The sequence below is a fragment of the Miniopterus schreibersii genome (assembly GCF_964146895.1).
Source record: "Miniopterus schreibersii genome assembly, chromosome: 11".
In the NCBI taxonomy this organism is placed as follows: domain Eukaryota; kingdom Metazoa; phylum Chordata; class Mammalia; order Chiroptera; family Miniopteridae; genus Miniopterus; species Miniopterus schreibersii.
In genome coordinates, this window is record NC_138111.1 from 43169649 (window position 1) to 43241737 (window position 72089).

Genomic DNA, 72089 nt, shown 5'->3' on the forward strand with positions numbered 1-72089 from the left:
GGTATGTCAGGACTCTTTTGACTAAAGCTAAAATTGGTGTAAGCAAACAGATGAAACCCAGCAATTTCAAGTAACTGAAAAGTCCAAGTTAAATCTGTCTACAGGCAAAGTTGGAAGCCGGGCTCAAATGATGTCACAGAGACTCAGTCTCTCTCCCTCTGTTCAACTTTCTTCCATGCTGACTTCATCCAGTAGTAACTCAAGGGTTTTTGTTTTATCGTATCAGAATTGCAACACCAGTGGAAAGAGAACCACTCTTTCCCAACTATTTAAGCCTAACATCCCATCGCTTTGATGAGGTGACTGGAATGATGATTGTTCAATCCTGGGTTATACTCCCATGTCTGTGTAGAGACTGACAGCGAGAAAGTGGCTGGCCAGAGAAAAATCATGATGCTTTTTCACAAAATTACCAGGAGCAAGGGAGATGGATGCTGGGTAACTGAGGAACAAGTGTCCACCAAGTGCGTTTACTTGATCTGTAAAATGGTGGAGAAATTTTTCTAAAAAGATGGAGGAATTATAATTCATGTAAAAAAGTGTAATTGCAGAATGATTGAATGAATGGGCACTGAATGTGAAATCAGGGAATGTAGAACTATGCTGAAAGTTATAGTTCTTTCAGCAGTGTATACATTATGTTGGAGTACTGTGTTCAGTTCTTGGCAAGTACTACACAAAGGGGCATTAAATATTCATGAGAAGGCTAATGAGGTTGTCCTAAAAACTATATGTAGAAGAATGTATGAAAAAGTGGTTGAAGAAACCAGGGAATGTTTGCTTTGCAGAGAAAATGTACAGCACACGGGATCTGTCTTCAACCACTGAAAGCCCTCTTGGGACAGAGGGTGTCGTCCTCTGCGTGACTCCGGGGGACCAGGGCGCAGATTTGGCTCAGCATAAGGAACTACGCTGTGACCATGAGCACTGCATGTGACCCATACGTATAAATGCATAATGCACTTAGCAATGCACAATGTAATAGAGGGCGATCTTTTAAACACAGGCGTTACACAACCCTGTGAGAGGTGTGTGGGGACCAAATACAGCAACCACTGATTCAAGTCCATTTCATACCCACTTTGGGGCGCAGGCTGACTGGGTGTCAGAGTGGGCACATTGCAGACAGAACTTCACTCGTGCCTCCCACTGCTCTGCAAGCACGTCTAGTTGAATCATTCTGTTGTGTAGTAAGTTTGACTGGCCTTTGTCACCGGTTCCTAGGAAGGAGAATCTAAATCCTTGTAATTTCCCAAGTAATTGGAGTGCTTTTGTTACTCAAGAGTTCTTGGATCACACCCGAGTCTATGCTGAGAGGTGAGATGATTCAGGATAGGGGCTGGTCATCGGAAAGACTGTGTGATGGGAGGGTTGGAACTTGGAGCCAGCCCCACCTCCCAGGAGGAGAGAGGGGCTGGGGATTAAGCTCAGTCCCATGGCCGGTGATTCCCTCGCTCATGCCCGCATAATGAAACCCCAGCAAAAACTCCAGACGCTGAGCGAAACGGAGCCTCCGGATTGGTGAACACAAATGTGTACAGAGCGTGACGCCCCGATTCCGCTGGGCCCTGCATTCCAGACCCTTCCACACCTCCGCCCATGCATTTTTCCCTTGGCTAGTCCTGATTTGCACCCTTTGTAAGAAAACCGTCGTCATAAACACAGCGCTTTCCTGAGTTTTGTGAGGGTATTGTGGGAACCTGTGAAGTTGTAGTCAGTGGTCAGAACTGCAGGTGGCTGGCTACTAAAGAAAAGGCCGTCTTACTGGGAACCGAGCCCTTAAACACACAAGCTGACACTGACTCCGGGTGATTAGTGTCAAAACCGCACAGCGGGACACCAGATGATGTCATAGCAACCATGAGTTAAAGAGACAAGGGATGCGACTGTACATTTCCTCAACGAGTGTTATAACTTCAAAAATTCTTTTTAAAGCAAAGACAAAACAAAGTGAACATTTTTTATTTTCACCCACAGAAAAGAGATTATTAGGTAATTATCTCTTACTATGTCACTTTATGAAATTTATGTTCAAAAGATGCAAGAAAACTGGAACCTAAGAGTCTTTAGCTCCTGCGATTTCACGTTACCAACTCATGTTACCATAAAGCAGCTCAGGTCTGGTGATGGAACAGCTTGTGGGGTTGGGGAGAGAGGGAAGAACCCCCTTTCTATGTCAGAAGAGGACCTGGGAGACCATAACATCATGATGACAAGATGACCATGTCCACAGCCTAATGCCTTAAAAGGCTGGCAAGATTTTTCTTTTTCCATTTTCTTTCAGAGAAGCATGAATCAAAAATATCTACTGCCAATTCCATAGAAATTTAGGGGGGAGAGGAAAACTACTTGGAAGCTCTTCCAGGGCCACAAAGATGTCATTGCCCCAGTCCCTTCAGTCAAAGGCTAACAGCAGCAGTGTTGATCCCAAACATCTATTCAAATCCCTTAGGATGCCCTCAGACACGCTGCCCTGCTCCCTTGAGAGCGAAGCACAGGAATGAATTCCCAGAGCAGAACTGGGATCAAAGGGGGAAGCTACAGGGGACGCTCTTCCTGGGTGGAGAGGGTTTCTCGGGAGATCGGGAGTAAACTCCCTGTCACCAGCAGGGTCACTGTCACATCATGGGGACGAGCAGACAGGGAGATATGTGCATACCAGATGAGAGGCCAGGACACCAGATGACATCTAAGTCTCTGCAGCTCTCACAGCCTCTGGTTCTAACCCGACTGTTTTCAAAGTAAAACCAGGGAAAACAAGCCCCATGTAAGGAGACTTTCAGCTGTGGCCTCAGCAGACGTTTCTCAACAGTCAATCCCACTAGATATTTCCTGCATGATGTTATTTAGGACAGTTAAGGGAGATTCTGGAGTTACTTCAATGCTGTTTAAATTCATTATCTAACGCTAATTAAAATGATCTGTTTCACTGTCACCAAGGAAAATCTTGTTAGCGAAACTGATGAGCTGCAGCGAGCTTTCTGTCACCAAGCTGGGAGCGGAAGAGTGCCTGGAGCACCATACATCCTATGTCGTTGACAATTAAGGGCGCGGAAGGATTGGCCTGGCAGTGTACCCAGCCTCGGGCAGGTTTCAAGAGCCAGCCAGGCACCTGAAGGGCACTTGGCGGGACAGCAGACCTGCCTCTGACCCTCTATATCACCTTGGGGTAGTAGCCTCCTCTCTCTGGATTGGTTTAGATCGGCGGGTTTCAACCTAGGATGCCCATTAGAATCACCAGGGGAACTTTCAACAATCCAGATACCCAGGCCCCACCCAGCCCAATTAAAATCCTGGAGACAGGCCCAGGCATCCGTATTTTAAAGCTCCTTAGGTGATTCCAGTGTGCAGGTGAGGTTGGTTACCACTGCACTAGATGGCCTCTAAGGACCCCTTCAGCCCTGTGTCCCCCCCATTTCCAGACTCAGTGGGTGATGGGGAGTTGCTGGCTTAGTGAATCATTCTCCTGCAGACACTGGTTACAGTGAGTCTCTCTCAGCTGAATTCCGCATATCAGCGAGGAGGTAACTGCTGTTCATTCATGGTCTACATCTCGTGCTGTATACACCTAGCACATATTAGGTGCTCAGTACTCATTTGACGAATGAACGGTGCAGAGGTCAAAAACTCAATTTGCAATTCACCCCATCTCTACTTCACTTTGAGTGGCATTTCAATACTTTTGCTTTTTATCACTTCGCTGAGCAAGTAGTCGCTAAAGTTAAATAATGTATTAGACTCATTTTAAATAACAGAATAGCCCAAACTAGTAGTGGCTTAAATGAGATAAATGTTCATTTCCCTAACACATACCGTCTTGGTTTTCAAAACATGGTCCTGGGACCAGCACACCATCCACATCACCTAGGAACTTGGTAAAAATGCAAACTCTTAGGCTCCAAACTGTACCTACTGAATCAGAAACTTTGGGAGCGGGGCTCAAAAATCTGTTTTAATGATCCCTCCAGGTGATTTGAGAACTCTGCCTTTGTTAAAGAACCTGAGCGCCAGCATTCTGAGGCTAGCACAGCATCTCCAGGATGTTGTCAGAGACCCATGCTCCACTCTGCTCACCACTCTAACCCTAGGGCAAAAGCCTGCCTCCGTGATCCAATACAGCTGCTAGAGTTCCAGCCATCACATATCAGTTCAAAGGAGCAGGATGGAGAAAAGACCAGAGAAAGGCACTCACTATACTTTACTGTGACATCCTAGCTGAATACAACACCTCCTCTTATACCTAACAGACAAAAACCTCTCCTGTGAAGGCTGGAAATGTCTGAGATGGGCACTGGCCACCAGCTGAAAACCAGTTGTTTCTGAGGTATTGAGATCGGCAACTAGCTGTTTCTGCTTAAACTAATCACTCAATGATGGCAATAAGGAAAACCAGCTTACAAGAGCTTTCTGTGTGTCCAGGCACTGTGTTAAATACATCGTGACAGTATCTTGTGCCACCTTCACAATTCTATGAGGAATTGTTATTTTTGTAGATGGAAAAAGACAAAAACAAAAACAATAAACTGGGGCTTGCAGAGGTTGGTTCATGTACCTGATGTCACATAACTACAAAGGAATGGAGCAGAATTTCACCAAGGCAGTGTAGCCATGCTTCTCAGATACAAGTGTTGGTGGAGGAGATGAAAGAAGCATAACAACAGGCAGTTTACATCGGTTCATTAGCAGGAATACGGTAACTTGCTTTTGCCATCACGTAATAAGCACCCCCACCCACTCCGGATGGCTGGCTCGTGCTAAGACTCGTGCTCAGTCCATACGACAGGTCTGCAGTGGCATCTGCACATTAAGCTCGGGCCGAATGCAAGGGAGGACCCGGGGTTTATGGGGCCTGAAGCTTGTACCATTTAGGATCTCCCCTAAAGAAAAAAAAAAAAATTATCAATAAAGTATTAGGTAGCAGGCTTTGGAAAGCCCAGCAGGCAGGGGCCCTGATGCTTGAGTGTCTTTGGCGTCACAGGAAATCTGCCTCCGGCCCAGCGCTTCCCTCCTGGGCACTGAGCAGGCGGCGTGGCGCACAGGCGAGGGTGACCGCAGTCAGGCCCTCACACCGCTTCCTCCAGAAGAGATGAGGGAGATGACAGGAGCCCAGGCAGCTGGTCAGGAGCCCCGTCTACTCTGCTCCTACCCCCACCACGTCGAAACTCCCGAGGCATCTCAGGGTACCCTGGGTCTTCCGGGATCCAAAGCATATGTCTACCAGGGTTCTTATGAGCAGACACGGTGGAGTCCAGTGGATCTATATTTAGAATGAGACTTGCTCAAAAAGCACAAAGTGGTTCTGAGCCAGGGCTCCTTGTCTCTATCCTACACTGTCTCTAATTTTACCAGATTTTCAATTTCCAAAGGGGTGTGACTTGCACACAAATATATAGCAGGAGACAGGTAGGAATCTAGCAATGAAATTTTGAGAGGAATAAAAATCTACTACAGGAAAGCAAGCAGGCTATCCAGAGGAAAAGATGGAATGCTCTATTTTACCAACTGTAGCATGCCTTGACTGTAAAACCCACCATTATTTTGTGTCGCCAAGAAAAAAAAAGTCTATTAAAAATGACTGCTAAGATGCCATCAACTGTAAGATGCATCCTTTCAGATGTTAAAATAAGATCAAAAAAGTACATTTGTACAACTGACGGACTGCAATATCCAGGCAGGCAGCACCAGGCAACAGGCTAAGGAGCTTGAGCTCCCAGGGGAAGGGTGAGCTTCTTCCATGATTTATCTCACAGACGCCCCAGAGCTCCAAGTGCCTGGGGTTCTGTTCCTCTGCCAGATTCAGATTTGATGCTACTTATTAATAAGAGTACACTTCACCCATAAACTAATCCTTGTGGCCAAGGGAATGGTGTTGATTTGGGAGACCTGGGTCATGTGTACCCAGCGGAAGGTCACCCAAATAGGATGGCTGCAAAATGTGGGAGACAGACCAAAGCATATGTCCGCCAGGTTATTACGAGCAGACACAATGGACTCCAACGGATCTGTATTTAGAACTAAACTTAAATATCATGCAATACAGATGGGGCAGAAGAGTTGATATGTCAAGAAAAAGAAAACTCAAAAGACTTGCCCATTTCCTCAAAAGCACTTTCTTGCTGTTACGTAGGTCTCTAAGAAGCATGCTAATTCTTCTATCACTTCCCATTATTGAATGTCATAGCAAGCAGCAAGTCAGCGCCTTTACTAGTAGGTGTATCAATGAGTTTTAAATGTCAGAGAATTTCTATCTAAAAGGAAAGCCTGTTTTTAAGCATCTGGAAGTTGTTGAAAACATCTCAATTATTCATTATGCTGAATTACAGTCACCAAGAGCACAAAGCGAAATGATTCTCATAATCCAACCATATTCCTATCACCTTCCACTCAAATAGTCATCACGTAACAGGTGCAGCTAAGAGCTAATCATTTTCTCCGGGACATAAATAATTCCCTAAGGACAAGACATCACAGACGAGTATTTCTCATTACCACATTTCCGCAGCTCGCTTTGTCCAGTTACATTCAACATTGGGCATGAGTCCATGTCTAAAACTGGGTAAAATATTTTGATGGTTTCCAAACACCATTACTTGATAGGGGTGGGAGTGGAAATATGGGCCCTATCTTCCACGGCACCACATTGGGCACAAACATGCACACAGCAGTTTCTGTTTGCATGCTTTGGAATGCAGGGCAGAGGAGCCGTTTAGTTTAGTTACTATTCATAAAAGACATGCAATGCAAAGATAAAAACAGATCCCCTGGTTAACACTGTTCAGTTTGATTAAAAAAAAAAATAAGACTGTCCATCTGGGGAGAAGGTTAAGGAATTCAGGGTACTTTGGTGGTGGTGGTGTCTTTAAATTTTAAAAAGGAAAGATGTAGTTTGCTAGGACTGTAACAAGCCCCACAGGCAGGGTGGGGCTTAAACAGAAAATTGTGTCCTCAGTTTCTGGAGGCTGGAAGTCCAAGATAAAGGTGTTTGCAGGGTGGATTTCCCTCAGAGGCCTCACTCCCTGGCTTGTCGATGGTCATCTTGTCTTCACATGGTCTTCTCTTTATGTATGTGTGTCTGAATCTCTCCTTATAAGGGCACCAGTCACATTGGATGGGGGCCAACTCATGACTTCATTTCATCTTAGTTACCTCTTTAAAGACCCTATCTCCAAATACAGTCACATTCTGAGGTTGGGGGAAGCGGGTGGTGGTTAGGATTTTATCACAAAAATTTTATCACCCCATAACAGATGGAGGTGATTAGAAACTTGGTTTCCTTAGGTTAAGCAATTCAGAGGAGACAAGAGCGCAAGAGGCAGATTTCTGTATTTAGCTCTTTAGTTTTGGTATAGAAATAGTTTATGATTAGTGACTCAGTATTGACTGCTGTGCTTTTTGAGATTTTGTGCTCTCTCTTTTAATTCTCACCCGAGGATATTTTTTCCATTGCTTTTCAGAGAGAGTGAAAGGGAAAGAGAGAAAAAAACATCAATGTGAGAGACACATGGATTGGTTGCCTCCTGTGCACACCCCAACCAGGGCTGGGGACGAGCCTGCCACCAAGGCACATGCCCTTGGCCGGAATCGAACCTGGGACTCTTCAGTCCGAGGGCCTACACTCTAACCACTGAGCCAAAACGGCCAGGGCAATGTTGTGGTCTTTTAACCATTATTCTAAATATACATTGCTTAAGAGTGATTAATAACTAAGATGTAACCTTTTTGCCTTAGCCGGCTTGGCTCAGTGGTCAGAGCGTCGGCCCTCACGCGGACTGAAGGGCCCCAGGTTCGATTCTGACCAAGGGCAGGTACCTTGGTTGCAGGCTCGATCCCCACCCCGGTCAGGGCGCATGCGGGAGGCAAGCAATCCATGTGTCTCTCTCACATCCATGTCTCTCCCCGCCCCCTCCCTCCCTCCCTCCCTCCCTCCCTCCCTCCCTCCCTCCCTCCCTCCCTCCCTCCCTCCCTCCCTCCCATCTCTCTGAAAAGCAATGGGAAAAATATCCTCAAGTGAGGATTAAAAAAAAAAAAATGTAACCTCTCCAAATTTTCATTGAAAACACAGAAGTGCCATCTCATATTTTAAAGAGATTTGAGTTTGGAACGCAGGAAGCCATTTCCTTCAAGAGGCTCTTATTCTGTTCCACAAACAGCTTAAAGGGGAAACGAGGTTCTTCCTTCTAGGCCAGGGGTGGGGAACATCCAGCCCGAGGGCTGTATATGGCCTATGAAATCATTTAATCTGGCCCTGCCAAGGAAAATGCAGGCAGGACTCAACATTCAATAAATCTAGGAGCTTTTTCACAGCTAATTTTTAAGTTGATAATTTTATATGGCCTGCAAATGGTATTATAAATATCCAAAGGCCCTTGGCAGAAAAAATGTTCCCCAACCCTGTCCTAGGCAATGTCTGATCCCTGGGGAAAGCACAGGGTTGATGCAATGTGAAAACTACAAAAAGCTCAATTTAAAAATTAAAGACATTCTCAAACCCAGCTCTTACATGGAAAATAAACCCTCCAGGTGCACTGTTTTCAGTTTGGTTAAAACTATTTGTAGATTTCTGCTTAGAATGGTATAAATTCACAAGACCAGAGAGACTATCAATGGGTGAATGATAGCAACAAAGGAAACTGTGCAGAAAGGAGCAGGGCTGAGAAAGCTGAGTATCAAGGGCATGCAGAAGAGGTTCTCACCAGGATATATAGCAAACCCTGGCAATTAGAGGTGCTAGATACTGGGGAAAACTGGGTGAGGCCTGGAATGGAAAACAGGGATACTGCTAAAACTGGTGACCACCACTCCACACCTTGGCAGAAGGCTGAAAGTTTATTTTGTGGACTCATGTTGGTTTAGTTTCCCCAGCCAGGGGGCATTAGGTACAAGAGAGCATGAACGAGAGGCACTGAACTGAGGACAGGTGGGTTAATTAAAATCTGCACACTGAGTGTTGAGGAAACAGTATACTGGCTGCCAGGTAGACTTCTCTCTGGAGGCGATGAATGGCCCCAACAAAAGGCTTACAGATCCTGACATCTGGAGGGCTCCAGTGAAATAGCAGAATCCACACTGTCACCTGGGCAATGAACAGTCAACAGTGGAGAATAGGTTGGGCCTGCCCCATTTCTCATCAGTTTTTAGTATATAAGGAGAGTCAAAGATCTCCAAGAAAGCCTCAAACTTAAGGGAGAGACCAAAATAAACAGAGCCGAAAACAGAAGAGACAAAGTAAAACAAATGAACGCAAAATATATAACATCCCCAGAGACATAAAGACATTTCATCCAAGAAATTACCAAACAAAAAACTCTTCAATGGAAGGCCTGGAAACATCTCACCCAGAAAAGCAAAACAAAAAGCCAAAGAACTGAAAAAGAGAACTAGAGGATTGAACCAGCATTCAAAATCTCAATAACAGGAGTTTCAAAAAGAAAGATTTGAGAAAACCAGGGCAGGGGATCAGAGAAACAATACAAATACAGCTCCCAGAATGAAAAGGCTTTGTTTTTCTGACTAAAACAGTTCAACAAGTGTCAGCATGAAGAATGACAGACAGACATACACAACAAATACCAGTTTGTGTGAACCTGAAATATAAAGCAGTTGGGGATTTTTAAAAGTCCTGTGACCTTTCAGAAGCACCCCCTGCCCATCACCAAGGCCACATACAAAAGACTGGAGGATTAGGATGGCATTGGACTTTCACAGAAAATTCTGCAAGCCAAAGAAAATAATGGCCAATGCCTTCCAAATTCTGAGGCAAAATTAATTTCTATATCCAGCTAAACTAGGCACCCAGGTATGAAAGTGCAGAATAGAGACATTCTGACTTGCAAGGTCTTTAATATTTTGCCTCATAGTCATTTCTCAGGAAGCAACTAGAGATTCAAAAGAGGTGTTAACTTAATTAAACAACTGATCCATTGAACAGCAGCAGCAACAACAAAAGGCGTTCAGCAAGAAAAAGAAATGCATGGGTCCTAGAATGGACTTTCCATAGCAGAAATGAAGGGAAGGCCCAGATAATGATGGTGGTTGTGGTAGGACATCCAGAAAGCCAGCTGGCCCCAGGAAGGGTGTCTGAAGAAAATATGCTAGTTGAGTTGTTGTGTTGAATAGTGTGGAGATTAGTATTTAGTCAGGTCAGCACACTTTCTGCTGCAAGTTTCTAAAGATCCAATTCACAATGGCCTGAATGATAAATGGGAGTTTATTCCCTCGCATAACTGGAAGTCCAGGAGGAGGCAGCTCCAGGAGTTGATTTGTTCAGCAGTTCAACATCACCAAAGTTCCAGATTCTTCTTACCTGTTGCTACTCAACCATCCTCTGCATGTTTTTTATCTTCTCAAGACTGCAAGACACTGCGTGCCACAGCTCTAAGCATCTGATGTGCACACACTGAAGTCGGCACAGGGAAGGGACTCTCTTCCAATTTTGATAAAAAGTTTGTGAAAAATAGTAATAGGAATGTAGTAGAAACTGAACTAAATGAAAATAAATGAGGGAACTATTAATTACAGGGAAAATAAAATGGTTTAGGAAATGTAATGAGAGTTTATCAGTTATTTCAGTATTCAACAATTTACATCAGTATAACCATATAAACTCTAAACACTGCTTTATCAAAAATGATGCAATTCTATTGGGAACATGGAGAGAAAAAAGTGGGGGAGGAGTGGTGGTGAAGTCTTAATCTGTATTTTCCCATAATACGAAGTCAAAAGAAAATACCTAAACTGAGATAAAACAACAAAACAAAACAAAAACAAAACGCACCAAAAACTATATATTTAAAAATTTAGCAGACCTAAAAGACTTGGAGGTAGTTGCTTCTGGGAAGGCCAGACAGGAGTGAGGAGTAGGGCAGGGCAGGATTGCTGCTTTTATTATACGCTTTGTAGTACTCTAATTTTTAAACTTCTGTATATTATTTTTTTAGTCTCATAGATGGAAATAGTAGGGTTCCCCGCCTCTTTCTGAATGGGCCCTTTACATGGAAAACAAATTCACAATGTATTAGTCAAACAAAAGTAAGCTCTGATGTTGCCTCTTGGATTCACCTCCTACCCCCATCCCCAGTTACCCCCGCTGTCCCACCTCCATCTTTAGACCCGGCTGGGTGGCAGGGATATGGTGTCAGGAGTTAGGGTGGAGTGGGGGAAATCCATGCCAAAGGGAATTACAGACATATCAGCTCCTTTGCTCTTTGGGCAGGGCTCAATGTTCCAGGCAGGAGAAGGTAGCAGGTGGAGTCCTGGTAGCTTGAATGTTGGGAGTGGTCCTGGGACCCTGTAGCCTGGTCAGGAAAGGCACTGCAGTTCTTCAGCAACTGTAGTTATAGCGACACACCGCAGTGGGTCTCATGTTATAGCAGGTACTTAGAGAAAGCACCAAGGCTTGATATCTAAAGTAGTCAGGGCAGGGCTACATGAGCCTGAAAGATCTACCAAACCTTCCAAGTTTTATTGCTAAAAGCCAAGTGCAGTTATAAAATTCAAACATCCTACTTGAATTTAAGTTAAAACTTTTGCACTGTTAACAAATTAGCATCTCCTTCCTAACTAAACCCTATAGGCTTCAACTACTTTAGAACCAGTCCCAATGAAGAAAATCTCATCAAAAGGAGCTATTTACCTGGAAAGCCCAGATCCAAAGATAGGCAGATTTCCCCAGTGACCTTGACCTTAACACTGCTACCCACTGTGATTCCCCTAATTCACCTAGCACATTTCTCCCTATTAGCCCTAATTTCGAGTAGCTTTCAAACAAAATCTAACATGGAACCCAATCCACAAGGCAGCTAGGAATGCAGCTGCCCTGGTTGCCAGGGTATCCTCCCACCCTGCATCCATCAGGGCCCTAACACTTCCTGAAGTTCAGTTCACAACCATTAAGTTCCACCTCACTGCTCCCACCAAAAACTCTCTTCGGCTCTTTGTTTCCACATCCTGCTTTCCTGTGAAGTCCTCTCAAGTCCTACCTCCCCCCAATGAAGCCTTCTCAGACTACTGCTCACAGAAGGTGTCTTTCCCTGAATAACTCACGCAAGCACTTTATATGTGTTTGGCTGGCCCCACTGCATATGACCATTATACCTTATACATCACCACCTCACTGACTGACTTACTACTCAAGATGATAAAGAAGATGGCTGGAATTTCTGTAAAAAAGAGCATTTTTAGAAAGCATTTTATATATAAATTCTTATACAAAGAAGAATATACAGAGCACTCAAAGTGCCAGTGAGGTGGACCCCTAGGCCTTCTTTCCACTCTGGGAAAACAGATCAGAAGAGAAACAATGATTCCATCTCATTAGTTGTTTCCATCTAGACAGACAGTTTTTCAAGTAGCATTTCTACTCCTTTGCTGGTGTTCTTGTTTTTCTCCAACGTGGGAATCAGGCTTTTCAGTCCAGCTTTGACTGTGTTCCCAACTTCTTGATTGGAACTCTGGAGAAGGCTGAAGAGAGAAGATAAACTAAATTTAATAAAAATCCCTAGATCGTCTGCAAGTGCTACCTGCATCCACAGTATACAAAAATTTATTGACTTGTGAGACAAGTCTTATAACTATAAATATATGTTTCATCAGATAAATAACAGGGGCTAGTAGCCTATATTCTAAAACCACATAAATAAAAACCATTTCATAATCTTGCTGATGGAGTCACTCAAGCAAAAGTAGGAACAACTCTGTTCCATACAGAATGGGCCCTACTTTCACTTTGACTATTTTAGGATTAATACCCTGCCTTAATTTACTACATGTATTCTGTCTTCCCTTCTCCACCTAAACTCAGGAGCACAAACCCAGGGTTTTTCTCCATGGCACCACATGTACAGAACAGATGGCCAAGAGAACTCATTGGGCAACTGAATTCACATGGACGAACAGGTGCGCAGAGAGGAAAGGGGGGGCTGTGAAGGGAAGCAGTTAGTGGCCTTCTTACTGAACTCTGCAGCTAAAACATTTAGTGAAGAGGGAAGAGCTTCACCTTGGCGCTTAGCTGCCTACATCTGAAACCTGCCTCTGCCACTCAGTAACTGTACAGCCAAGAGCATGCTACTTAAATTCTTGACCTATAAAGTGGGATCAACAACAGAATCCACATTCTTCCTCACAGTGCTGTTTTGGGGGTCAAATGATCTTATATGTAAAGCACCTAACCAGAGCCCTACACTCAGAAAGCTCTCAATTAGTGTGAGCCCTTAAGCAAAATGAGGTTAGCTCGGCTTTCGGAGACCTTCTGGAGTGCTCCCAACAGTGATCAGAGCCCTGGCGACCGGCTACAAGGAGGCCCTTCTCTTTACGCAGGGGCTGGGACTCAGGCAATTTGACAGCACCAGGACGGACACCAGGGCTGAATTTCCTGTTCTCCCCCCATTTCTGCAGGACATTTAAACATAGACTTCTGAAACATGTTCTTGGCACTTTTTAAAGCGCCTGGTCCCAGTAACTTTCGTGAGGTCCAGAAAGAGGATAAGTAGCAGCCCCAAGCAGCACTACCCCGCTCATGGGGCACAGCAGCAAGTTCTGCATCCCACCCACGAAGTCGAAAAGTAAAGTCCCTTTTAATAGATCCGTGACTCACGAGGCCATTTTATCTTATATACTTTGGCTAAGCACACCATCACATAATGCATAACAGTAATAAAAGTTGATATTTATTGAACATGTGTATTGGGCATAATGCTAAGTATTTTATATGTATCATCTCATTTAGTTTTTTTCATAACACAGGATTATTATTAATCTCATTTTATCATCAAGGAAATTAAGACTCAGAAAAGCTGAATAACTTGCTTAAGGCCACACAGTGAGTTGGGACTGGAACCCAGGCAGTTTGTCTAGAGCTCATGCTTTTAAGTGCTAGACAATTCTGCTTCCCTGAGTTATTTTTCAGAATGCACACAAGGCCAATTTTCTTTTTCAGCCAGAATGCTTTTTCAGTTAATATAAAAAAGACTTAGGAAAAAAACTGCAAGGGTTTAAAGTAAAATATAAACAAGCAGAGAATTTTACCAAATAAGTCAAGCACATGACAATATTCTAAAAACCAAACAGAAATGATTGCTGCATTAATCAATTATTGGGTAATCTATAGTCCAACTTCCCTTCAGAACCCCAAATGTTTTATGTGCTCCTGCTCCAATTCTAAGTAGTATTCCATAATAACAATACAGCATCCCTCATATATTTGAAACCCACTTACACGCAGCTCTCACTGATGAGAAAACTCTATAAGCTAATTTTATGGCATTGCTGAAATTTTTAGTTAACTAAGTGTAATGAAAGAATGTGTCAGTAGGTGCTAACATTCCAAATGCCTGGTAAAGAAATTTATATCAAAAGAGTTCATGTTTCAGCTAATATATTCTGGGTATTAAACATCAACTGGAAAATTAACTAATTTTAACGAGAAATGAATAAAATAATCTGTAACACCCATGTTTGGAGATACTGATATACCTGAAAAAAAGAAATGTTCATATGGAATGTGTATGTTTGTAAGTATATGTTTTCCAAATCAAATTATATACTGAACAAACACATAACATTTACAAACACTACAGATGAAACTGCATAATATTTGCATGTGAAATACTGAGGGAAATTCAAACTAAGATTGGTATCTGTTTTCCAAACCTCGGTAACACAGCAAGGAAAAAAACCAACAGTGATTGCTTCAACATAACTCACAAACCTATTTTTAAATGAATGTTCTTAATAGAAGGTTTCATCTGGGAATAGAATGCATGGAAATTTCAGAGACCAGTAAATTATAAACTCAACATACTGTGCCCAGAGAACAATATGCAAGTTAAGTATATGCCTCAATTCACAAATCATCATATTTCTATCCATTTTAATTAGAAATAATTCATGTGCAGACTTCAGAAGCAAATGCTTCCTAAAGCCTTTTAGAATAGTAGAAAACAATGAATGAAAATTACATGTAAATTCAGCACAATTGAAAAAATAACTCACTGTTCTCATAGGGACAAGGCTAATTCATTAAAAATAATACAAATACATTTTGGTCAAAAGCATAAATGTGTAGAAACAATCACATGATTCCTTTGACTGTCAAAATTTTATGATTCTTGACATCCAAAAAGAGGGCAGATGAAAAAAACTGTGAGGATTGACTGAAGAGTTATAGCTGCTTTCTACTATTTGGTACACTCGTCTAGATCATAAGTGACTGAGAGTAACCCTGGACTATGGGGAACAAATGCTGGAACAGAGAAATAAATGTGAGAAGTCTGTTGCATAAACAAGAACTCAGGATGGCGACCCGAGGAGAGAAAGGCACTCATGACACATACCTAGAAAGAATAATGGCGCCTCGATTTACCCTGGTCCAGGACCTCAGGTTCTTCATGCCAACATGCTCCACAAGTATTTTTGCAAAACAACCTGTAAAATATATTGAAACTTAGTGAACATAATATACCAAGATTTAAACTCCCATCTCCCTCTCTGCTGCCCTTAAATCTGTGAGTATGTTTTAATAAAAAAGCTAATAAAAAGAGTTCTCACCCAAACTCCCTTAACACTAAAAATTCCCATTCAGGATTATATAATGTATTTTTATAGTATAGCCATTTCTTTCAAATCTGGTCCAAATCTTAAGCTATGCTTAGCAGTATTTACTCAAGAGAAACAATGAATTCTTATAAAACACTCTCGGTCATGTTTGCATTTCTTTGTACTACTGAAAGACTTAACCCTGACCTGAAAGGTATTCAGGAAGTAAATTTATGACAGCAGCACCTTGGGTTTGAATGAAGTTAAATTTCCCCTCATGGAAAATGTTCACTCAAGAAGGTTCCGTGAACACTAGCGGTGCTTATACTTGGCAATTACTCTTTACGATACTAAATGTTCACCCATCTGAAACACCACTCATCTTTTGTTGTTATGGTATATCTGATTCCCAAGGTCTTGGTGTATTCACCGTGCTATCGAAGTGTAACTAATTCTTGGACAAAGGGGAACTTCTGAAGGCCAGAATTTAGTGCAAATGGAGACAGAGACAACCTATCTTGGAAGCAAGCATCTTAGGTAGGCACCATGTACAATTCATCGAAAGATACCCAAATGTAAAGGAGCCTTTAAAAGCCAAGACGCATATATGGCTATTTTGTTTTGCATGGCACATGCTAAGGAGAGAGAGATCAGCTAGTGAGGTGGATGGTGTTTTCCAAAGGTGACTACAACATCATATCTTGTATGCTCTTACAGAATATTGGCCCCCTCCCAATCTAGAGATAGAATCGATGTCTTCTACTTTTAAATCTCAGTGGGCCTTTATGACTCACTTAACCGAGAGAATATGATAATAAAAGTGATGTTAAATAATTCTGAGGCTAAACCATGAAAGAACCACATACCTACTTTGTTCTCTTAAAACTGAACCCACCATGTTGTAAGGAAGCCTAAGGGGCCAAGGGAGAGGAACAGAGGCTCTTGGCCTCAGCCACTGCCAGCCACTGTGAAAGTGGATATTCCAACCCCTAGATGAGCAGCACTCTGGGCAGAGAAGAAACAAGCTCCACTAAACCCTAACCGAATTATTACTGTTTTGAAAACTATTGTTTTGAGGTAACTTGTTACACAGCAACAGATACCCCAAGGCAGCTAGTCATACTCGTGTTGCTACATGAAAATGATAAAAATCTCAGGCCCAAGCAGGCATGTTTTAGGGCTGCCAGCACATTTTAATTAAGAAGAAAAATCACTAGAAAGTTTCTGGACTTTAAAAGTCAGTCAATCAACTTTTCTGACATAAACTCAGCTCAAATGTGCACCAACATTTTTAATGAAAAAGATGATTCAGTACATTGTTTTTCCTTTAAAATATAAGAAGCTATCTCTTCCACAAAAAATTTAGTGAAAATAGCTCCAAGATTCTATTCTCAAAGGTAGAGTGAGAAGTGACAGCTCTGCTGGACACTGACTGCCTTACTAGCCATTAGAACTGCAACTTGCCTAAAGACACACATTTACAATCTGTCACTTTTTTCCCCAGATACAGTAATAGAAAGTCTAGACTACTCAAGTGGGGGGAAATCTCTCTAGTGGCTAAAATACCAGATGGAGTTGAATTTAGTAAGAGAAGGTCTGGTCAAAGACAGGACTGAGAAGGAAATGGTATGCAACTTTTCAATTAGATAAAAGATCTGTTCTCCCCTTGAGAGCTGAGTTTCTACAGAGCAGCTATGAGGTTTCTGAAAAAACAATAAATGCCAAGGACTGGCTTGCTCTTTGGTCACATGTATTTCAATGCCAAATAGGCACCAGTTCAAAATTCTCTGATAAGGATAATTTTCTTCTGCCTGTCCCTTCTTCAACACTAGAAATAAATATCATACCTTTCAACTGGGGTCATGATACTAACACATGGGCCCCCTACTGTAGTGCTCTCACCATCCTCAAGGAATAGAATGGCGTTTTAGAAAACTAGCGAAGCTCAGTCAGAATTCTGAAGTAGCAGAGAAAAGAGGACAAGAGTGAGGGAGGGTGGGAAAGAGAAAAAAAAACCTAAAGGATTCTAGGACACAAATCTCTAGCATTTACTAAAGCAGTACTTGCAACCACTAAATCATTTCTTAGTCACAGACATTATTTCTGAACACTCAACAAACTCCCTTGAACTTGTATGGCTGACATCAAATTCAGGGACTCCAAGAATTACTGAAATTTCACACAGGCTACAACAAAAGGTCAAGTTTAACAACCTACCTTCTCTCCCATTTTCTTTCATCTTTTTATCTTGCTCTATTAACCACTTCAGCACAAGATGTCCTGCAGGATGTTCTGCAATGTGAAGCTATGAGGGGTCAAGAACACATTAATTTACAAGCTGTTTTCATCCATGCCTTGGCCCACAAGCCATTCTATATCAATACAGACAAGGATTCAGCAAAGCTGAAAGTTTCATGGGCTTAAAAGATCTTTATTTAGAATGACCATTATACCTGGAGGTCTATTCTAACTTCAAGACTAAAACGAAAACAGTTGTTCAAGGCAACACAGCCACTGAGAACTAGTTTAGGCTTGGCCTCATGAGTTCCGGTTTAAAAAGCCCCACAATGTTCATCCTGAGATCATGCTCACCACTTTTCAGACTGCAATATGCAGTTCTGAGGTACAGATACACCTATGGAACAGAACACTACAGCAGAAACATTAAAACCTAATGCTGAATGTTTACACATGTGTGACTACTTCCCTGCCCCAGGGAAGTTTTCTTGGGAATAGGATGGCTCCAGCTTATAATACCATATGACCTATAGTTTTTTTTCATAGCACTTATCTCAATATGAAATGATCATTTTTATTTAAATAGTATGTTATGTTCATGTTCACCAAAATGGTAACTTAAAGATGGTAGGGGAAAGGGGGGGGGGGCAGCACTGACTCAAATGCCTAACACAGATCAGGTACACAACTGAATAAACTTGAATAAAATGAAAGGCAGAATAACATAAGACCCAAATAATATAGGCAGGACCTATCAGAAAGAGCAAAGACCTTTTAATAAGGGGATTAGGGAAGATGTCACAGAAGATTCTAGGGACCCTGAAGGATGAGTAAAGCTTTCTACATGGAGAGCATAGGAACACAGAGATATGGGCAACACTCAAGACTGAGGGAAAAGGCATGTACAAATAGAGAGAGGTTCAAAAGTTGACAGCAAATTCAAAACAGAATTAAGAGCATAGAATTTACTAGAAAGACAGCTTGGGGCTGTCATGGACAATAGAGACACATTAAAAGGATTTTCTTTTTACTCCTGGAGTCACTGCAAGACAGCATTTCAACAGCACTGCATTCTGAATTCAATTTTCAAATGCACTGTTGGTATGCAGTGAGTTAATTATCACTGAACTCCTCTTTGCAGCTGCTGCAGCTTCCTTGCTTGTCTTATAATAGCACATTACCTCTCCATCCTTGCCACCAGGATGCAGCTCTGCTGCTGCCAAGCTGGCGATGGCATTCATGGCAGGTTGAACGTCTCCAATGGCAGCTCCCAGAATGCAAGGCACCAACACACACGCAGACTTATCTAGCACCATTTCTTGGGCGTGACCTTGCAGGTAGCTTAACAGAGCTGGAGAGACTGATTCTAAGAGCTCTCGGCGGCGGATCTCTGTATCTTTCTTACTGTTGGAACAGGTTGAATGAGTCATAAGATAAATGGCAAAGGAAATACGGTGATCGTATTTCTACAAAAACCTCTAAGGGTTTACAACAGTCTCTGTCACATGCTACTGTAATTGCCTATATCTTTCTGTTATGCATGAGGGTGGGGTATCTCTTTCATGTTTGTGTCCCCAGGATGTGACTAGTGCCTGGCACAAAACAAGTATTCAATAAGCGAAGCTTGCCTCATGTAATAAAAAAAACCCCAAACAATCCAAAACATCTTTCAAGACAAACAAAATATCTTTCAAGACAAAAATGTTTATATAATTTTATGGGTTCTACTCTCTAGAGTACTCAATTATGTGGTATCAGTAGCTTTAAAAATAAAGCAAAACCAAAACAAATCACACACCTAAGTGCCTACTACATGCAAGGGGCTCACAGGCATTCTTTTGGCACAATGCTTCTATTTCCTCTTCAAGATAAAAACAACTTCAGGTTTAAAAATAGAATTCACGTTTTGAATTTTAGAGAGAGGGAGTATGAGAAGGGGTGTGCATGCATAAGTAGAATTCTGGAAGCATGCACTACTGAAGTTAATAAATCAGAAGACCAAGGGCACAAGCCATTCTCCTGTTCTTACCTGTGTGCATTTCCATCTCCTTTCTGCAGAACTTCAATGATTTCTCGTACTATATGTGCAGGATCTCGGGGGCTTAGTAGGTACAACAGCACCTTCCTTCCATATTTGTCATTTAATATGTTAGGCAAGGAACTAATAATTTCCTGTAAAATTATAGAAACAAAAAATGAACCTGTATGCTTAAAGGATGTTTGGAATCTGAATGGCAAAGAAAGATATACACTTAACTATTTTCCCCAACATACTTAACGAAAAATGTGGAGCTAGTTGTGAAATTGTCTCATTAAAGCACAAACTGATTTATACTCAGAACATAGAATGAATTCTCTATTGTGACTAGCATTACTGAAAAATCCATTTATATAACTGACCAAGCTCAAAGAGACTTAAAAAATATTTAAAGCCGTTATCTTCATTCACTATATAACCGATACTTCTTAGGCCACCATTACCAGCGACATAGCTTGCTGGGGTCACTGAGCAGATCAGTTAATTTGCAGCTGCACTTAGGTGTAGCATCAGCGTCGATGAAGAAGACTCTTACTAGAATTTCCCCACTGAGATAGATGTATGTGAAGGGAGATAAAGAAACTGTTAAACAGAGCAAATGGATAAAGGCTTTTAAAGTTAGGCTGGTTAGTCATGGCAAATGAAGGCTATTTAGGTATAGCAATGGAAACAAAAAGAGGGGGAAGGGAAACATGCAGAAAGACTCTAGGAGCAGTTATAAATAACTACGCTCTATTACAATTTCAATCAACTTACCCAAAAAAGTAACCACCTTTTCTAGTTGTATGAATTTAAGAAACAAAGGGAATGTCATCCCTGCCCCAGCTAGGCTCCTGTGTAAATTTGCTGATGTTTCCAATGAACGAAAATTCACTGTTTAAATTCCTCTAATCTTTTTTTTTTTTTTTTAAATGTATCTTTATTGATTTCAGAGAGAGGAAGGGAGAGGGAGAGAGAGAGACAGAAACATCAATGATGAGAGAGTCATTGACCGGCTGCCTCCTGCATGCCCCCACTGGGGACTAAGCGAGCAACCCGGGCATGTGCCCTGACCCGGAATGGAACCGTGACCTCCTGGATCACAGGTAGATGCTCAACTGCTGAGCCACACCCGGCCGGGCTAAATTCCTCTGATCTTAATAGAGAATACACAGCAGAAAAATCATCAGGCATTTGCCCCTCTAACATTCCTATTTCATGCAACAAACCTAATAGATACTCAAAGCCATGTATGCTTGAGCACCAGAGATTCTTCAGAACTGGCTGGGGCCATAGAAAGAATTCAGTGCAATCACCCAGGTTTACAGACAAAGAACCCAGAAAGACGAGAGGTGACTTTACCATAAGATGTAGAATGTCAGTGGCAGGACTCTGACTATTCTGGTCCCTAATTCCAACTCTAGTCTCTTTCAAAGAAAACGTACACTCTCTGTTAAGGAAAGGAATTCTCCATGAGATGATATACTCAGATCTGCTATTCTCTTAAGTGCCTATTTATTACTATGAGATTAATAATTTTAGTGCAAGGAATCAACCTAAAAATTAAGTCAGTCATCACTTCTCCCAAGAAGACACAAAAATGGCCAACAGATACAGGAGATGCCCAACTTCACTAGCTCTAGGAGAAATGCAAATCAAAACCAAAATGAGATACCATGTCACACCTGTAAGAATGGCTATTATCAACAAGATAGGTAATAACAAGTGTTGGAGAGGCTGTGGAGAAAAAAGAACCCTCATACCCTGCAGATGGGAATGTAAACTGGAATAGCCACTATAGAAAACAGTATGGCGGTTCCTCAGAAAATTAAGAAGAGAGCTACCATATGACCCAGCAACCCCTCTTCTGGGTATCTACCTGAAAAATTTGAAAACATTTATTCGTAAAGACATATGTACCCCTATGTTCACCACAACATTATTCACAGTGGCCAGGACATGGAAACAATTGAAGTGCCCTTTGGCAGGTGACTGGATAAAGACGTGGTACATATGTACAATGGAACACTGCCCAGCCATAAGAAAAGATGAAACACTGCCATTTGCAACAACACGGATGGATCTTAAGAATATCATGCTAGCAAAGTAGATCAGGTGGAAAAAGTTAAGAACCATATGATTTCACTCACATGTGGGATACAAAATTGAAAGCAACATATGAACAAACTAGACAAACAAACAAGCAAAAACTCATAGACACAGACAACTGTATAGTGGTTACCAGACGGGAAGGGAGACAGGGGGACAGAAGAGTAAAAGGGGTTAAACATATGGTGATGAAAGGAGGCCTGACTCTGGGGGTGAACACATAATGCAATATACAGATATGTATCACAGAATTGTACACTTAAAACCCATATAATTTTATTAACCACTGTCACCCCAATACATTTATTTAAAAAAATAAAATAATTTTAAGACAAGAAAAAAATTAAGGCAGTCACCAACCATGGGATCATGATACAGCAAAGTTCATGACCCCAAAGTTGATGATGCAACTCCAGATTCCAGACACATTTCTCTTTTTAAAGTCTCAAGCATCGCTCATTTTCTGCACAAAAGTATATTGTCCTTCCTATAATTAATTACAGCAGCTAACACTTACGTGCTCACCAGGAACCAGACCCTGTGCTGAGAGTGCTATGTCCATCACCTTAAATATTCTTTACATCATGACGACACAAGTACTACAGCTTACTTTCGTGTTACAAATAAGAAGCCCAAGGTCCAAACAAATAAGGTGAATTAAAGTAGATAAGTAAAGGCCACTCATCTAGGACATGGTCACCCCTTTCCATGACTCTAAGCCCCACTGTGCTCTTCTACCTTTGAAGAAGTTTAAGGCCACGTATAAAGGTTTTCCCCATAAACAGAAAGGTTTCCAGAGAACAGGTACAACAGAACTAACCCCCTCAAAAGTAATATAAATGTCAACCATCCAAGGAAAATGAACTTGAAATTTCAGTAAAAAGGGCAAGACAAAACAAAAATGTACACATCACAGAGGAGGGAGCTCTTTAGCAATTTCAAGGTAAACATGCCCCAAAGTAGACTCCACACAGGCATTTTAAAAAATCCTCTCAAGGACATGCTTTTATTGATTTTAGAGAGAGAGAAAGGGAGAGAAACATCGACCAGTTGCCTTCCACATGCACCCCAACCAGGGATTGAACCCGAAACCCGGGTATATGCCCTGACTGGAATCAAACCCGTGACCCTTTGGTATATGGGGGACGCTCCAACCGAACCACACTGGCCAGGGCTCAACATATGCATTTTTTATTATTTTCGTTCTTGGTGTAAGGAGCAGAAAGGGTGGCATGAGACCAGCACCATATTCTTCAGTGTACTCACTTTCTCTGCGGGTCCCACATTTAAGGACTGGGGCAATACACATAGACAAGGGCAGGAAAGGTTTTACCTTAACATGAGAGGCTTAAAGCCTCGTGCAAATACTACTCAAGGACTTTACTGCCTTTCAGTTTGTAATTAAGGAACTGAGAATCTAAAGTTATGTTCGTTTGAGTGTGAAATCACTTAATTCTCGCCCTTCATTCCAGCTTTCCTACTCTCAAAACCATATACCTAAAAGGAAACAGTATGACTGCTGTTACATTAGAGCACTAATTCATTTCTCTTTAAGCTGGGTTACACACAAAGAGGAGAGAAATTTCTAGAAAGGAGAACAACAAAGAGAACAATAACATGTAGAAACAGGTAAGAAGAACCAATCAACTATTGCAACTATTGATCAGCTCAAACAGTGTAGCCTTTGGCAAATCTTTTAACCTCTCCATACATCAGTTCCCTTATCTGTAAAAGGAAATGATGCCCTGGCCTGACTGTGGGCCATGACCAGAAGCAAATTAGAAAAGTCTGCCCAGCCGGGCGTGGCTCAGTGGTTGAGCGTCGATCTGGAATCCAGGAGATCGGGGTTCGATTCCCGGTCAGGGCACATGCCCGGGTTGCGGGCTCGATCAATGACTCTCTCATCATTGATGTTTCTATCTCTCTCTCCCTCTCTCTGAAATCAATAAAGATATATTTTTAAAAAAGAAAAAAAAAGTCACACTGCAAACTGAAAATAGCTATAAAGTAATATATCTTTATTGCACAATGCAACAGGCTTTGCAGTGATTGGGTGGGACGGTCACGTGACTCCCTCTAGATACACATTATGTGCAACATATCTGACAAACCAGCAATTTTGCTAAACGGACATACAAGAATGCTCACAGAATTATTTGGAACAGCAAAACATAATGAGTTTTTGAAGTTTTTAAAATTATAAACAATCTAAATGTCCATCAACAGAAAGTGGAAAAATAAACTGCAGTATACTCATAGTAAAACACTATTTGGCGTTGGAAAATAAATGATTTAGAACAGGAGGGGGGCAAACAAAGTCCCGTGGGTCAACCTGCAGCCTGGTTTTGTAAATCCTACAAGATAAGAACGGCCTTTAAATTTTAAAGGACTGTTCAAGAATAAAAACAAAACAAACTGAGAACAGGCAACAGAGATCATATGTAGCCCACAAAGCCTAAAATACTATCTGGCCCTTTTCAAAAAGGCTTGCCAACCCCTGATGATAATTCCACAAACATAATAGCAAAAGAAAAAAGCAAGTTGCATGAGACAACCTACAAGATGTCATTTACATGGCATCTGTAAACATGCAAGATAGTACTATATACATCTACGTGTAGCAAAAGGGTAAGGAAATGCATATGAATAATAAATACAAAATTCATCACCATGGTTGTGGGGGGGTGGACATGCAATCGGGGATAGGTATGCAAAGGACCTGAACTTTAACTGTATTTGTGAAGTTTTACTTCTTTGTCAGATAGTAGGAAGCTGCGTCCTCACTGTCTTATTCATTATACCTTTCTGTATAGAGATATTTCCTTTTCTGAGGAACACTGCTGTCAAAGCAGCTGCACCAAACCAACAATCCCAGGGTAAAATGGATCAAATTTTATAAGTATGTTTATTTTGGAAAGTAAAGTAGGTGGGAAACAGTGTGTATCCATTTTGAAAGGTGAGGGCTCAGCTGACCAGGCTGTCATTTTGACCTGGTATTTCAGGAAGTCTGATTACCCTGAAAAGAATTCTTAGCAACACTAAGCTTCCTTGTGTATTTTTTAAAAGAACTGCCTACTGCAACAGGTTTTCTGGTAAACGGGTGGGGAAAATGCAAGGGCAATTAGTGTTCCAGGATTTTATCACTGGCTACATAGTTTAATGATACACAGAACCTTTTGAGCATTTGTCAGTTAGAAGCAAGAGATCAGTAAATCAGGCCACTCTCGGAGAGCTGCCCTGAGCATGAGAAAGTCATCAGGAATGTGGGCTATGTAGTGGTGGGAATCAATCTGATAAGCACAAGGAATTAAAACTGTTCCAACAGCAACTTTAAGTGGGATAAATCTTTGTAAAAAAATCTAGCAGACAAATTGTGGCAAATCCTGAAGGAAGTACGGCTTCTCTTGAAATCTATTTGGAAGTTATGCAAATTTTAGTTGTCCTGAAAATATTAAACAAAAGCAATCTTTGAATAGCCCAGCCTGTTTCCATTTTCATGAAACAACTTTATTCATTAACAAATCTATGGCCTCACATCACTGTCACAGGAATGAAAAACAATCATTACTGATTGGGGTCAAAAGGGTAATAAAGTCACAAGGAATGTGTCAAAATACTTAGTTTGTGACATGAAAGTCTTGCCAAATGGTTTCTTCCCACAATCTTATCCCAAAGAAAGTCATTACAATCTTAAAATAGTCAAGGGAAAAGCTGGAAAATGACAGCAAGGGCATGAGAAATTCACACACACTAGGACCTACAGTTGGCATCTAAGAAAAATCTCCTTCCCCTCCACTAGCTGATACATTTTTTCCCCTACACTCAGTTCTACTGGTCCAGACAGGCTACAGAGAGAGCCACAGCACCGTCACATGCCAACAGGTAAAGTCTCTTTCTGAACATCCATCTGCTTCTCCCTGCAGATGGTGTGAAAGTAGCTTCTGTTACTAAGATTTCTCCAACGGCCTGTCCATGGTATCAAAGAGAAACTTTGTGTAATTTTCAGATGAGTATGTCTATACAGATTATGTGGTTTTTAAAATGTTTCCTGCAACCAACGTTGCAATTTCTTAACCCTACCCCTGCAACCTCTATTATATACCCAACACTACCTACATACTAGAAATCAAGGAACGGAAGAGAAGACCAGATTCAGAAGGCAATCACTGCAGAAACAAGGAAATGATTTCACAATGCAGTTTTTACTTTGGAGCAGTTCTTTCAAGAGAACAGCTCAATTTTCCTGAAGGCAAATTTAGGGTGAAATAAATTGCATTCAATTACTACCACTTTATGGTCATTATACTATGCTAAAAGGAATTGCTGAAATGTATAAAAGAAGCTAGTATTTTCATTTTAGTAATAATTTTTAATCTGAGTCTTAAAAACTTTCATGAAAGCCCTAGGAAGTATCACAATTGAGTGAGTTTTGTCAGTTTTTCTTCCCCAGCTCAATCAGGACAGATGTCCTGACAGACTGGGTGACTGTGTAGAGGTAGTTACTCCAATGGGAGAGGAAAGGTCATGGATGTCCTCTGCTGGATGTGAACTCTTGAATAACTGAAGAATTACTATGTCAATGAATTTCTATGCAAATCTAAGCACTGCACTGCTACATTTTCATTTAGTATGTCATACGGTTTAAAAAGCCATGTTATCCTAATTCAACCATTCTTTTACATATTTAAAACAATATTAATTATTAATATGAAGCTGTAAGATTATGGCTTATACAGGAATAAAGCAAACCCCGAAACAAGACTTAATGAGTCAACTAATAACTAACAAAAGGCTTTCAAGAAGCAGATACTTCAAAGTCTTTACACATGTATGTGTGAAGTAACACAAACCCACAAATGATGTATCGATTTAACTTAAATTCAAGACCATGAGAATTACTTACTGATATGAGAATCTGCTTCACGAGCTTAGTATCATCAATACAATCAAATGCGGCCAGTAAAACCAAGTGGGAGTATTGGCCCTGCAGAGATCAAAGCCAGGGAAAGTTAAAAAGACACAGCACTCCCTCTCCCTTTCATGTAGCCCGCCCGTCCTCCATGAAGCTCACTAATCCTGTAGCCTGCCCAGCATTACACAAACCAGAGGGGTAAAAGCCACTCAAAGGGATTCTTACCAGGACTGACTGAATTATATTCTAGGTTGATATTAAAAAGAAAAACAGAAAAGCACATTCTTCGATATCAACTAACCCGAACTCAGTTTTTTTAACCAGGATATAATACTTTTCAAAAATAGGAACCCTGTTGATGAACAGCTACTAAAAAATTGAACTAAAAAAAAATAAACTCAATAGGTTAAAAAACACACCAAGAATATAAAACTATTATATAAACTCAGTTGTAATTATACACATACAAAACGTACATAATACATGTGCAGAGAAAACCCCAGAACACTGTAAAGTAACAGTCACCTCTAGGTTGGAGGATACAAATCTTTCACTTTGTGTATCGTCCCAAGTTCTTTAAAACAATCCTATACAATTAGACTAGTAGTACTAGGTGACTTTCACAACTGCCACCTCTTGAAATGACAGAATTGTTCTGTGATGCTGGTATTGTTCTGAAGAATTAAAGCAGCACTTTATGTTGGGGGAGGGGGAAGAGGAGGTAGGAGGAAGGGGGAGGAGGAAGGGGAAGGAGGAAAGGGAAGGAGGAGGGGGGAGGAAAAGGAAGAAGGGGAGGGGGAGGAGGAAGAAGGGGAAAAGAAGGAGGAGGAGGAGGGGGGAGAGGGGGGAGGAGGGGAAAGTGTTCTCAGAGTTCATGGTATATTCTTTTTGTATCCTAGATAGTATGAATCATTCTTTACTAAGAGGGGGGATTTGACTTTTTATAACCCCATTCAGAGCCAGGTCTGATGAATATGGCAGGTAACATTTCAATTAGACAAACTAGAGAAAAATAACAAAGGTCTAACATCTTTACTGTACAAAGACCAACAATCTACTAAAATGGGCAAAGAACATGAAGAGTCAGTTCATAGAAAAAGAGAAGTGCAAATGGCTTTACGCACATGAATTAATGCTCACTCATTAATTAAAGGTAATAATGAAAACAATAAAGTATCATTTCCCACCTATTCTATAGGCAGAAGTGAAACCCTTGATAATATACTAATTTGGCAAAGGTCTGGAGAAAAGCAGGTATACTTTTATGTCATTGGTGAGAATGTAAAGTAGTTCAACTTTTTTGAAGGGCAATTTACATCTAAAAAACTTAAAATGCATGTACCTTCTGATCCAGCAACTTTAGTTCTAGATTTATCTTACAGACATGCTCCCATGTATGCACAAAGGACATGCACTGGAACACTACTTGAAATGACAAAAAACTAGAAATTACCCAAGTGTCCAACAGTAGGGACTGGTTAAGTGGCTTATTGGAAGTCATATAATGAAATAGTATGAAATCATCAAAAAAAGTGATGTGGGTAGATGTGCACATATTGAAATGAAATGACCTCCGAGATACTTTAAGTGAGGGAAGCAAAGAGGAGAACATCGTGCATCTAGTACACAGCACTGGTTTCTGATTTTTAAGTTCTATACCCAGGACATCTCTGGCTGAATACAGAAGCGGCTGTAACAGAATTTAAGTGAGAAATAGACAAGTCTACAATTACAGTTGGAGATTTTAACAGGCTTCTCTCATCCACTGGTAGAACTAAACAATGATAAATCAGTAAAGTCTCTGATGATCTGAACAACACTATCCACCACCCTGATCTAATCGGCATTTACAGAGTACTATACCCTATGACTCCACAAAACACATTCCTTTTAAGATACTAAGATAGACCACACTAGGCCATAAAATAAGTCTTTATAAATTGAAAAGGACTGAAATAACAGAGTATGTCAAGAAACCCCCAATGTTTGGAAATTAAACTCTTCTAAATAAATCAAATCCATGGGTTGTATTAAACCCTTAGAAGCAACTCCTTGAGATAAAAATTACACTGCATTGTTAATGTCTTGTTACCATCAGAGCCTTGCAGGGATTAGTTTCTCGAAAAAATCTCATTATTACAAATAAACTATAAAGTTAAAACAATCTAATTTTATTACTTAAAATGTCTTTTACTATGAATACCTTTTAGAACTTTCTACTAACATCCTATTTTTATTCATTTCTAATTTAAAATATTCAAATTAAAATGTTATACAAAACGACTTATTTCATGGTGAATAATGAATCATATTCTCATACTCTGGAAATGGCTCACTAGAGAATCTTATTTCATTTTGTTACAGAAAGGTTAGCTACCTTTTAAGTGGTCTTACACTCTCTCCCTGGTCTCCAACCCTACAGAAGACAGGCATGTATACAATCACACAGCAGCGTATGTGCTCGAATTCATATTTACTGTACTAAGTATTCACCAGATGCTAGTAGTTCTCATTAGATTTTTCATAGGAAAAAGTTGTTGATATCACTAATTTTAGTTCTCCAGTAAATGAGAAGCTATAAAACATTAACATATAAAATAACTCAGAAAATTTTATAGTATTTGCTGCTACACATACCAGGTGGGCAAAAGTAAGTTTATAGTTGTGAGTACACAAAACAAGAGTTTCTTTTCCTTATGAACAACTGCAAAATTACTTTTGCCTCACCCAGCATTCTAGAAATACTATGGAAAACTACTTAGTATTTAAATACAAAGAAATACTATTTTTTGAGGTCATTAATGCCTCAGAAAAATTTTCTGCATTCTCTAATTTCACCAGGAAAGCTGTTAGAGCATCTCCAAAGGATTCCAAAGAACTCTAAGACTTGACTAGAATTTATTCTAGGCAGTAATTTCCATGTTTAATATGACCTAACAAATTCATTAAGTAAGGTAGTAAATATCAGGTCTTCGAAAAATATCTAATAAAAATGGAAAAGTGTCACTATATAATGTTAAATGAATAAAGGAGAAATCTCATTTGCATAAATTTAATATATAAAATGCATGCATATGCATAGGAAAAGAATGTAATAAAACAATGAATAATTTCCTTGATAATTTTCTGAATTTTTCAAATTTTCCATAATAAACATAATTTCATTAAAAAGAATTAAAAGAAATATTATACTTACATTAGCCACCTTTTCAACATAAGTCTTCATTGTTTTCACAATCACTTTCCTGTCCTTAAAAAAGAAAAATTGTCCCAACTTTTAATTATAGATTAAAAGTATTTCATATGCAAAATTTTTATGTAATATTAAACTGTCATTGGAGTGGCATACTTTTCATTAGTGAAAATAGTTTTACAGCCAGAACAAAAAAACTGCAATATATTAGCCTTTTCAGAGCTATTAGAATCTTAAGACTTGTATGTGATATCCATTCAGACATAAATACCGAACAATAAATTATCAGTCACAAGGCAAACCAAGTGAAATGGTCTCCTTTTATAGTGAGAACTGAGAGATCCCTCTTCCAATGCCTGAATTGTCTTCAAACACAGTCTACGGCATTCAATGCATATTTGTTGAATAGAAATTAAATTTGTATTAATTTAAAAAGTGGACAAAATATAACTGTCTTTTAAAGGCAGAATTATACTGTTCAAAGATATGGGAATCAGTTCTGTTGAACTTCTGTAATTAATATGGACTTTCACCTTTTCCCTCAAAGTACTTAACACACGTACAAGCAAATGTGTAACTGTTCACTATCTTCCCCATTAAGATCATTAAATGAGGAATCAGAGCCTGACAGGTACCAAAGCTTCTGTAAGTGTGAGCCTAACATAAATATTGTAGTTATTTGCTTGACAGGTCCCTTCCCAAAAAATGACAACTCAAGTTTTTCATACTTTTTGAAAACTCCAGCAGAGAAGAAACACTAGGCCCAAAGAAGAGCACTTCCTATGAGGCCCTGAGGCACAACTTTGCAAAGATAAGCTGTTTATGCACAACAGGGTTAAGACCAAGGAAGACAGCAAGTATAAGGATAGCAAGTCAAGCCCCACACACTTACCTTGGGCGTGCCATGCCACAGGCAGTGCATGGCCACTCTGGCACCATCATGTGTGTGCGCCAGGTATACCACTGCTTCACGGATGGCTTCAATCATTTCCTGGGGAACAAATGCCATCAGGGCTTTGGTTTATTCTTTCTCTCTGCCTTTAAAAAAATCTATCTACTGGGGAGCAGTTAAGCACAAAGAATAAAAGTAGCAAACAATTTAACTTTTCATCTTGTAGCCAAGCACAGAGACACACATCTTTCTAAGAACATTCTTTTCCATCAAGAGTAGCAAATACTGCTGGCAAGCAATTTCTATTAAAATACCTGTCTATTTTATAAAATATATTTATATTAAAATTCAATGTCTATTCAAAGAAGAATATACATGTATAGTATATTCTAAATGATTTTTCAAGAAAAAGGAGGCTAGGAGGTGGCTACGGTAAGAAGGCAACAGAAAAGCCACATAAATAAAATGCTATTTCCTAAAAGAGACATGCATATAATGAGAACCAAAACATTAATTTGGCTGAAAAAGTATCTCCTTTTTAGTTTATCACCAGATTACTTACATAAATCACAGTGATAATTAACCATAGAAATACTAAATAACATTTTCCTAATAAAATTAATCTCTATATTAGAATAGGTCCACACTATCAATGACCCTTTAATAAAAACTCAATTGTTAATTTCTTACAAGGTAGTTTAGCTTATTTTTAATCTTTATTCTTCATTGTCAATGCATATAATTTCTAAATTATATTTTGGAAGTCCAGCATACAGATGTGAGTTCCAGTAAACAACTGCAGGGCCCCATTTTAGTCCATTCCCACTTAAAAAAAAATTTATATTAAACAAATAAGTACAGGTCTCCTGCCAGGAGAGGAAGGTAGGTGCTTATTTTTATCAATAAGGAACAAGCAATTTCACCTTTAACTGTCCTACAATCCTTACCCAGGATGAATCTCAGTGACATGGCTTTTAACTTACGTACCTAAACTCATGATTCTCTTCAAAGCTATCCAGTCAGGGAGTTATACACATATTCCAATTATGCTTCCACTATCCCCAAAGGTTTTTTTTTAGTTTCTCTTTTTGAAAATGCCCCCAGGGCCAGAAAAGATTTGCCTCATTACTTTATACTGACACTAGGTTCCCAACAATTTTTTTTTTTGCTATTACTAAAACACATTTAACACTAAAAAGAAAGATTTTCCACCACTGAATGTATTCAAGTGATAATTTTTTTCAGTTCTGAAAATGTAGTCCCACCTCAGTACATCTAGAACTGTGAGACACTGCTCGGCAGGAAAGGGAGAGAATTACCCAAAAGAGAAGCAGCAGCTGCTACAGTCACTGAGCCACAAGTTTAGGTTGGTGGAAAATTATTTTGTATGTCAATTTTGAGCAGGTCAAAGTTTTTATGAATGCTTAGTCTGGTATATTTGTTAAGAAGTCAGTATCATTACTTTAGTTATGCCTTATTATAAGAATTAGGACAAATGGACAATGAGTTCACTGCATGATGAGGCAAAGTTTAGGACTAAACGATGAATTCTCATTTGTGTTCCCATCATTGACTTAAAGGGCACTGCAATTTGCCTTCAGTCTCTGTTCCTTTTCCCTCTATCATAGAAGGTCCAATTTTTCATGGTCCATCTACTTTTTACATAAGTGTCCTCCTCTAACCTTTGAACACCAACATAATTTTTGTTGTTGTATTGGCACAGGTGAATTTAAAACTACCTGAATGCTGAATATCCCTCTATTTGTTAATTTTTAAATTAGGTTAGCTAGAGGATACTCTGGATTATAATTAAAATATAAAAATTCAATGGAGTTGATAAAACCAGTCAATTCTATTGTCTTCTTGTAGAAATCTAAACACAATTAGTAGACTTGCTCAAAGAAAGTTTAGTGCATTATCTTCTCTAAATAAATCTTTAAAATTTCTAAAAGATAATGTATATCAAAGCAGTGTTTTACATATTAACATGGCTCTTTTGTGTTTTGGTTTAAAAACTAAAATCAAGAACTTACTGATCTTAGCTTTGGGGGTGCGTAGGTAAAAAAGTCCAAGAATACTTTATGCACCAATGAGTGCTTAATCACAGCTTCTCTGAAAACAGAAAAAAGGGAAAAGAGTATATGTCAGATCTGGCACTACAGTAATGCAGATACAGGTAACCTCAGTTGTCCTAAAATAATCAAAGAAAGTTAAATGGTTTTAACAAGTGTTATTTATCAAAAGACAGAGTGTATCTTTCAGCAATATTAAGATTAAAAAAACCCAAAACTTTTAGACTATAAAAATATTTTAATGCTTGCCATCTATGACCAAAACCAGGGTACAGATTTCTAGTATTTAATCAGCAAAGATGAAATGATTCAAAATACACTCTCTTAAATAAGGACATTTATATTTTTTACACAAGAATGGACATACAATTAGAAATCTATATGTGGACTTACTTTTTATAGCTATTTTCTCTCTGTCAAGCATTCTTCATAATGCATCAGTTTCATAAAATAATTTTAGCAAAGTTAAACTCAAGTAGATCAAAACAGTATCAGAAACTGTAACACCTACTCGACCCAAGCTTCCCAGTGTGACACTTGGTGAATTCAGGTGTATAGTGGAGGCTGATGACCAGGCACCAAAGATTTCAGTTCACAGTGAGTGTCTGAGTAGTTGGCAAAAACAGGTTGCCTTTATGGGCAAAGCACTGTTCTGAGTGTTTTGGAAATATCAACGTATTTAATCTTCAAAAAAACTCTATGATATATGTACTATTATATCCCAATTTTATAGATATGGAAACTGAGGCACAGAGAGGTTAAACTGCCCAAGGTCACAGTTAGTGATGGAGGGGTGATGGAGGGGGCACTAGGATTCACACCCAGCCCATCTGGTCTGAGGCTACACCTTAACCCCTCCACCATGGACCAAGTGCCAAGAAGTTCACATGCCCAATTTCTAAGTCTTACAATCCAAATGAAGTAACAGGTTATATATGGAAAACTATCCGCCCTTCTATGCAAGGGTCATACAAAACTTTCCTCCTTTAAATGCTATTTGTTAAGAAAAAACAAAAACCAGCTTTCTTACTTTTGGGCCATTGGAGTTAAAATCTGTTTCATTTCATCCATGATAAGCTCTAGTTTCTCTGGCTGTACCTGTAATACTTTCTCCAGAGTTGGGTGATCTGCTGACTGCAACACAAGAAAAATCAAACCCTTCTAAATTTAATGACGTTTCTTCAGCTTCGTAACAAAGAAAACCAATCACCATCATTTTAAATAAACTTAAATTAAGTTTTAGACTTCCCATATTCATATAACAAAAGCCCTGCTTTAGATACACTCATGGAGTAATTCCTGATTATCTGATTCTCAATGTATATGGCCACCAATGCACATAAAGAGCCAGGCTAACCGGCCAACCAACTCAACCAGCCAAAAGGTACTTGTCAAGCACCTAGCACATACTTAACTACAAGATCAAGCTGTCAGTTTGCAAATCCTTACCATGTATTTTGTACTTACCTGCATATTCCTGTAGTGACTGTTATAAAAGAAACAAAGCACTAAATTCAACCCAGGAATTAATCCATATCCCTGGAGATAAGTGTGGGCATTTATATCCCAAGGTCTGAAATAGATCCTTTAAATATCCTAGTCTTATTACTGGCCTTTTCCAGATTCAGTCTCTGAATATATCCAAGGTTGGGTCTCTCTACTCCCCTTCCTCTCTACATACAAGCTGGAGAAGGGTAATCCACACACATGAAGAAACACAGGAAAAGGCAACAACAGGGAGCCTGATGCACTTCTGCCAGAGCTGGTCGGGTGGCCACACAGCTACATTAACTGTTACGTCTTCTTCCTCGGTCTATCTGACTGCAGAAACGGAAGTACTGAAGCATTACACACAGCACTTGGGAGGGAGGAACAAACGCAGTTCAATTTAAAGGGGATTTAAAAGTAGTGCTCTGGGTGAGAGAGAAAGTATAATCACTTGCTCACCAGAGACAAAATAATCCATAAGAAAAAGGTACTTTAAGATGGTCTCTTAAATGACCAGCCAAATTGAAAACACATTCTGAAAACAGGGCATCATAAAGTAATAGAAAAAGTAAAAACACTAGAAAAAAATGCCTTGAAATGCTACCTTGTAGAGCTGAAATGTGTTCCCATAGAGCTCCTCTGTCAACATGTTCCTCTGCTCCAAAATGGCCTTGTCATTGTACGCATACTCCACAATGGCCGAGGCCTCCGCGTGTCGGAGCATCTTCCTCACGTGGCCTTTAAAACTTCTGATTATCTCTGCAATCTGTGGTTTGCTCCTAAACCCAATGTGGTAAAGGGAAAAGATAAGTGACACAGGAGAAAGCTGGGTGACAACAAAACATACCTTGACACCAACAGAACTCCTGAGACCAACTCATCACGCGGGGGTGGGTGTGTACCACGGAGAAATGCTTCTAAGGAAATCAAACTGTCTTGCATTTCTGCCTCAAGCTTTCTAAGTCACCCAGGAGCTGAAACCTGGCTCTGCTTACCAGCTGCGAGACCCTGAACGAGTTATTTAACCCCTCTGTGCCTCAGCTTCTTCATTCATGAAAGAGAAAGAATAAGGCTGACATGAGGATTAAATGGGTTAAGATGTACTGAGAACTGTGACCAGCTCGTAACAAGTGCTCAACAAATGTAGTTCCCATCCAACCGTTCCGCTTGGAAAAGGGAGGACAGAAGGAAAGGGCCAGGTAAAGGCCAGCGATGCATGGAAATGAATAAAACATATTCGAAGGATGCTCTTTTAAAACAGGACTCAGTCACAAGCATTTATATTACATCCTAAAATCAAGCTGCTGATAATTATAGTCAGAAATAGTTTTTGAAAATTCTGTCAACTGTACTTTTTTGTTGTTGATTGGCATATTTTGGCACCTTATTACACTCAAAAAGAGAAATCAAGACAAGTATCAATCCCACCTAATTCAGGAAATCCTCCCATCTTTACATTTCCTGTCCCACTGCCTCTGCTACTGTATTTACTCACCTGCCCCTTCCAAACCTCTCCCCTCTAAATACTGGTAACAAATTACAAGGTGATTATCCTACTTTTCTTCCAGGGCTTCAAGATATACTCCCCTAAAAATGGTGAAGGAAGAAGTACCATCAATTTACATTAACTTCAAGAACTGTTCTTAAGACCACACTCCCTGGAAACTTTACAAGCATCTGTTGAGGGCCACTATTATGGCCACAGACATTTAAGTAACATGTGCACACAATCAGTATCCACACCTTTAAAAAACTAATAAAAATATATTTTAAAAATAAAACAACTCACCCATACATGAGAAATTTCTTAACAATATTTCTGGAATACTTAGCTTTACTTAATTCGACCAAATCATCTGAAAAACAAAATACATTACAATGACTCCTTAGAAACAAAGGAAGGAACTAAATAAATGCATAATCCTAGGAATATAAACAACTAGCTCTCTGTTTGTCCCAGGCAAAGAACAAATAATAAAATAAAAAAGGTCCTACAGAGGACACATTACTTTCCCACAACAGAATTATTTCCCAGGACAGTCTTGGGTATTTCGAGAGAAGACAAGTCACTCATTATAAATGATTACAATTCATCTCCAAAACATAAGAAATACCTTGCAGTTCTTCAAAAGCCTGCTTTCTTTGCTCTTCATTGCCATATTGAATGTAACACTGGATCACACGCGTTGAATCATGTGCAAACGCAATCTGTAGGGAAGACAGTTTGGGTCTCTCTGAGATTTATGTTTCTATCATATTACTTCTGTTTTATTGTTACCTCTTTCAGAATTCCTGGTTAGAGAAAAGATAGGATCTTCATGGATAAAATTAAATCTAGGCTACTGGGGAGTAGAAATACTTGTTTTAATTGTACAAAATTGCATTCTTTGGTTCTGCCGCCTATGATACGGCACTGAGACAGGGACAGATTTAACCATTTTGCAAGATTCCTATCATTATTAATTAAAACCAAATATCAAAACAAACCTGTCTAGGTTATACACATTATATTTCTCATTTCTCTGAAAGTTGCTTTCCCTACAAGGAGAATTTTCCAATTCAAAAATTCTATTATTCTATAATTTCTTAAATCTAAGAATGTTTGGCTTTGGCAACCAAAGGTATAGATCTAAAAAAGTCTTGCTACACAAGTAAACACATACATTGGCAATTATAAGTTAATCTCTCCATTTCTCACATTTTCATTATATTCCTAGAAATATGTTGTAGTTCAAATCTGATTCCTTTACCCATCTCCCCCTCACAACTACTGGATGAACTAGGTCCTCAATGAAGGACTGCTGATCAGTTTTCCATAGCAATAACCACAAACAATCAGTCATGAAAAATTATTTACTATGCTACAGTACCAGTTTACTTTAATAGTGCTCATTATTTGTTGCTTAGTCTGTCTTTAACATTTTTTAATTCTAACAAATCAGACCCATCAAAGTCACAGAAGAATTTCCTTAAGGGATACTTACATAAACATTTATGATTAAAACTAAAATAAATAAATAAATTTTAAAAATAAGGCTGTTTTGTGCATATATTGATTACTTACTATATAATCAATATACATGCTTTAAATATATTTTTCTCATTTAGACCTCAAAGCAATCTTAAGAGTGGGCTGTTGTTATTCTCACTTTGCAGGCAAAAAAAGTAAGTTTATGAGAAGTTAAGGAACTTTCTATTCCTGTGACCCTGGAGTTGAAAGTTAACTCATCTGAGTGCTAGATGTATGAAATGTCTAATAGTGATGACTTTAAGGTAAAGGAGGCAATATATGCATTGGTTAGCACAACTTCTACACACAGTAAATAATAGGTTGCCATTATCTAAAGGCACAGATATATTAAGCATCAGAGTGACTTTAACACCAGATTTAAACACCAGACTAACTCCCACATCCATGGGCATGTACTAGTAACCTAAGGGTAATTGGTAAAGGATCCTGAGTGTAAAATATTTATAAATAAAGGAGAACGCACTACTAGAGCAGAGGAACAGTTCTATTTTAAAAAGATCTGGCTGGATTTATAAGAAAGTAGCTGCTGGGAACTTGCTATTTCAAGACATTTCTTCGAACTACAATGTAGCCTGTTAGACATATGTACGTGGTTTGGCAAATGCTGCCCCTCCAGAGTCCCCAAAGCTACTGAATCTGTTGTCTTAACAGACTAGATAGTCACTAAGTATTTATCCAAATATACAAGCCAACAGAAGTTTATTATAAAACAGAACTAAACAGCAACAATGAAAATTACTTTAGAACTCCCAAATCTATAACATTTTAAGGATCTTTGCATGTGTGTAAAAGCATGGAAGAAAAGAATGACGTAATCATTTTGCATCACACACACAAAAAAAGCCAGCAATTTAGAACATACAAAAGTATATGAAGTTCAGAGCAAGACATTCTACCACATACTACTGAACTAATGAATTCTTCAAGATAGCTTTAAAGAACACCAATTTAAGTAAATTATTTTAAAATAACACAGCCAAATACTTGGACAGTCTTTTTATAATTTTCCAGAAATAAGTTCTCTCATTATTAAACTTTTTACTTAGTATTTGAAAATTTTGGCTAAATACATTTAAAACAACAATTTCACTTGTCATAAATGGTCAGCTACCCTTTACTGAGGTAAGTCAATTTCAAGAGTTAAAACTGCAACTGTAAGTATGCCCTACTTACAGTTTTAATTTTTCCTTGAATCAACTTCTGCAAATCACTCATCAACTTCACTCTTTTTTCTTTGTCACAATCTTTTCTATAAAAGAGAATAAAAGAGGGAGGAAACATAGCTTAAGCAAAGACATTATTTTAATTTTAAACACAAGAAACTAAAAACCGTTTCAGTGTATGTTCACCCAGTTAAGCGTGATTTTCTCTTTGAAAGCAGCAAATCTTCTGACGTTAAAATTATTATTCCAGAGCAGCCAGAGAGAAGTAATTTTCTCAAAGGCAGAAACTCATCTCACAAGGTATAATTTCATGCATCAATCTAAATCTTCACAGGCAGAACTTCAAAAGTAAAGAAAATAATAAAACAAGTGCAAGATACCAAATACTTAAGTATCTCAAAACCTAGCCGATAAAAAATTGTCTTTCGTTGTCTCAGAAGTCTTTCAGGAAGGATGTCGGATCCAATTTAACTCTCATACATTTTCATAAACCTATCTGACACCATCCTAGTGATCCCCACATTTCTACAACAAGCAGACATCCAAATACTCATGCCTCTACTGGAGTGTTAGGAGTGCTCCCTAAATAACCCAAGTGTATGTCATCTGTTTTAGGGCATCTCACTATTTACAAGGGATACTCTTACTCCTTCATCATCTCAAAGGAACTAATAAAGATGCCACCAAGTAGTGTTACCTTCTCACCAGCTCCCAAATCTGCTTTGCCCGAACAACAACGTCATAGTTGGTTCTATCACTGAGTTGTCTGCTTTGCTTCAATTCTTTCTTCTTTTTTTTGAAATCATCCCATTTGGGTTTCTTGGTCGCCGAGTCTGGTCATTATAGAAATTATTACCAGTTACATTTAACATTCTGAGCGACACAAACAAATACAAATCATGTACAGAGGGCAATCACTGATCAGGATCTATTTCTACTCAGTGGGGAAACTAGAAGGGGGAAATATCATTCTCCATAAACTTATACTTTACTGCATTTTCTGAGCAGATTATACATTTTAAATTTGGTTGACACTAACCATTCATTCATTCAACAGCTATTTATTGATTCTTAAGAGGGTGACTACAAAGAAAAAAAGGAAACTGAAAGGGTGGTAAAAGATGGTAAAAGCATCTTTTTCAGTAAAATAAAATTCTACTTTAGAACATTAAGATCAGTGGACTTTAGGTATAATCAGTTCTTAAGGAAAACAAAAATTAGTCCAAATTAAAATAGGAAAAACAACAACAACAAAAAACCAAAATAAATAAATAAACAAATAAAATAGGAAAAAAAATGAAATAAAAAATTCACTATTCTGAGTGCTGTTATATATTAAGTCACTTAATTACAACTCTATTGTAAGGTGAGTACTGTGTGTGTGTGTGTGTGTGTGTGTGTGTATTTTTTTACAAGATGAGTTCCGGGGTAGACACAGAAAAGAAAAAGACTGTAAAATCTAACGTACATGTAGAATCTAAAAACGTCAAATACACTGAAGCAGGCAATAGAACAGTGGTTACCAGAGGCAGGGAGTTGGGGAAAATGGAAACACGCTGGGCCAAGGGTACAGAGTTGTAACTCTGTAGGATGAGTAAGTCTAGATAACGTACAGAATGATGACTATCCTTAATACTGTACTGAATACTGGGAATTTGCTAAGAGGTAGGTACTATTATTACCCTTCCCTTCACATTGGGGAAACAAAGGCACCAAGCAGTTAAGCTCCTAGTTAAAGGTTATACAGCTACTAAGTGGCAGAGTCAGGATTCAAATCCAGAGACAACTCTGAAACTTTATGCTCTGCTGCCTTACTCATGACAATGCACAATCAAAATTACAAAGTAATTCTATAAAAGTCAAGTGTCTTTCTATTAGTATTTTTTGTCCTCAAAATATAAATAACATACCAATTGAATCGAAAAGCCTGATGAGGCCAAACACACAACTTAATAAAATGTGTATTGTTAACATGAGTATCCTGCAAAGAACTCTTTGGAGAATTAGTTTCTTCTAAATATCTCCTTTTCTCTGATTAGGAAATACACGAATTATAAAAACTTAGAGAATGCAAAAACAAAATTCTCCTATAATCCCAAAACTTAGATATAACCATTAACATTTTATTTCCCTCTTGTCTTTTTACCTATGCATGTTTTATATGGCTCTAATTCAGAATTTGTCTTCCCTTAAACTTAATAACTATATTGTAAGTGTTCCTCCATGAAAATAAATATTCCTCAAACCATAATTTTTAATGGCTATATAATATACAACGTATTTATTCTCCTTACTGGTTATTTGTCCCTGGCCTGGCAATAGAGGGTTGTAGGTAACAGAGGGCATATTTACCATTAATATTAGACCATCATGTACTGTACAGCAGAGGATAGTAACTGATTCAGAGGTTCACAAACATTTGGGCACCCTTGACATACACCATGCTAGGCTGCAGTAGATATATCAATTTTAGGGATGACTAGTATCCAAGCTCCCTCAGTTGCTAGTATGAAAATACGAGAAAACAAAATCAGAGCTCCATTTTGAGATGTCAGGAACATATCCCCCATAGAAGGAACCAGGCTACAGGATCTCAGGATCTTGATGTGAGAACGTGTGTGTTTAAAATGCAGGTGCCAAGAATCCCAGTAGAGAAAGGGAGATTTAGGAGCTATCGGAGAGGGGAGGAAAGAGGTAGGAAAGGAAACCTGAGAGAGAAACTGTGGGGTGTGGTCATGATGGAGGGAAAAGGAAGAAAACATGATGAAGAGAAGACACTGGAGCTGGAGCATAAAAGGACCCAGCAGGCTTAATGAAAAACAATGAAAATGTCCCTTCCTTCCTCTCCCAGCCTCCCTTTCTTAAGGCTGCTGTCCCTCTAGTGAACAGCCCCGGGGAGAGTAGAGAGCAGGGGTCAGGGCTGGGGAACTGCACTGAGAAGGCCGTATGGCAGTGTCTCAGTGGGCAGCAAAGGAGCAGTTAGGATATGCCAAGCTGGAGAAAAAAAGGAAAGACAGGGAAATTCCCATGATGCTGCAGAGAAGGTGTATGTACAATGGCCCATGCTACCTGGAGACCAATGGAAGATAATACTCAAGAGGGGCATGCTGTACAGCAGACAGCAAAGCTCTGGGTTAGAAATGACCCCTGGAACATCATGACAAAGATAACAGCAGTTTGTTTCAACAGACAAATAGGAGCCCTGCCAGTACATCCCATCAGTTAGCAAGCTGTCCTGAACCAATGACAGTCAAATATGCCATGTGTATACTACACCTTCCTTGGAACTGCCTGCTGGACCTGGGCCATCTCATGGGTTGACCGTATTGGAGTGGCCTAAGCATTGTGAAAGCAGGGACCATGTATCTCTTGTTCATCAAGACATCCTTAGCCAAGGCAGATATTTAGCAGGACACGCTAACTGTTTGAGGCCAGCTTCTATGCTGATTAGACAGGGCTTGTACACTTACTGGTTATTTTTCCCATCTCCAACCACAGTGTACAGAAAACTCAAATATTTGTTTAATGACTGACTGAATGAATGAATGGTAGCCCACAAAAAGGAATGTTTTATTGATATTCCTCTGTATAAAGCCATTACAACTTAGCTTAACTCTAGGGCTAGGTAATTCAGCAAGGGCCTAGGACATAAGGAACTCCAAGCACTGGAGGACAATCTGACCAAGGAAGATGCTTCCTGTGGTTTATTTAATACCACTTACTCTTCGCCCCCACCCCAAATACTGCCTGTCAAGAAACAAGAACCGAGGTCTCTAACAGATTTCTGGGGTCCCTATGCACAGTGGTTCTGGCAACTGCTCAGGCAGGGGAAGGATCCCACAAAAACCATGCTGAAGCTATCGGTGCTTACCATCGCTTTTGCTGTCTGGCTGGAATTTTCTCTTCTTGCTGAATTTGTTTGCCTGCTGGAATTTGTTCTTTGGTACTTTATCCCCTTGCTGCTTGTTCTTGAACTGCTTCACACCTTTTCTCCCTGGTTTTGTGGCACTTTTCTGAAAGTTCTTAGATGTGACTTTAGGTCCATCTTCCTTAACAACTTTTCTTGGGAATGTCTTTGAAGAACCAGAATCTAGTGTCGATAATAAATAATTATTAGTTCAATGATCCTGAGCCAAGATCTCTTTTATCCACTGGGATGTATTTGTTACAGAAAATTACACCCTCTTTGGTGAAACATACTTTGTCTTACTCTCAAATATGGAACAGACCAGGATTTAAAATACCAAAACATAATTAAAAAATTTTCTGATTATAAAATTATAATATAGGTTCATTACAGAAAACCTATAAAGTAGAGAAATACATAATAAAACTATCCATAATTCTAGAGATAACTAGTTGTCAGGCTGATGTATTTCTTTATTTTAAGTACAGAGTAGAAATGAGGTATTATTTATATACCTTTGTATTCTACTTTAATGTCTCCATGTCATTAAAGTCTTTATGCATAACTTCTAAAGGTTCAATAAAATTATAAGAATCTAAAAATAAAATAAACACTTGAAATTTAGAAGGTATACCATATAGACAAATTAAAGATGTTAATTTTTCAAAAATTCTAATTTTTGAAAAAAATTTTCAAAGCCTATAATAAAGTTATTTGACAAAAATATTCTTTGGTCAACAAAGCTTGCAAATTAAGTACCTAACAAATGAAATGAAAACTGCAACAGCTATGCCCTAAGACTGCTGTAAGAAAAAAAACACACAAGATTGCTTAGGAAACGATCATTTGCACAGACTCTGACTTTTCTATTTTGCAATACTGACACCTGATGGAATAATAAAGACATCACAATTAGAAATCTTGAAGATAAAAGTATGTAGTTTACCAGTAGTATATATTAGTCAGCCACACTTTATCAAACATTAAAATAAAATGTGGTGAATTAGTGTGACTAACATGAGGCGACAGTATCACTAGCTGACACGAGGAGTCTTTTGTGAGGATAGCATCCCCCAATTATCCTGGCAATTATTCTTAAATGTGTTAGTTTCGCAGGGAACATGCACACTAACACACAGCAACACAGATTTTTCCTATTTTAATCCTAATTCTAACCCACCAATAAAGACTGCAATTTGCTACATGCCTCTTCATCCCACAAGCCCCTCCCTCCAAAGATAAGGGCCAAACAAACTGCCACAGGGGAAGCATATTTTGATAAGGCCATCTTACCATTGCTTTTATAAAATCTGTTTTTCTCTTGTGATGTCTTTGTACCTTTTCCTGTGAATTTTTTTTTTGCTTTGACGTCCATTATAGCAACTCTGGAAAACAAAAACAAAACCCAAAAGGATCACTGAATTGCTCTCATCTAAGAGTCATTAAGTAGTCACTGCCACATTGAGTCTTTGAGCTCACAGAGCAGGGCAATTCAAGTGGTTGCCCACACATGTCCAGGAAGTAAACAATCACTGCTTCTAAAATTTTACAACTGAAAATAAACAAGATACCAACACAAAAAACACCACTAATACACACACAAACTTGTACGTGCACATCATGACTAGTGTGTGATATATTTGGAGGCAATACTTCGGCAATACTACTGGCTAAAAATAGACCATTATTTATATTAAATGTGATACACATGTCAGTGTTCATGTTTCTTATTACCTGGGAAGACTTTGTGATGAGAAACTGACAACATTACCATTTGTTTTCTTGGGTCTCTATCTTAAAAAGCCAGAAATAAACAACAGGTTGCATTTATTATATATTCAAATTTAATGAACAAAAATAAAAGATTATCTAAAAGTTCCCCAGGTAACACAATGTAGCTAAAACAAAGACTAACTTCAAATGTTTAATTTATTCTTTAAGTAATTTTCAGTGACCTCCAAAATACGACTATGTTGAAACATTTACTATTTCATTTTGAGGAATCTGCCTAACTGGGTACAGAAACCCCATCCATGGTGCACAGGGCAGACACCAGATAACCCCTAACTCAGGCAGGGCTCCTGAAAGCAGCAGAGGACGTCAAGAGCAAAAGTGACTTGGCTACTCTCTGCCTTCCAAAGTTGTATATTCCATTCATTCCTAAATTTCTTAAGTTGATCCTCTAGTGTAGATGTTAGGGGTCCTTGGACAATACCATATTTCTGTGACAATCTGTAATCTTTACTTGTTTCTCATGACTGAGACACTTTTGAAAATGACTGGTTAGTCACTTTGTAGAATATCCTTCATTTAGGGTTTGTCTGATATTTTGTCTCTATTAGACTGGCTTTATGAATTTGGGGGGAAGAAAATCACAGAAGTGAAGTGCCCCTGACATCACATCATATTATGAGGAACAAGGTATCGACATGACTGGCAATATTAACCTTGATGGCTCGGTTAAGGTACTGTTTGCCAGGTTTCTCCAGTATAAAGTTACTATGCTTCCCTTTCCATACTCTATTTAGAATCAAGTCACTATGTTCGCCCAAACTGAAGGGGAGGGGAATTATGTTCTACTTCCTAGAGGGAGGAGTATTAAAGAATTTGTTAAAATATGTATGTTAAAGTCAGCATAGCAACTAATAAATATTCTGGGTGATATATTTTGAGATTATGCAATATTCTGTATTTCTCCCACTAGTTTTACCATTCTCCAGTGAATCTTGCCTGCAGCAATTACCGTGGTGTTTGCACGGTGACTTTCCAGCTCCCTCATTACCAGAAAACTTGTTTCTTCTCCCCCACTTATTTACATCAGTATGGTTTCATAGATACTTTATTACTTGGGTTATAACCTAATACTATTGTTATTTTGTCGCTCAAATTGTTCCAACTTTGGCGAGTGGGAAATCTTTCGGTTTGCTGCGTCCTTTCGATCAGCCCCATCTTTTTCTAAAAGCAAGTCCCTGCTTCCCGGTACTGGTTCTAAGTTCGCCTCGTATTTTCCCTGGGATAGCTGTGGAGTCAGTCATTTCTCCAAGGAACCGTGGCTCCTTTCACTGAGAAGGGCATTTAAAAAGCAGGATATGAGCGCTAGGTGTGCCTCCCGTCGCTGGGATGTCACTGCTTTCAGGTCTAGTGTACACTAACCTATGTGCACACACAAACCTCTATTTCCGCATGTATTAAATAAACTCACGCTAATGTCTCCAGTTCTAATCAAGTGCTACAAAGTTCCCTGCTCGTCTTCTCCTACTTATTTGTAACTTCCTTCTCTGACAGTGAGAAACTTGTCTCTCAGTACCTACAATCTGTGTATCGTTCAACCGGCCCTGGTCCCCAGACTCCCGTCAATCTCCAAACTCCCAGACTAGAAACGACCACGCAAGACTGCCCGGCGGGTGACAGGTGTGAGCACCTCTCTCCTCTCCGGCGGACCCGAGACCCCCCCCGCTCGAGCGCCAGGCTTGGGGCGAATCCCTCCCAGGAGCGGCCGCCCAGCGCGCCACACTCACCGCACACGTGCGGCCCGGCCGGAGACAGCTCCCGGCTCACACCGCCGCTTCCGCTTCCTGAGCTTGCCCCGCCCCCGGCCCACTTTTTTCTTCTTCCGCAGAGGAGCTTGGGCTAATGGGCGGGGATTAGCCAGAGAATCGGCTATTCGGCATTTCTATTGGCCCGCGCCTATTTACCTCATCTAGAGGCACGTGGGCGGAGCCACACGCGCGTTTTGGTCCTGGAAGGGATCCGTCGTCGAGGGCGTGTTAGCGGCTCCCGGAAGTGACGTCATTAACCCTGTAGGTCCCGAGTCTTGGAAGACAGTGGTTTCTCGCGAGGGCTGCGCAGATTTTGGTGAATTTTTTTTTTTTTTTAAATTGACTTCAGAGAGAGGAAAGGAGAGGGACAAGGAGGAGAGAGAAAGAAACATCAGTGATGAGAGAGTCATTGACCGGCTGCCTCCTGCACGCCCCGACTGAGGATCGAGCCCGCCACCCGGGCAAGTGCCCTGACCAGGAATCGAACCCCGAGCGCCTGGATCCCGGGTCGAGGCCGGGGCGCTGAGCAGATTTGGAAGCCGGCTTCTTGGCGGGGTTTTCCTGTCGCCTGCACTAATGCTAAAAGAGTAAACGTCCGTGGAGTGCGTTAATAGGCATTCTCTCTAACAGTCTAATGCGAAGGACAAAAGCGAAACCTGAGGGGTCGGTTGGAATCGTAAGCGCGGCGTTTTTCGCTTGCTGGTTGTGTGGCTTTGGGCAGATTACTCAGTTTCCCTGAGCCTGATTACCTGACCAGTAAAACAGAGAGCCTGGCCGAGCTCGGAGCACAGCGAGGGGCCGTGGTGGCGCTCGGCGTCCGTGCGGCCCGACGCCTGCCCGCCCGCCCGCAGACCGCAGGCTCCCCGTTCTCCGCTTCGGAAAGCGAGGCTCCTTAGGAGAGCGACCCCATTTTACAGGTGAGGGGAGCTGACGCCACAAACGTGTCAAACAACACAGTTGATTCTCTAACAGCCCTGTAGGCTAGAAGTCCAACATCGAGGCGCTGGCGAGGGGGGCGCCCCTTCCAAAGGCTCAAGGGGAGAACCCTTCGCCCCTTCCAGCCCCTGTAGTTCTTCATTCCTGCGCTTGCAGCCTCAGGACCCCAGTTTCCTTCTCTTCTGTGTCTCCCATCTGTTAGAAGCTTGTCGTTGGATTTAGGGGCCCATTGGAATAATCCGGGATGATCTCATCTGGAAAGATCCTTTTCCCAAGGAAGGTCACTCTCACAGGATTTGGAGTTAGGGCACTGACGTATCTTTTGCAGGGCCACCTGGAAGGTTAAAAGAATTGGAATTGATACCAGATGTGTCCAGCTCAGATTTTACTGTTTTCCAAATCACACAGTTTACTGCCCCTCAAGGCGCTAGGCTTCTTGAGGGCAGGGCCATGGTTACTTCCCAGGCACCTATCCCACCACTCCGCACGGAAGTGTTTGCTAAGTGCCTGTTGTCTGCCTCAACCCTTAACGTTTGCATTTCAGCTCACTCAAGTCTCACAAGAGCAGTTCAAGTAGGTCTTTCCCCCTCGTTTTATGGAAAAAGGGGAAACGCAGTAGTTTTGATCTGGTGAGCCTGAATCCGAACACAATGGCTGCCTCTGTACTGCTTTCCTTAATCCCTTAATTCTCCAGTAAATGCCCAAGAGAAGAGACTACAGAGCAAGAACTGCAGGTCTATCAGCAGTACCTATTAGGCAAATAGTATGGTACATGCTAGCAAAAAAAAAAAAAAAAAAAATCTTCACAAATACATCCAGCACACAAGGCCTGGGAGAGAGACACTTGTAAAGGCCACAGACAGCAGCACCTTATACCCTCTCAGACGCTTCCATATAGCTGTCTTAAACATGTACATCAAAACCCTACTATTCATGTGTCTTTTCACCAGGGAGAAAAAAATCACATACCAAAGTCCTAGATTAACAATAATATTATTTATCAAGTCTTTTATGCTGTCAAAAAGTAACTTCACTTGAGTGCTTTTGTTTGTAGTGAATTGAAAGTATCTTGTGGTTTTACAGAACAGAAACAGAGCTTATCCTATAATTTTGCAGTTAACCACGTTATCAGTTCTTCAATTATCTAGTAATCTAAATGTCAAGTATTATTTGTATTCCTAGAAGCACAAAATGCTCTTCCTAAATAATACAGAATACACCCCTGGCCAGGGTGCTCAGTTGGTTGGAGTGTCATCCCATATGCCAAAAGGTTGCGAGTTCAATTCCTGGCCAGGGCACATACCTAGGTTGTGGGTTCAGTCCCTGGTGGGGACTCATAAGGAGGAAGGCAGCCAATTGATGTTTCTCACATGGATATGTCTCTCTCTCCCCCTCTCCCTCTCTTCCTCCCTCCCTCCCTCCCTCTCCCCTTTGCTCTCTCAAATCAATAAATGTATCTTCAGGTGAGGATTAAATTAAAATTATATATATATAAAATTACAATTTAATCAGAGCAGCTAGACTTGTACATATCCAAAAGGTTTGCAGCAATATAATTAAGAGTGGCATTTGAATCAAATGAATCTGGATTAGAATCCAAGGTCTGTATGACCATGGACAAGATAGTTAATTTGTATGGGCCTCAGTTTCCGTATATGTAAAATGGGAATAAAACTTCTCTTTTGGGGATGCTCTGTGACTCAAAAGTGATAATAACTGTAAAATTATTAGCCAATAATAAATGTTTAGTGATTCATAGCTTGAGAGACAGAGATAGAACCAAGTTGTGTCCATTAGAGATGCCTTTGGCTGTAAGAAGAGTTCAGCTAATAGTGGCTTACGCAATAATTTTCTTAACACAACAAAATTCTGAAGGTAGTTGGTTGCTCTAGTTCGGCGATTTTCAACCTTTTTCATCCTGTGGCACACGTAAACTAATTACTAAAGTTCTGTGGCACACCAAAAAATATATTTTTCACTGATCTAACAAAAGTAGGTATAATTTTTATTCATTTACACTGGACAGCTATTGTTGTGTTGCTGTTGTCATTTTTTTATTTGAACAATCTAAAGGAAAAGAGGTCAGTGCCCCCCACTAAATAGTCAGGTATTGCATGTTTTAAAAATTCTTGCGGCACACCACTTGAAAATCGCTGCTCTAGTTTAATGACTCCATACTGTCATCAAAGACTCACATTCTTTCACAGATTCTATGCTCAGCTTGCCAACTTGATTTTCGCAGTTGCTGCTTTCATTTATTTTTTATTTTTTCCCCATTTGTACCTTTTGACTACCTTTATCCATTACCTTCCCTCCATCTCCCTCCACTCTACCTCTGGCAACCACCAATCTGTTTTGTCTCAATGAGTTCTGCTTTTTTAGATTCCACATATAAGTAAGGTTATACAGCATTTGTCTTTGTCTGAGTTACTTCACTGTTGCTTTCTGACTGCAAGATGTACTACTCAGTTTCAGGATTTATATCAGAGTTCAGGGCTAGAAGAATGGAAAAAAGAATGAAATTCACTTTTTTCCCCACAGTAGGCTGCTATCTTTTTATTCCAGAAGGAAAAGGCCCAGCAAGGTTCCCCTTCTATTTCAGTGCCTAAAACTGGGTCACATGGGCACCCCCAGGATTGGAAGTCCATCAGACATAATGTTAACCAGGCATTTAGATTTCACTCTTTTTCCAGTAGTAAAAGTAAAGGTCACTTGGCAAATATGCCTCCATCCTGCAGTACAGATTTAATTTGTAATTTAAACTAATCTGGTTTAAAACTTAAAATTCAATAATAGTAAGCTAGAACTTAAAATAATTGTAGTATCCGTGGTGGAATCTCAATCTTGGCCAAATATGAAAATCACCTGGAGAGTTTTAAAAGCAAAAAACAAAACCAGTAATAAGTGATTAATTTGTCTGAGTGAGACCTGGGCATTGAAAATTTGGAAAGTTCCCCAGATCATGCTAACGTGCAGCTAATATTAAGAGTCACTTGCTAAAGGAGTGGAGTTCAGTTGTTGATTTGATTTTCTAGTTAACTGAGGATTAAACCTGTAACTTTCTGGTCCCTCTTTTGCAGACACCAGAAATAAATGTATAATACACTTGTTTCTGTGAGAATATCTTGTTCCTTGAGGTCCCCTATAGTGATTTACTATCATTAGATACTGAAAATGCGTTAAATTTGAACTATACACTTTCATATGTATTCTGAAAAATATTTGTTTTTTTTTCCAATTCCTTGTGATTTTGTGCAATGTTTCTCTTTTTTGTAAAAATAAAGTGTGTTAGGTGTTAGCTCCCACACATCTCCCTTCCCCAAAATCAGTTCTTTAGAGTTCTAATTAATGGATTCTTAACTAATTGGTGGTGTTTCTTTGCTTCCAAAATGAATAAGAAGGGATAAAGGGCACGTTATTGATATAAAGCATAAGTGAGATTTTGGCAAAGACTGGATTTTACTTTCAGAACCTATTGGAATCATAAATCCATGGAAACTGAGCAGTTGCCAACACAGTTTTCTTTAGTACAAAAGAACTGCTTTGGAGGAGGGAGGATTATGCTTTCAATACGATTAATTTGCTAAAACGTGTACTAATATAGCCTAAACATTAGCTGCATATTCATAGTGTTCTGGCTGCTGTCCAGTAAACACAAAATTGACCTTGTCCTAATTTATTTTCTTTGGTGAAATGCTTAAGAGTAGTGAAAAAAATCACATGACCAAAATGAAAGTTTACCTGATTGTTGTACAAAGTGCCACCTTTAATGAAAGATCATGTCAGCATGTGATGGAGAAATAAAAATAGTGATCATTAATATCACTCAAAGCCCCAGAATTGTCATGTATACATAGGGCACTTACATTGTACTATGATTTTATAAAAATAAAACTCCTCAAACAACGTGTACCAGCTCTGGGTTTTAGCAATTAACATTTTTGTTTTGTTTAAGTTTTTGTTTAAATATCATTTTTAGGCTTGATCAGAGGTATTATGCACTGTTCTGCCCCATTTTATATGCAAGACTTGAGCATCCCTGGATTTTGGGATCCAAGGAGTGCCCTGGAACCAATCCCCTAATCATTGCTGGTCGGAGGCCTGGAAGGAAAAGGGGATGGGAGATAAGGAGGTCCAGGATAGAGGCATGTGGATGGACATATGAGAGTGGACGCAAAATGTGAACATTTCCACATGTTAATACTCAGTGAACACTGAACAACCGAGTGTTCAGACAACATGACTCAGCCAGCTGCCATCAGTCAGCTTTTCAGCGTTAGTCGGCTTCAGCATCTAAACTGGCATGATGGGTACATGAGTGGAATGGCAGAGATGGAGGCCACACGTGGGCCCAACAGCATAAACTTCCACTTAACAATCTAATTACTGCTTCCTCGGAAGTAGAACCTGTCAGCAACAGAAACCACTGCTGAGCCTGAGAGGCACTATTTCCCAAAGAGCCCTGCAGGCCACCTGCTGGTAAGCGGGTGATACTGGGCTCCTTTCATTTAGGAGCAGCCAGCAGTTTCTCCTCACAGGGACAGAGTCCCGTTGCAAGCATGGACTTGCCTTTCCTGCCCACAGAGCCTCAGCCAGCACCGCTTCCTAGAAGTTCATGGAGTGGATAGGCATGGATCCTACATAGCACAGCCTCTGAGCAGGGGACACACTTCACAGCAAAGGAGGTCATGCGATCATATGGCGCCACTCCTTCCACATGAAGTGGATGACCGTGCACACTGCTTGCCTGTTGGGGAGGTTTTCTCTCCACTGTTTGAGCCCGAGCGAGGCTGAAATGATGCTGTGTAGTCTCAGTGTGTACCCCCACACTGAGCCAACTCATTTGTAAACTATACGTGGGCTTTTTCTTCCTCTTTCAGCTGTTTGTAAGGTACCCTGCTCTATGGCCAAGGTGAGAGCTGAGAAACGGGGGCTGGTGCAGTCCTGTGGTGATAGGGAGGTCTGTGCTCCCTTCTCAGGCAGCTAACTCATGCCCTCCAGTCTTACTCGGGCTCAGTCCCTGACATGCCATTTCCATCTTACAATGGGTTGTTGCTGGGTCCAACTCGCTTTACGAATTAACAGGTGGAGCATAACTTAGCTCCTATAAGCCGTTATAGTAGTTCAGCAACCATCTTGTGCCAAGGACTGGCTGTGCCCCACATACCGCTTGGATGGTGGTCGTCCTTGCTGGCCCATGCTGAGTGATCCAGTCTCAAAATCCCATCTCGTTACCAGCTTTCTGGAACCACTATAAGTACCAATTGTGTAATTTCAAGTTTTCTGGAAAGAAAAAGCAAAGGCAGAGTTAGAAATGTTAGAGATTTATGCAGGGGAATGGCCAGTGAAGGATAAAGGAAAGAGGGAATGGGGTAAGTGGGAGAACCTCTGCCTTCAGTGTGGGAAGGAAGGGTTGTGTAGGAAGAGACCTAGAGAAAGGCTCTGAGGAAGAGTTGGGCAGGCTGGTATGGGCCTCAAGGCAAAGACTGACCACTAGACGAGTCCCGAGCTGGGAAGGAAAGCCCTGGCTCTCGTACTCATGTTCTGCTGTTGGTCTGGAGAAGGCCCAGGCGACTGTGACCTTGGTTCGAGTACCATGGTGGATCCTGAAGGTGCGAGAGCTGGAGGCTTTCAGCTAACCACACCTTTCATGTCTCCAGTAGGTTCTCTGCCGGAAGGAGAAAAGAGAGCACTCTACCTGCCACAGTCACATGACTAGTTTAGTGGCAAGACCAGGACAAAAACCAAAACTATCATCAGGGTTTTAGAAGCCTAGTCCTCTTGTCCTTTTTCTATCCTGGGGGCAATATTCATTTCTGCCATGGAGTCTTTGATGTAGTAGCTAGTATTTAGCAATGCAAAGCAATAAGACCTCAAAAAAAATTCTGGGACCATAAATTACATAAACTACTGAAATCAAAGTATTGCTTAGCATTGAAAGTAGAAGTCACACAACCCAGTGTTTGTTCCAACGCACCATATTGTTGAGATTTAGTATGGGCAAGGGAGGGAGCTCTTAGAGCCTGTCCACAAGACAGGGACACTAAAAAGAAAATCTAGAATTTTAAATTTGGTGGCTGAGAATTTCATATATATTAATACATACCCTTTAATAACATCATTAAATTATTTTACAAGAATTAGCTGTATGAGAGCAGGGAGACGGTCTTTTGTTTGCTGTAATAGCTCCAAGGCCTGACAGATTGCCTAGCACATATTCGGTTGTCAATAATATCTGTTAAATGAGCGTCATTGCTAAACTACAATTTCACAAGTGTGGGGATCACAGCAGTTTTATTCACTGGCACATGGTAAGAGCTTAGTCAACGAATTTAGCAACTATATGTATTCAGATGCTACTCTGTCCCAGGCACTTTCTAGGTACTTGGGACATATTAGTCAACAAAACTAAGACTCCTTGCAAATACACATCAAACAATAACAAATAAGTATGTTCATAGTAGGATATGTTAGAAGTACTACAGTAAAAAAAAAAAAAAAATGCTGGGTAAAGAAAATCGGGGTGTGTGAACAAAGTACATATAAAGCAGGGTGGGTAGAATAGGTCTTGCTGACGAGAGATTTGAGGAAAGACTTGAGAGATTTGGGAGTCTGCCAAACATCGATCTGGGAGAGGAGGTTCCAGGCCGAGGAAGGAGCTAGACAAAGCAAAGGACCCAAGGCAGGAATCGCCATCCCACAGGGCTAGTGTCTCTGAGGAGCAGGGAGGGCCCAGAGTGGCCCGAGTCAGCGATGGAAGAAGAGTAACAGGAAACAAGGTCAGAAGGAGGTGAGAGTGGTTAGTAGACAGTGAAAAGACTTTTTCAGGTCATTTTAAGGACTTTAGGTTTTACTTGAAGTGAAAGAGGAGACATCTCAGGGTTTTGAGTAGGGGAGGAAAATGATCTGACATCGAAACAAAACACTTTGGTAGCGTTAATGAGTACGCGAGTAGATGTGTTCACGCTATTCTACTGTCCAGGAATTGGTTCTGGAAAACTCAGTGTAATGATATATATATTTTTTGCTGATGTTCACATTCTTTATCTCCAGGGAGCAGCTAGTCTTATATAACTTTATCGTTCCCATTTTCAGCAGCAGGAGGATTTGCCAACCATTTAACATGACTAATTTTTGTATAGCATCTGATAGATTTTAGAGAATTTTTCATATTTATTATGTCACTCAAATCATTACCACAACTCTATGTAGTATTATATCACAAATATATCACAAATAAGGAAACAAGCTCAGAGAGGTGATATGTATATTTCACACAGTCACACAGTTAATAAATGGCAGAGTTCAAAAATTTTTTAAAATTCTCACCCAAGGATATGTTTTTATTGACTTTTAGAAAGAAAGGGGGGAAGAGAGGGAGGAGAGAGAAACATCGATCGTTTGCCTCTCATATGCACCCCAATGGGGACTGAACTCGCAACCTAGGGTTGTGCCCTGCCCAGGAATCAAACCCACAGCCTTTGGTGCACAGGGGATGCTCCAACCAGCCGAGCCACCTGACCAGGGCCAGAGTTCAAATTTTGCCTCATCTACTGTTTGCAGAGCTGCATTCCAGGTGGCATAGAAAGTGGTTCAACTACCTTGGGAGCATCGTACAGTCCAGAGGGGAAGGCCAGGATAGAGATAAACAAAATACAGTGAATATCAGAATAACGAAGTGGAGGCCAAGTGCCAAAGGCATGGCGTATTCAGCAAACAAGTTCAGAGAAGGGATGATGGTTATGATGGTTGGTAGCTTCAGATACACCCACTGCGGGGGGGGAGAGGGGCATTCGTGGGGGGGGGCATGGCAGCAGATGCTTGGGGGTCAAGATGAGCACTGTGTCCCTTGGGAATGGGTGAGTGGTCGCAAATGGCTGAAGCCCCCATTTTAAGGGGGAGTTGTAGGCAACAGGATTACAGCCTGTGGAAGGCGGCTGCACTGTACAGACTCTCAGGCCATAAACTAAGACCATTTGTACTTTATCCACTGGAAGTTGCCAACGATTCCTAAGTGGAGGTGGTGATGTTTGCAAAGTTTTTAAAAAAAAATTCTCTGAACTTTTAAAGAAAGTTTAATATAACAAGACTGTGCCTCAGTGTTTTGTGGGGGTGAACATGAGAGGCAGTGTCTTAGCGTCAGTTCCTCCAGAAGTCAAGCCTAAAACAAAGATTCAAGTGAAAAGAATTGATTCTTTGGGGTGAGGCCAGGAAATACCAGCATGGGACTGAGGGAGAGTGACAGGGAACAGAAGGCAGAAAACAGTGTCCATCGTCAAGATATGTATCATTGTGGGAACTGGAAGTTAATCTCGCTGGGAGACTCTGGGAGCCGGTGCAGAACATACACCTCAGAGGTATCCCACCCACGGGGCCAGGAGCTGGGGTGGGAGTGTTTATACATGAACTCCTACTGCTTCTGAGGGGGGAGCTGTGGTTCCCCAGAACTTCCAGCCTACCACATGGGCATCAAGAAGGCATTTGGTGGCATCGGAGAAACCCTCAGACAAAGATGCATCTGTGGATAAGGGGGGCTGGACAGTGTGCAATGAAGTAAGGTGGGGATATGGACGGGCTACTGGCAGGATCTGCTGCAGGCAGGAATAACTGGATTATTTCAGTCCCCTAAACAGAGAGTCACATGAGTCAGACCAATGTGCTGACAGCAGGGAGTGAAAAGAAGAAACAGATTTTAAGAGTTTTATAAAGGAAAAATTGCGAGGGTTGGTCTTACAGACTCCTGCCTTATAAGGCAACAAGTGCCTGGCTTTTTAATGACTTTGGAGTTAATCTCAGGAAAAAGTTGGCCTGGCCCCACATGCATTCTTTTAAATACATTAGGAAAAATAAGTATTCATAAGACTAATCTTTTAAAATACCTATAATTTACACATATTGGGAAAGGACCCTGGGAAAGGTAGGTAAAGCTAATAAACATACATGAGAGTAGTGCAGCAGACATTCAAATTCCAGGCTTGCTCCTTTTAGCCACCCTGCCTTTTTCATGGGAACGAAAGAAAAAATAATAAAGAAATAACGCAAACCCCAAAACAATACCTAGGAATAACTAAGATTGAAAAGAAAAAAAAAAAAAAGGTAACAATAGCCTAACAGTTTGTTCCAGCATTTCAAGCGGGAGCTTTTGAGAAAATTCACCAAAATCTGAAAATCAGAAAATAGCATGGGGACTGACTGACCGAGGCACGGATTTAGGCTCACCCTCTCATCTGTAACTAAGAGAGTGAGAGGTATTTGCCCCTTTCCCGGCGCCCCTGCTCCTCAGGAGGCAGGAGGCAGGGAGGAAGCCGGGCTCCTGGAAGAGCGGAGCGGGGCCCCGAGGGACAGCACCGCAGGTGTGCGCGTGACCTGGGCGGAGTCGGGAGGTGGTGCAAAGTACAGTGGAGGTGGGGGCGTGGGGGCGGGACTCCTGAAAGGTGGGGAATATGGGGTGGGGCAGAAGCATGTGCCTCGGGAGGTTACAGGCATTTTCTTGGCAACCATATGAACTAAAGATTAAAGGCCCTGGGCCCCTCAATTTTAGGGGCAGCTGAGGTTCTGTAGGACTCTCTGATCCACCAGTGAGAAGGCGGTTTCCACAGACCCAACTGAAAATATTCACTACCTCTGGTGGGTGGGAGCTTAGCCAAATCGATCTGATTTAAAAAGAAAACAGTGTTGACTCTTACAGCAAATTCATACCTGCAGTAGAAGGAATAACCGAGATATAACCTTCATTTTTGTTCTTCTGTTTGCCTTTTTGAAATTATGTGCTCGGGAGCCCTGTTTGGAGATTGACATGGGAGGCAGTGAATAATATTTGCCAAGTTCATGGTGGGAGCCATCCTCTGTACAGCTTGTCCCACACCCTGTCCATCCTGTGTAGGCTCCTACACGCTGACATTCCCGGCGACACGGCAAGAATCGGCTTTGTCGATCTGTTCCTCTGCGTTTCTCCTCTCCCTGCCACCAGAACTTGATCTATGGACAAGAAGGGGCGCCCATGACCGAGGGGATGGAGAGGTGCGAAAGGCACATGCACCCCCGAAAGGGATACGAAGGAAGGCAGGCGCGGGAGCAAAGCTAGAAGACAGCGAGAGGGGAGCAGAGGGACGAGAGGCAGGGAAGGGGAGTGGAGACAAGGTCCAGAGTGGCAAGGCAGGGGGAAGGAAGTAAGAGGTTTGTGGCACTTCTGATCCTTTTGCCTTAACAGATACCGTATGTGCTTGAATATATGGCGCTCCTCCCTCTGCCAGTGAGAGAATCCCCCAAAGTGCCTTTGGGCCAACTTGGTTACTTGAATTTTTAAAAAATATGTTTTTATTGATTTCAAAGCCAGGAGGGGAGGGAGAGAGAGAGGTAGAAATATCAATGATGAGAGTCATTGATCAGCTGCCTCCTGCAAGCCCCTTACTGGGGATCGAGCCTGCAACCTGAGCATGTGCCCTGACCAGGAATGGAACTGTGACCTCCTGGTTCATAGGTCGATGCTCAGCCACTGAGCCATGCTGGCTGGGCCCTAACATTTTTATAGATATAGGTAAACTAGCCAAATGTCTCTTTGTCATATTTATTTAGTGACATGTACATATTTAAAGCTACATTTTAAATACTATGCAAATTTAGAAATACTGCTTGTTCTTACTCTCATATTCCATTTAATAAACCCTTTATATTCATTGCTGATGGGATTATCTTTGTCATCAATACAGGCACTTTTGCAGTCACCCAATACTGTTTTCAAGAAGGACTTCAAATATTAAAGCTTACAACTCAGGAATAATTACCATATTATTTTTCTTTGCCTCCTATTTTTAAAACTGATTCTCTCGGGTGCCCCATATAAGCATTCGAAATCTGCACTGATTGAGCTACTTTATGGCTCATCTTCTCCAAGCAATACTTTATTTTTCAGCATAATTGAGGGAAAGCCCTGTAAATGAGAGAGCACATAAGGTAAGGACCAGATTCAAAGGTGAATCACCTTTATTTTTCTTTGAAGTAAAATTCAAGCATGTCTAATACAGCTCTTCTAGGAGAGGATTTGATGGCTCAAGGCGAGGGCTGATTGGTTTTGCTTAAGCTATTCCAGAGATTCCTGAGACCTCTGCTGCAGGGTCAAACTTGGGACAAACTCCAACCAAATCACATGTAGAAAACACCTCCCAGGAGATATTGTAGCTTCCTCCAGGTTTCAGTCTATCCTAGCCCAGCCAGCCTCTCTAGGCACTGTGCCCTGAGAGAATGCCAGCCTCATCTGTTCATAGCAGTGGTTCTCAACAGATGATTTTGCTCTCCAGGGGTCCTTTGGCAATGCCTGGGGACATTTGGAGGGGGTATTTAATATCAGTACTGGGGGATATTAGTCACACTTCTCCAGGGAAACAGAATCAATAAGATCTGTGTATATATATGGAGGAAGATTTTAAAGAATTGACTCACGAGATCATGGAGGCTGGCAAGTCCAACATCTGCAGTTCAGGTTGAAAGGCCATCAGGCCCGAGACCTGGGGAAGAGCTGATGCTGCAGTTCAAGTCCAAAGGCTGTTTGCTAGCAGAATTCCCTCTGGCTTTGGGGAGGTCAGTCTTTGGTTCTGTTTAGGCTTTAATTGATTAGAGGAGTCCCACCCATATCGTAGAGGGCAATCTGCTCTCTTCAAAGTCCACCAGTTTAAATGTCAATCTCATCCAAAAACACCCTTACAGAAACATCCAGAATAATGTTTGACAACATAGCTGGGTACCGTGGCCTAGAGAAGTTGACACAAAATTAATCATTGTGGGGGAAGGGGTCGTGTGTGTGTGTGTGTGTGTGTGTGTGTGTGACTGGAATCTGCGGGTAGAGGCCGGGGATGCCTCTACAGTCCTACAATGTACAGGACAGCCCTCCATAATAAAGAATTATCCAGCCCCAAAAGTCAGTAGTGCCAAGGCTGATCAACGCTGGTCCACAGGCTCCAGCATAGACTTGGTAATGTGACTATAACATCATTGGCTACAGGTGATGGGACTTTTGCATTGTGCAGGGAGCCATCAGATTCATGAGGAAAGAAACTGGTGAAACATCTTAATGAAGATCATTCTTCCCTTCTCTTTGACTTGCTGGGAGAGAGAATTATTCCACTGAGACCTACTTATGACAAGCCTGCTGGTTTGGGATTTCTGAGCAGAGATAAATATAATTTCTTCAATCTCTTGGCTGCAGAAATGGCCTGAGGGAAAGGAAAGAAGAGAAGGCTCCTGGAAGTTCCTCTGAACCGGGTAAAACATGAAGCTCAGATGTCCCTGGAGTAAAACCAGCATGTGAGTGTAGCTTTCACTGGGCAGTGTAGCCACTGAGGCACAACAAGAACAACCAAACTGACAATGAATTTGCGAGAAGAATAGAGCAAATGGGCCAATGGCACAATCACTTTGGTCATTTGTTTGTTGGTTGGTTCGTTAATTAATTAATTCACACCGTCAACTAATTTGTGGAGGGCCTAGAATGTGCTGGCTCTGAGCAAATAAGGCAGCTTGGTCTCTGTTCTCAAGTTTGGCTAATAGAGAAGACAGACAATAAAATGCAATTAGAAATATGTTACTGAGGAGAAGTAGAGGTTGTTTTGCATGGATATACCACCTCATTAGGGATGACTTCTCCTATACTCTGGTGGGAAAAGGCCCTGGATTTATAGCCAGAACTGGATTTGAATCTTAGCTCTTCAGACTCCCTGGCTGCCAAGTAAATTATCGTCTTGGATCTCCTGTAAAATGGGACAAAAACATCTACCATACCAACTATCACATGGATGGACTGCAAGAAGCACATGCAAAAATGCATGAAAGTGCTTTGTCAGCCATAAAGCACATTAGAATCACAGGGTAGTTTTTAAAACATACTGATGTCTGACCCTCCAGCTCAGACTAATTGGGCCAGAAGCCCTTAATGGAAAAGTCTAAGCACTAGTATTTTTTAAAAGCTCTCTAGGAGAAACTAGAGCATAGCCATCCTCTATCAGCATTGTCAATTTGTGTACTGTTACTTCCCCAAAGTAATCATAGTCAAAACTTCTAAGTCAGTGATCTTGTGTCCAAGGTTGGTTCAAGTTTGACATGAAAAGTAGACTTGGGCCACTGTTTTTCAGGGTCTTGCTTTAATGCTTATAAGCAGCAGAGAAACCTGCTATAGCTCAGAACATGAGAGGGTCACCCAGGGACCTCACAGGCCAGGAGAGTCAGGTAGGGGTGGGGGACAGATCTCACTGCAGGTAGTGAAAGCAGGTCCATGCCCTAGGTAGAATGTGATCTCCTGATGGCAGGAAATATGAGTCTTTCATACCGCAAACATTAGATTTTTGCTCTGTGACTGGCATGTTTTTAGACATTAGGGATACTATAATTAACTGAAAAGATGATATCACTATTTTCATGGAGATCATATTCTAGCAGGAAGAGGAAGACAAAAAATAGTACGCACAATACATAAAATGTTAGATGGTGATAAGTATAATGGAGAAAAATAAAATAAGGTAGGGATACAGGTCTCTGGTTCTGTGAAAGTGAGAGAATGAAGCATGTTGGTACCTGGAGGAACAGTGTTTTTCGCAAAGGTAACAGCAAGTACAAACGTTCTCAGGCAGAGACGTGCCTGGTTTGTTTGAGGAACAGCGAAGACGCTTGTGTCGTCGGTGAGGGTGAAGGATCAGACAGTTATCTGCAGGCCCGATTACAGGGCCTAATAGGATATTGTGAAGACTTTTACTTTACTCTGAGTGAAAAGGATTTTGAGCAGAGGAGTGGTACAATTTGACTTGTGTCATTACAGGATCACTCTTTCTGCACATGGACAATGAACTCAGGGTGGAGAACAGGAGACCAGTTAGGAGGCTGTTGCTATAATCTGAGGGGAAAGTCCAGGGAGGGAGAGGGGAAGTCATGAGAAGTGGTCGGGGAGCTGAGGAGAAGGCACAGAGCCCAGTGAGGCGCCAGTATCACAACTGATGACTCAAGGACAAGTTGTCCAAAACTTGGAAGCAAATCCACGATCGGTGTGCCAGAAACCCAGAGTCCACTAAGATCAATGCCAGACGGCAGACGCCTCCAGACAGACGGAAATGGACTTCCATCCTTCTACCCACAGCCCTCCTATCTCTTTGTGCACTTTGCATCTGAAACGCTCCATGCACTATCACAAATGAAATATGTTCTTGAGGGAGAGAGGCCTTCACAGTGACTGAAGCCTTGTGAAAACTGAAATTTGAACACTGCCCATCACGGCTCCTGCTGATCATGAAGGAGACATAAAGTGTGATCCTGCAGAACCCTGCTTGAATGTTATCACGAGTCAAGTCTGTGAAACGGGGAACTGGCAACACTGGCCACGCGCGGTGGGAAGAAGCGGGGTCAGGCTAGGCACTGACCGCTCTAAAGGCCAGTGTGTTTTGCGGTGACTGCTCCTAACCACAAGACAAATAGCATCTGCCGCCAGATGGCACTATTTCCCCTGAAATGCCTGACAGTGCCCAAACTCACGGGGTGAAAGCTCCCAACCAGCTCGAGGAGAGTCCTGATTATTAATTGCCCCTAAATTGAGTGCCTGGAGCCCCAGAGGCAAGGGCTGAATGTGGTCCTGCCTGTTCTTCGGCAGTTCTGCAGGCTCCCCTGGCACCGATGAACTTGAACTTGAAGGATTCTGTTCGTCCAGATCTGGTCTCAGCAGAGTTTAATACCGGGCCGCTTAGCCTCTCCCGCAGCCTGCGGAGGCTTCTGAACTCCTTCTCAGCGTTACATATTTACATGCACAGAGCATGATGCATAGGATAGCAAAGAAAGCCAATTATGTTGAAATGTAGTCATTAGAATATTCGAGAAAGTGTGAGATATAGTAATATGTGTGCTTTATTACTGTAATAAATGATAATTTTGAAACGATAATTATAATTTTGAAACTGTAATGAGCAAAATGGTATTTCAAGGTATCTGATATCTGCAACAATTGTAAGGTGGTGCTTGTGGCCTGCAATCATGTTTGATGAGACCGCTTAATTTTAGTTAGAAGTGAGCGAAAATAAAGATGTATTTCATGCTCTCAATATTTTATAGGTATCTTCCTTCTTCCCCTTCCCCACCTTTTTTTTTTGACATTTAAGTTCTTGGACCTCTTGAATTCCTTTCAAAGGCGATCTTGTGGAGGTTGGAAGACCCCAGGTTGAAAATCCTTGGTCGAATGCCTCTTTGATCAGCCTATTACTCATTTGGCCAGTGAAAGGAACCAAATCCTCACACTAGCCAGGCTCACATTAGAGAAGGAATGAGCTCACCACCGAGGCCTGCCACTTCCTTCCCTTCCCTTCTCTCCCCTCCCACGGTCCCAAACACCACTCAGTCATTTGTCCTTTGCTCTCAGGTGTCTGTCTTCTCTGGAGGTGAAGGGGGGGGGGTGTAGTGATGCGTGAAGGCCAGCAAAGGCCAACGTTAGAGCAACAGGAAGCAGGGCAGCTTTTCGATCTCCGCATCACTCTACCTAAAATGCATCCTTCCCCTCCTCCCCGCCCATCACGCTTTACCCCCACCCTGCTTTACTTTCTTCACAGTTCTTATCATTATCTGAAAGGACCTGTTTCTGTGTTTCCTCTGTGACCGTCTGCTTCGCAGTGAGAAATGCAACTGCACAGGAGGGCAGGATGACTTGTCTTTCTCACCGCAGCCTCCCTCGTGCCCGGAGCAGACTGCGTGTGTGGTGGGTGCTCAAGTGATATTTGTTACAGGAATGGGCCAGATTGGCATGGGATGGAAATGCAAATAATTCTTCAATGACAAACGTTTCAGTTGTTTTTTTTAAACCACTGTATGTGATTGACTCTGCAAGTACAAAAACACGGTGAGTGAGGTCCACAGGGTGATTTCAATGCAGTGGAATGGTCGTCTGTAGAGAAGGTGACTTCTTAAGACTTGGAGGAGTAAAATAGAGAATAAGCTTTGGTCTGGTAATTATAAGTAATATTATTTGCGTAAATATCTTAGTTTTATGTAATGCAAATACACTTTTGACTTTCTATATAGAGAATATTTAATGAAAACAAATATTTTACTCTCTCTTTTTGAATTATATAAAAAGATACCCCCCCCTATTTTATATGATCTCTCTGTTATGGGTCATGAGTGGCTATTAAATATGAAATAGAATACATATATTCAATATTATATATAATATATTTAGCAATATATTGCTAAATCTTAGAGGCTGGAATAAATTATACACACACACTATCTTTTAATAGTACAAATTAAAGGTACTTTTATTATTAATAATTTAATTTATTTGTAAATTGTTTTCCTTTCTCATTATGCACAAAATGGGTACATATACGTAAACATTTTATCTTTGTGCATCTTGGCCCAGGCAAATCAAGGTATAGTGTACTGATACACTGAACTGCTGCTGGTGGGACTTTTGTAACCTCATGGGTAACATGGGTGGCAGGAGACTGTAAGTAGGAAACTCACATCATTTAAATTTTCTAAGAAGGGAGAAAGTAAATTCTGCAAACCACATATTGGGGAGCCCCGAGTCTCAGTTCCAAAGAACTGGAGAAGCTGTAAGAGACCCTGACGCCAGTAGGTGGAGCCAGTGAGCAGTCCCCAAGGACCAACGGTGCACAGAAACTTCATTTTCTTCCCTGGCCAGGCACGCCAAGACGCCTCTGCAAGACGTCTGGGGACCTCGCTGGTGGTATAGTTTTTGACATGTGGAGATATGTGGATTAACCACAAATCAGGTAAATTTGGAGCATTATAAAAAATAAGTAACTGGCCACTCTCATATTTTATCAAATTGTAAGCTATGCTACCCTTTCTCTATGACCAACCCATTTCCAGAGTCACACTGGAATATGAATTCGTTTTCATCAAGTGGGTTAATAAGAACCAGAGGGTTGATTTGGGCAATTTTAGGATGTATTGAGTGAAGAAGTATAGTGTTTAGAATAAGAGAAATGAGGCTAGGTGAGACGGACCACTTGGAAAGTTACACTCAGTTTGGAACATTACATTTTTTAAGTGGATTTAGGCAAATTGGAACATGATAAGCAGAGTGACAAGGATGCTGAGGACTTAAGATATATACACAAAAGACCTGCAAGTGTTTAAAAGTGAGGAGGAGCAGAGGTCATGGGGTAGGGGGTGTATGGTTTGCACCTGAAATCTTGAGGCTGACAAGTAAAATACTGCATGGTCTCAACAGTATGTGCAGTGGCTGGTCTAGAACCAATAAGTGAAAGTAAAAGAACTGGAATTAGGTTCAACAAACAGAAGAATGTCCAACAGTCGCAGATGTTCAACGATGGAGAGATGTCATTGGGAGAGAGTTCTCATTGCCCAGAAGACAGGCTCTAGCAACGCTTTTCACAGATTTGGGGGAAAAGGCTCCAGCATTAGAGGAATGGTAGATGAGGTCCAGGTTCACCATATGCTGGTCTAGGGATCGGTGATAATCCATCACAAGTTTTTTTTCACTAAGTCCCTAGAAAGAGATGGGCAACATGGTTCGTAAATCTGAATTTATTCCACTTAAAGGACTCTCGTTTATTCCGATATCTGTTTACTTCTTACATTGTAAGGGTGAAATGCCCACTTCTTTTTTGAATTAATGGTAATGATAGTTTGGCAACCCTTTATTGAAATCTCTAAGTTGTCTTGAAACATAATAATAAAAATTGGAATGAAAAAAAAATTACAGATCTACTTATCTCAGTGATCTTTAAGGTTTCCTTCCAATCCTGGGATGTTATGATTCTAGAGGGTAACTACTCAGCATCCTTGGGCAACGAGATTCTGTTAGACTTGATTTAGCTCCCCAATGAGTCTAGAAGGGCGTTAGCGCAGGTCAGCCCCCTCCCTGGTCCCCGGCCCTGGCCCAGCCCTGCGTGCTCATTTCCTGGCTCTTCTCTCTTCACCATGTAAGTATGTGCCTCTAAGCACTACAGTTTGGATTTCGCGTGTCTATCAGCTTAATGAAAACAATTTCACAGAAAACATGTCTTTTTAAATTTGTCCTCTTTTGCTCAACATTAAAAAAAATAAAAAAAAAAAAGAGAGAGTGATTGATCCAGGTTGCTATCTGTAGCTTTTCTTTCGTGGCTGAATATAGCCTGAATTTAGCACGATTTATCTATTCCACTTTGACAGACACCTTTTCCAGTTTTGTTTTGGTTTTTTGATATTTTGAATAGCTCTGTTCCGAGCATTCTTATTCACGTCTCCTCATGCAAAGGGAAACTGATGTATGTTGAATGTTTTATATGAAATACAACTCTGGCGAAAATCAAACATCCTTCCCTTGCACAGCCATTGACTCGATCATTACTGCCCAGGAGGGACTCATGATGAAAATACCTACAATGTATTTACAAAACCAGGAAACAAACATCCAAAAGGATCATGGACATCGCACGAAGAGGCCATTTATCAACTTGCCAATCCCCCCCCCCATTCAGGTATCTGCCTGAATTGACATTTAAATTTAGCCAGTCAAGAGAATGTGCGCTGGCATCTCGCCGTGGCTTTGGTTTTTGCTCCCATCTGCAGTAATGAAGAGACGCACATTTTTACTTGGGTTCCCGCATCTGTTCAGTGCCTATGTCTTTCACTCGTGTTTTCTACCGAGTTGTTGTTCTCTTTTTTTCTTTTTTAAAATATGTTGTTATTGTCTTTAGAGAAAGAGGGAGAGGGAGAGATAGAAACATCGATGAGAGAAACATCGATTGGCTGCCTCCCGCTCGACCGCTACTGGGGACTGGGCGCCACCCCGACCGGGAATCCAGCTGGCCACCTCCTGGTGCGGGGGACAGCGCTCCACCTCTTAATTTATGTAGGAATTCTTCATATATTCTGGATAAATGCCCACTGTTAGTTACATGTGTTGCAAATATCTTTTTTCACTCTATGGTTGCGTTTCCATTCCTTAATGGTATTCTTTTTAATAAAAAGTTTTAATTTTAATACAGTCCAATTTATTAATATGTTCCTTCAATAGTGCTCTCTGCGTTAATATTTTTATACTCTGAGATGACGAAGATATTCTACTACATTGCCTTCTAAAAGATCTAGTGTTTTGCCTTTCACATTTAGATCTTCAGTCCCCTAGAGCTGATTTTTGTGCATGGTTTGAAGTAGAAATCAAGACCCACCCTTCCTTCCTTCTTTCCTTTTTTCCTCCCTCTCTCCCTCCCTCCCTTCCATCCTTCCTTCCTTCTTCACTTAAAGATATTCAATTGTTAACACCATTTATTAAAAAAAAGATATCATTTCTCTAAGACTTTGCAGAGGTTCTTTAGATATAATTAAGTGATCATTTATGTGTGAATCTGTATCTGGGTTTCTATTTTGTCCCTTGCCTGCTTGCCTATCCTTGTACAAATACCTCACTGTCTTAATGTCTGCAGCACTCCAGTCAGCCTGGATACATGACAGAGCAAGTTCGCCCATCTTTTTCTTTAAGGGTATCCTGGCCAATCTTTGCCCTTTGTTTTACATTGAATCTATTTCACTTAATTTCTTTCTCTCCTCCCTCTTTCCACTGTTTGCTCCTAGGAAGTCTTTTCATCCAAATCTACTTAATAACAGCATACTCATTATGTAATTCTTACTCTCTCTTAGGCTCAGACTTAAATCATAAAAGAATTACCCTGTCTTGTATTTTTTTTTTTTTTCAGTAAAAAAGTAAATTTTCTACATAATTTAATAGGGTGGGAAAGAGGCTAGAGACTAACTCTCCTTAATGTTTTAATATCTCATTTACAAATGACCCCAATGAATCATTCACACTAACTTTAAATTTCATGTAATTTTAAACAAAATGACATAAAGCAGCAGAATGACAGCCTCTTTGTTGGTCCCTTCACCTCCTTCTCTCCTCCCAACCCTTCCTCCCTCCTTGGAATGCTTGGCCTCATCTATCTGTAACATATATTTTACAGATGTTCTTTCCATTTTAGCAGTTAAAGCCCTTTAACATCTGCTTACTCTTGTGAATTACTTGAACAAGAACTCTCCATGCATCATCAACCACCTGCTCCAGAGCTGCCGCAGAACAAGTAGGTCTGAAAAATCTAACGATAAAATAAACTACCCAATGATTAATGAAAGTTGCATAGTGTTTCAGGAAATGGATGTCAGTCTCACCCAAATGCTTGCAACCAAAGAGAAATTTATGGCAAGTGTGCTAGTGAACAGAGCTAACTAAGCTCACAGCCTTTAGCTTTAAATCACATTTGGCTGCTGGTAATCAGAGACCTGATCTGAGTGGCTTAAACCGATGGGGGGTATATTTTTTGATCTATGTCTATAAAGATCCAGAGGTAGGCAGTAGAAGGCCGTTCAGTAACTCACCGCCACAAGGAACGTGAGCATCTCCCTTTACGCCTCCCCATCCTGGGTCATGGCTTGTGTCCTCAAGGTTGGTACCTCACCCTCCAAGGTGGCTTCCAGAAGGCAACCACTCTTCCTGTAGTTTAGCAGAACCTGAGTGACATGGGCAGGTCACTGTAAGGCCCAGAATGAGAGGAGGGGGAGAGAGAGGCTTTGCTTTGAGGGCAAGAAGAGAGGAGAGATGAAGGAAATTTCTTCTGACAAGAGGAGGCTGCAAGTCAGTGTATGTCACAAGTGTTTGCCCACATCTCTGTTTAGATCTCTGGATTACTAGTAGGTCAAAAGGATCTAGATTCTTGTTTTAAAATGTTCTCCAGAGAAGCTGTGAGGCAGCCATCTATGAGTATGCCTCCCTCCCTGCCCCTCCTTGGCCCCCCCTTGGCCTCAGCCCTCTAATCACACAGTGTACTCATGCTCTCTCTTCTCAGTTTTCTATCAAGCCCCAGTTTCAGGTATTTCACTAAAACCTGTGTCAGTGAGAAAGCCCATAACTTCCCCAGTGATATTTCTATTTAAACACTCATTAAATGGACATCCCAAATGGATCACTGTAGTTACTTTACATCTTTCCCAGTTTGGGATTAAAACAGTATTGCACTGCTTTATTTTACATTTATTTCATTACTTGTAGATTTGAATATTTTTTCATATTTATCTTTTCTAGCTCTATTGAGAATTTTTGCTCCTATCCTTTGCATGTTGAAAAATTGGAGTGTTAAGGGGTTTTATTTTCAATTTACACAGCTTCTTTATACATTAAAGCTATTTTCTATATTTGTTACAAGCTGATCTTCTAATTCACTGCTTCAATCTTAAGCTATATCTGCCCTATTATTTATTCCATCTGTTATATTCTCTATTTAGAATATCCCAGTTTTCACCCAGTTCTTTTTTGATTTCTTGTTTCACATATCTAACATCTTTTATCACAGGCATTTTTCATGTTCCTTTTAAATTCTTGTTCCAGCAATCCTGCTTTGGGTGGGATCTGAAGGGCTCACCTGTGTGATTTCGGATGAGCTGGAGAGGAGAGGAGAGGAGAGGGATTAGCTCCATGGTGAATGAAGCTCCAGGCACCACAGAACCATGATTTGCTGCCGTCTTTCTTACTAGGCAACTGCTTGGGTCAGGAATGCATCTTGAAAACCCTCGGGAGAAGTGGCACTAGGAGGAGGGAGTCTCCTCCCGGGGTTGGCAGCGGTAGCTCTGGGCCTGGAGGAGGAGAGGAGTGGACGCGAGGACTGCCCATCCTGCCCCTCCTTTCACAGTGCCCTGCCCGTAAGCCTTTGGTGCCTGCGGAGGAAACCTGAAGGGTCAGTCAGTGATTCCCCGTCACCTGGCAGAGAGCCCGGTGCAGAATCTAACAGGCTTTCCTCCAATTCTCTTTTGCTGTTGCCTCAGGTCACCCCTCTGGCCACAGCCCCCTGTCCTACCACTGACCAAGGCAGCCTCCACTCTCCTCAGGGGCAGCTCACCTTTTTAATCTCTAGTTCCTAGAACCCATGTTTCCTTCTGGTTCCGGAGTTTCTCCAGGGTTGATTTGGAGGAGGGAGTCGGCAGCCTGGGTAGTTGGTCATTATATTAGTTTGCTAAGGCTGTCTTAAGGAATTATTACAAGCTTGGCGGCCTAAAGCAACAGTATTGTATTTTCTCACAGTGCTAGAGGGCAAAAGTCCACAATGAAGCTGCCGGCAGGACTGGTTCCTTCCTGGGGCTCGCAGGGAGAACCTGCTCTGAGCCTCTTGGCCGCTTTGGGTGACTTGCGGCAATCGCTGGCTCTCCCTGGCTCACCCCATCCAACCTCTGCCTCCGTCCCTGCATTGCCATTTCCCCTGTGTATGCCCTCACCAATTCTTATAAGGACATTTGTCATTGGATTTAGGGCCCGCTCAGGTAAACCAGGACAATCTCATCTGGAGATCCTTAATTACATCTGCAAAGGCCCTTTTTTCCAACTAAGGCCACATTCACAGTTTCTGGATAGATGAGACGTATCTTTTTCGGGACCACCACTCAACCCCACTATAGCCGTCTTGGTAGGAGCTAAACTCTCCAAGGGCAGCTGGCTTGCCTGCTCTCTGTTCATCAGCTCACCCCAGCGGGGCATTTGTACTCCTCTGTCACCTGCCCGTCCTGGGAAACACGCTCTAGCTCAGAGGCCAAATGCCTCCTGTATCCCCTAAAGGCCCCTCTTTCTCTCTCAGGTCTTCAGGCCGTCATAAGAAGTCTTGTTAAGGAGACATTTCGCCGTCTGGCTTGGAGGAAAGCCATGCATTTTTCTCAGGCCCTTTGACCTGCTCTCTCCTTTGTCAACCTTAATAGAGACTTAACAGACACGCCGAGCAGGACCAGACTATAGGAAAATCCATAAGCCATTAACCATAGCTACACAAACCAGTAAGAATCAATCCCCACACTTGACTTCAAACATGCTGGGCTTCGGAAGTGACCTAAAAATGACAGTCTGCTGCTGGGCTTGGGATCAGAGGGGGCTGGCCAGGGATAGTCAGCGCTCAGAGTTTACAAATTGTCTGACTTCAGGAGGAAGCTCCAGGGCTTAACCTTAGGAAGATCCATCAGCAGTAGAGGAGGCCGTTCCTTAACATAGGGAGGGAATGAAGGCCCAGGAAGGGTTTCACTGGGAATTAGCAATGGTCTAGCTCCTGAAATAATTGGGCTTTGAAAATCCCAAGTTTTGCTTTTCTAAATGACTCCGGGTTGCATTATGTTTATTGATCTTCCCGAGCTTTTGCAGCCCATAAGCGATGAGCCTTTTACCGCACTCCATGACTGAAGGGCACACAACTGCGAGAACAGCTCATTTCATTTTTTTCGATTTATACAAAAGATGCTGTGGTCCAAGCCCTCTAGGCACCCATCTCAATACATAAATATAACAATTAAGCTAAATGGAAATCCTGCAGGTTAAAAGTGCCTCACAAAAGAAGGAGGCTTTTTCCAAAGCCAGGAAGTTTATCCACAGAGGAAACACCAACTCAACAAGAGTGGGCTTGGGCCAAACCGTTAAGGTTAAAAAAAAGAAATCAAGAATTATGGGATCCAAAATAAAGAAAAAATATTTTCCCCCAAAAGCAAACAGAGAAAAAAATACCTTTAAGCTGTGAATTCAGGATTCTAAGCAACTGCTGCCACTGAATTGTTACTTACAGCATTTTCCTGGCAGGGGCTGGTTGTGGCGGGGTTGGGGAGGGGAGGAGAGGAAGCAGTCCTAGAACTGAACTGACACCAAGAGTGTCTCAGGTGCCCACTAAACATGACACTGGTGAGTGGGCAAACCAGTGTCAGATATGCTATAGCCTTGCTACTCCCAGTCTGGTCCATCACACTGGTGCCCAGTAGCATAAGCAGCAGGACCATCATCTGGGGACTTGTTAGAAACAGAGAATCTCAGGCCCCACCCAGATGAATTTAGGCAGAACCTGCATTTTGGCAAGTTCCCCAGGGGATTCTCATGCACAGCAAGGTGTAAGCAAATGGCCGGCCTGGCACGCACCGTCTACCCTGGCAAAGTTTAGGCTCTTTCTGACTAACCAATAGCACTCACGGAGTGGGGGGTCTGGATCCAGGTAATGGGCTGAGGGGAACAGATAAATGGGTTTTCATTCAGCCTTAGTCAATTTAAGCACAAGAATCCCAGGAAATGCTCCTGAATGGGTTTGAATTCTCAGACTCACATTTCTACGTCTCCAAATCTTTGATGGTCCGCTCCCAACCACAACTGGTATTCTTGGGTCTTCTCTGACAGACACCTTATTTCAAATCTCATACAACTGGAGGGCACTTAAAGTTTGGCAGGTTAAAGGGCCACAGACGGTAGCAGGCGAAAGGGTTTTTATCTAATGCTCCTGGTAAAGGTGTGCTTTGCTGAAAATGTATAATCCTCCCATTACTTCTCCCACCAGTATTACAAAAAAGGTGTATAGATGCCACAGACCCAACAATGTCAACATTATCAAAATCCTTTACTCAAACTCCAAGCATCTTCACTCCCTCCCTCAGCCGCAGATTCAGTGTCTATCGGTCATCTCCCCGACACAAACCCACTGTCCTCGGGGTGCTGCCGGTCTCCTCCGCTTCCGTTCCTGCCAAGCTTCACAAGTAGTCATCAGTGATTGCCTTCATTTCCATAAGATCTTGCTCCATGTCTCTGCTCTCCGTCCCTACCCCCATTTCTCTACAGAAACAAACAAGTCTGGAAAGTCCCCAATCTCTGTGTCAAATGCACGACAGAGGCTCCTGAGTGCCCTCCCGGAAACGGGAACTGAGGACAACAGCCTCCCTTTCTCAGGCTCCCATGACACTGCCTTTTATTTGCACTCTTACCACAGAACTCCTCTCTCCATGCACTGCCTCGGTTTCCTCTAATCGTCTATCTTCTTCCATAGGAAAAAGTAATCACAGACTTTCCAGTTTCCCACCACAGACTGATAATAGCTACTACTTTTGAGTAGATAGGGTGTGGGGCAGGCACTGTGTTTGACACTGAACTTACATTTTCAGTTAAACTCAACAAACCATGAAGTACTCATGTTTTTCAAGATAAAAACCTTAAGGCTCAAAGAGGTTAAGTAACTTACCTAAGGTTACAGAGCTGGTTAGTGGGGAGTCATGACATCCCAAATATGGCCAGCAAC

At 41.1% G+C, this 72089-nt stretch overlaps 1 protein-coding gene across 3 annotated transcripts; it reads right to left on the minus strand.

Annotated features, from left to right (window-relative positions):
- Window positions 1–8803: 8803 nt before the first annotated feature.
- On the minus strand, window positions 8804–46146 carry PUM3 (pumilio RNA binding family member 3). Of its 3 annotated transcripts, none has more exons than XM_081152390.1 (18): window positions 46072–46146; window positions 43847–43938; window positions 42518–42736; window positions 39344–39479; window positions 38657–38732; window positions 36567–36660; window positions 36242–36308; window positions 35057–35231; window positions 33995–34098; window positions 32926–33004; window positions 30893–30991; window positions 30004–30057; window positions 26799–26879; window positions 19799–19941; window positions 18951–19173; window positions 17749–17836; window positions 15330–15420; window positions 8804–12459 (listed from the first exon to the last, which is right to left on the minus strand). In XM_081152390.1, exons 2-18 carry the CDS (start codon window positions 43926–43928, stop codon window positions 12327–12329), a joined length of 1944 nt encoding a protein of 647 aa, XP_081008516.1. In that variant the 5' UTR covers window positions 43929–43938; window positions 46072–46146; the 3' UTR covers window positions 8804–12326. The 3 variants fall into 3 exon arrangements, 2 of the variants coding, with proteins under 2 accessions (XP_081008516.1, XP_081008517.1); XM_081152391.1 differs by lacking the exon at window positions 46072–46146 and adding an exon at window positions 44288–44334 and having other exon boundaries at window positions 10536–12459; XR_013999927.1 differs by lacking the exon at window positions 17749–17836 and having other exon boundaries at window positions 10937–12459.
- Window positions 46147–72089: the final 25943 nt, after the last annotated feature.

Coding starts and splice junctions, on each gene's coding strand:
- PUM3 (XM_081152390.1), bottom strand. CDS start 43,928: ATGGACGTCAAAGCAAAAAAAAAATTCACAGGAAAAGGTACAAAGACA. Junction 38,733..39,343: donor ATTTGGGAGCTGGTGAGAAG/GTAACACTACTT, acceptor TCTCTTTTATAG/AAAAGATTGTGACAAAGAAA. Junction 36,661..38,656: donor TTCAAGGAAAAATTAAAACT/GTAAGTAGGGCA, acceptor TCTTCCCTACAG/ATTGCGTTTGCACATGATTC.